Source organism: Corvus moneduloides, chromosome 2, assembly GCF_009650955.1.
Source record: "Corvus moneduloides isolate bCorMon1 chromosome 2, bCorMon1.pri, whole genome shotgun sequence".
In the NCBI taxonomy this organism is placed as follows: domain Eukaryota; kingdom Metazoa; phylum Chordata; class Aves; order Passeriformes; family Corvidae; genus Corvus; species Corvus moneduloides.
In genome coordinates, this window is record NC_045477.1 from 38,328,768 (window position 1) to 38,400,856 (window position 72,089).

At 41.5% G+C, this 72,089-nt stretch overlaps 2 protein-coding genes and 1 long non-coding RNA gene across 5 annotated transcripts in view; all 3 read right to left on the minus strand.

Moving 5' to 3' along the window:
* Nucleotides 1-6,961: 6,961 nt before the first annotated feature.
* LOC116439856 (ankyrin repeat domain-containing protein 7-like) lies at nucleotides 6,962-20,583 on the minus strand. Its single transcript, XM_032099896.1, is given in 7 exon segments — nucleotides 6,962-7,257; nucleotides 10,658-10,806; nucleotides 17,289-17,395; nucleotides 17,487-17,660; nucleotides 17,793-17,904; nucleotides 20,012-20,416; nucleotides 20,549-20,583. Coding segments are annotated over 6 exon segments (981 nt in total). The 3' UTR covers nucleotides 6,962-7,257; nucleotide 10,658.
* Nucleotides 20,584-26,713: 6,130 nt separating this feature from the next.
* LOC116439513 lies at nucleotides 26,714-33,109 on the minus strand. Its single transcript, XR_004238182.1, has 3 exons — nucleotides 32,928-33,109; nucleotides 28,774-28,810; nucleotides 26,714-26,905 (listed from the first exon to the last, which is right to left on the minus strand). It is a non-coding gene; the product is annotated as an uncharacterized LOC116439513 (long non-coding RNA).
* Nucleotides 33,110-65,159: 32,050 nt separating this feature from the next.
* SLC36A4 (solute carrier family 36 member 4) overlaps nucleotides 65,160-72,089 on the minus strand; it is a 77,916-nt gene continuing 70,986 nt past the window's right edge. For all 3 annotated transcript variants that reach the window (XM_032099148.1, XM_032099151.1, XM_032099150.1), the window contains one exon: nucleotides 65,160-68,109. In XM_032099148.1, the coding sequence (XP_031955039.1) occupies nucleotides 67,802-68,109 (308 nt within the window). In that variant the 3' untranslated portion in view covers nucleotides 65,160-67,801. The remainder of the gene's footprint in view (nucleotides 68,110-72,089) is intronic.

Below are 72,089 nucleotides of genomic sequence, written 5' to 3' on the forward strand. Positions count from 1 at the left end.
TAGTTTTTATTCCTCACTATAGATGGCAGAAGCCCACAGGCAGCCTCACCAATGTGTGGGTCCTGGCTACACTGAGTTCTTGTCAAAGAGGCAATTTAATCACTGACAATAGACCTGCAAATTAATAGTGGTCCCTCAGGACGTGACTACAGTTACAGGAGGTGGTTCCTCTAGGATACTCCTATTAACAAGGGAAGAACCAGCAGTTCTTTGTATGACAGAACCTGTCATACAAAACTTGTAGTTTTATTCTTTTTTGTAGCAGAGACTTAATACACTCACCTGTCAATCCCTTGTGACATTTTGGTGGTACCCGCATGTATCCATGAAAACTAGGGTTTTCATGGCCTCATAATATATGCAATACTCTACATATCTCTTTTTGTGTTTTCCTTTAAGCATCCAGCAAGAAAATAGTTTTTCCAATGGTCCTTCAAATACACTATTGGGTATATCATGTTCTGGTTCCCCTTTAGCACTGACTGTTTTCCACTGATCGCTGGGGTGCAATCCTTATTTTTGCAACCCAGTCAGAACTCTGAGATACTACATTGTTAGTGACACTTCCAGGGTCATTTTGAGTATAGTGTTGCTTCCATTGTTTTCAGTAATTGCAGAATGATCTTTCCAGTAATTTCTGCAAAAGATGTAATTTCTCAAAGAATTCTAGAAATATCTAGATTGAAAGAGGCCTCTGGAGTTCATCTGGAGTCGCCCATAGCCTTGTCAATTGAACTTTGAATTTTTCCAGTGATAGATGTCCCTTGGTCTCTCTCAGCACCCATCCTAATGCCACACAACACTCATGCTGAGGATTTTTAACTTATACTGGTTCAGTTTCCCTTGTTGCAACTTTTGACCATCACCTCCTCTCCTTTCACTGCACACATTCAAGGAAATGATGGCTTCATCGTCTCCACATTTCTCATTATGAGAGTGAAAAACTGCAACTAAATCAGCCTTCAGCTTCCTCTGCTCCAAGCTAAACCTACCCAGTTCTCATCAGTTGATCTCCATGCTAGTGGTGCTTCACTGTGCTCCCTCTCCAGTTTGTTGATCTCTGTCATGCACCAGAGACCCCTAAACTGGACAGTGCAGTCCATGTTCAGCTGTCTTCTTCCTTAGCATGAATGTCTAACCTCAGAAGTTCAGTGCAGGGAATCACAACTTGTTTTGGTGTCACATTTGTAGAGCACTCAACACCATGGGGCTCTGCACCTGAGCGGGTTTTGTCTAAAGAAGGAAGGGGTTCAAGATAAAAAGACTATGTCTTCAAGCCTGGAAATGCTTAACATCATGTATAAAAAGTATAGCAACAGGTGCCTTCAGGACTAGTATGTCAGAAAAGCAAAACAGGACTGAAAGTGTTAGAACAAGCTTTGATAGAAGAAAAAAATAGAAATTCATTAGGATTGTGGAAGATTAGTAAAACATGAAAGCCATGTCCACATGCTGACACCCGTCAAGAGCACAGAGACCATAAGTTAAAAACTGTAAAAATAATCAAGATGTCTTTTCTGTAGGCAGAAGACAGCTGGTAAGTGACCCTGGCCTCCTGCTGAATGCTGGGCTCACTGCTGTGAGCACATGTACCTGCTACTGAGATTCATGAGCCATTTCTCTGCCAGACACAAGAGACCCAGTCTTCCATCTGCAGGCATGGGGGGACCAGGCAAGTGATCCATGCTGCAGCTGAGCCCTGCAGCCAAACTGGAGAATTCAGAAATGAATCAGAGCATCTTGGCGTCCCAATCTGGGAATGTGTCCTAAGTCGCAAACATGGTGGATGAGGGGGAATATACCCAAATATACCTGGTAAAAGTTCTGATCCAGTTATTTCACCATGGAAGCCACTGTGAAGAAAATTAACTCTACCCCAGCCAAAACCATCACAGTCACACAAAAATAAAATTCTAAAACATGCTTCTGTGCTATTATAATTTTATTTTCTTTTAAGTAATATGGTTCAATATTTCTTAACCTTAAAATCAACCCTTTTTTTCTCTCTATAATAGAAGTAACCCACCATGAAAAAACATAAATACCATAATTGACAATAAAACCATATAAAACTCTCTGACTTATGACTGAAAGAACACACTTCGGAAAGGTTCATTTTCTTCTGCATCATAAGATGAAAAATAATTGTCATCACTCCCCAGCAAGCCATCCACTGTGATTTCTATTTCATAAGGATGCAATTATTGTGAAATGTTAAATCCCTCTAAAAGACGCTTGAACTCACCGAAGGGCCATTAAAATTTATCAGCCTCACATCACAGAAGTCTTGATGATTTTTCTGCCTCTTGGTTTCAGTTAATATGGCCTCAATGACCTCAACTTTCACTTAAATGTCAGATTAAGATTAGATGTCCAGCATGGCTAAATTCTGACAACCCACTTTGTTGTGAAACTAGACTGCTAGTCTGATATGGTCAAAATGAATATTTTATCTTTCCAAGTACCCAGGGAAGTAGATAGCTTTGTCTGGAAAGACAAATAGGGATGACAATGGAAACCTATTCAGGACAGGAATCCTAGATGACAGTCATTAAGCTCAGAAAAGAGAGAAGCTGCAGAAAGCAGCATCTTTGACAGAGTATTTCTTCTGTGTTAGGGGTAAGACAGAGTAATTTGACTCATTTTATACTCAGTATGCTTTTATCAGTTTAATTTGCAAATCTTCACATGTGTGCTGGTTTTGGCTGGGATAGAGTTAATTTTCTTCACAATAATTTGTACAGGGATGTCTTTTAGATTTGTGCTGGAAACAATGTGGATAACACAGGGGTGTTTTAGTCACTGCTGAGCAGAGCTTACACAGGGTCAAGGCTGTTTCTGCTCCTCACCCCACCCCACCAGTGAAGAGGATGGGGGTGCACAGGGAGTCAGGGTGGGACACAGCTGGGACAGCTGACTCCAACTGATCGAGGAGATACTCCATACCATAAGATGTCATGCTCACAGATAAAGCTGGGGAGAGAATAAGGATGGGAGGACATTTGGAGTGATGGTGTTTGGCTTTCCAAGTCACCATGATGTGGGATGGAGATGGCTGAACACCTGCCTGCCCATGTGAAACAGCAAATTAATTCCTTTTTTTGGTTTGCTTGTGTGCACAGCTTTTGCTTTACCTACTAAACTGTTTTTATCTGAACCCATGGATTTTCTAGCTTTTACTCTTTGAATTCTCTTCCCCATCCCATCATGGGGGAGGGGGGCTGAGAGAATGGCTCTGTGGAGCTCAGTTACCAGCTGGGGATAAACCATGACAACAGGTTAATCCAGCCACTGTCATGAAAATCTCCCAACAGACATCCCACAAACCAAGACAGAGGATGTCAAGTTATGATGATGATTTTTAAAAGGGAATAAAAACTTAAAATAAAAATAAAACTTGAGATATTGCCTTTGTAGCAAAGGATAGCTTAGCTGCTCGGCCACCACACAAGAAATCCTGGCAGGGAGACCTGATGATGGAAGTGCCTTTCTTATCATACCTGCTAACACATTCAATTTCCTCAGTTCAGCCTAAAATGCAGCTCTTTGTTTCTAGTCTAGGTTTCAGATACCAGCAGTCAGCAGCATGAACTGTCTGACCAATCGCCATATAAAATATCACAGGGGAGATTTCTCAAACACAATGTTTTAAAAAGAATGAGATTCAGAATATCATATTTGTAAGCCCTTTTTGTTTCTGCTAGGAGCCTTGTCTTTCAACTTTCAGAATTTAGACAATTCCACTTTTCAGTTTCTAAAAAAAAAATTCCAATAGCTGTCACGTATCACATGAAGAAAAAAGAAAAAGACAATACAATGATTTCCATGGACCTTAAAAGTATTTCATGTAACAAATTATTAAGGAATACTTATGCTTCAGCTGCCAAAATATAGGTCTCTGGATCTCATTGAACTCCAGAAGCTGGCAGACCAGAAGTCTGCCACCAGAAATTACAGTCAGCATCATGCTATTACTCTTTTTTCCTGAGGATATGCAGCCTAGATTCTTCAAAACAAAAATGTCGTTTCAAGTAGTTTTCTCATCATGCTTGACTGTATCTATAAGTGAAGTTATCACCTTGCACAAGATCTGTCTTCAAAGCAAACAATAAAATTGTGCCTTCCCTCCTGCAGTACACCCAAGATGCTCAAACAACCTTGCACCTCAGCTTCTTTCAGCCCCAAATACTGCCAACAGTGTTACTCACAAACAGCAGAAATCAAACTGTCAGAAACTGCTACATTCTAGCTCTGTCCTCATTACAGGTGGTCTCTACTTTTTGTACTCGGTGCCAACGTAAATGTTTGTTACAGGATTTTCCCTCACTCGCTGCAAGGCAGCACTGACACGCTCGCTTCCAGCCTAAGGATTTCCCAGCTGTGAGTCACAGCCCACTGCACAACAGCCACCCCTGTGACCAAACATTGCTAGGGAAAACTACTCAGCCTGGACTTCCCACTCTAATCTTATTGCTTAATGGGAAAAAGTGAAGGAGCATCCAGTACCATCAGAATTCAGGACTGGTGAGAGCTGCCAACTGGATAACATAAGTCGGTAAGGGTTCCATGTTATAGGAGTTCCTGTTACAAAAAGTAACACCAACAGCTTCAGCAGGGGCATTGATCAGGACACCAAAGTGAGCAGAGCTTAGTGTTTACCGCATTAAAGCCTATTCCTTTGCTCATTTTGCCATATACTGGTCCTAGCTGGTCGGGACACAAGCTCCATCTCTTCTGATTAAACTTCACAATGTACTGAAGCAAATTATTACTGTTGTTCTTAAAGGAAAGCTCTTTCCAATAAAGACACCTGCACAAACAGATCTTACCAAGCACGGACTTTATACCAAAATTAAAGGACCACAGTCATCGAACCCCATAAATCAATCCAAAATACAGTCTCATGCAAGCGTGCCCTCCTCTGCACTCCATCATACCATGCTCTCCTTCCTCCCCTTAACAGATATGCATGTAGTTACATACATTTTAGTGACACCTTCACCTTAAATTTCTGCATGGATTTCCCATACCTTACACAATTTGGAATTGATGGAACTGTGCATTCACTTTGAGGAGTAACCCGTTGGACTACAAGGGTCTAGAGAAGTGACCGTTGATCATCTTGAGTCTATTTTATGTGTTCCAGCTAATCCTAGCAACAGAACAATCATGGTTATCTCCAATTTGCCTTCTACATGCTATTTCCTTATTTCTCTCTCTCTTAAAAAACCCCACAAACAAAATCAAAATGAAGGCACAGGGAGAATGCTGGAAAAGAGATTTGCCTCTGCCCTGCCACCTGGGCTGTGAGTATTTTTGGCTGCCATTTGTTTATGTGAATCTTGAAGCTTGTTCTTGTTCTACTGCATTGAAGCAGAGCTGGAGTAAACCAACTCTCATTGCTGTTCGTGCGCTAAACTCTTCTCCAGCTTTCAATTCCCCTTTAGTGTTCTTACTGGGCACCTAGCTCTGATTTCATGCCTTTTTCTTTTTAGTGAGTCTCAGACCATTCATTCTCTACAACTCACAGACATCCAACTTTCACTCTGCCAAGATGGTCTTGTGTCATGCAGTTCACTTTGCCTACGGATTGTTAAATGCTCCCCCACGAGTCAATTCAATTTAACATCATCCTGCAGTAATGGTTCAGAGGAATATGGATCAGATGCTTTCTCAAAGCTGGACCTCAACTGGATGGAGAGATGGGCTGACAGGAACTTCACAAAGTTCAACCAGGAGAAGTGCAAAGTCCTGTACCTGGAGAGGAACAACTCCCAGCAGCAATATATGCTGGGGTCCACCCAGCCAGAAAGCAGCTTGTCAGGAAAGGACCTGTGGCTCCTGGTTGACACCAGGCTGAATGCAAGTCAGCAGTGCCCTTGCTGCAAAGACAGTGAATAGTACCCTGAGCTGCATTAAACAAAGTAGTACCAGTAGGTCAAGGGAGGTGATACATCCCCCTTATGTAGCATTGGAGAGGTCACACCTGAAGTACTGTGTCCAGAGCTCCTCAGTATGGGAAAGACACGGACACAGTGGAGAGAGCCCAGTGAAGGGCCACAGGGATTATTAAGGGACTAGAGTACTTAACATATCAGGAAAGACAGAGAGAGCTGCGACTCTTTAGGGGATCTTACCAATGCCTATAAATATCTGAAGGGAGGGTGCAAAGGAAACGGAGCCAGGCTCTTTTCAGTGCCAGGTCCAGAGGCAATGGGAACAAACTGAAACGCAGAAGGTTCCCTTTGAACATCAGGAAACACTTTTTTCTTGTGAGCGCTAGCACAGACTGGCCAGGGAGGTTGTGGAGTCTCCATCTTTGGACGCACTAAAAAATGTCTAGACATGGTCTGGAACAATTGGTTCTAGGTGGTCTTGCCTAAGCAGGGGGGTTGAACCAGGTACCCCGCAGACGTCCCATCCAACCTAAACCATTCTGTGATTCTGTCTGAAAACAGTAATAGGTTATTTCCCTTACAGAATCTTTCAACCAACCTAAGAAACAGAGTCAGAGTTAGGTTATCTTGTCACATTATTGGAAGCTGTAGGGGGATCTACACATAAGTGTGTGTTTTAGTGATTGGAAGTGAGAATCACGTGCAGTTGGGATGAGGAGAAGCAGGATTATAAGGTTTGATTGCTAGTTCCCATGATGCTTTGATGGATAGAATAGCTTAATCTCCCTGTGCCTTACTATACCCACATGAATAATGAGAACGCATTTTACTCCCTTACATAATTACCACTGGGTAAGGTTGGTCATTTAATGACCTTAACACATTTTGAGGTCATTATGTGAAGGACACCATACGCGGTGGTAACATCAGTTATGGAAGTGGGTATAGTAGCAGGAGACAGATTTATGTCCTAATCCAGGAATGCATCCTAAACCATGAATACGGGGTGTGCAAGGGATTTGAATATACCCAGAGCAAGATTAAGACACAAATGAGGTCAAATGTGGGTAAGCAAAACAATAACGCACTTTTATTTACTATCAAGGAAGACAGCAAGGAGGAAAGATAGAAAAGTAGGAAAACGCAAAGAATTACAGAAAACAAGAAAGGATCCCACAGCCCCTTGTCACACCGGGTCCTCACCTGCAGACTGTATCGATGGCACCTGGGCTCTCATGGTTCGCACTGTCGGCAGTTCAGGAACGAGAAGCTGAGATCTGCTTCTTTTGTTTTCTAAGTGTCACAGTTCGCTCCGATGGACCCAAGCAGTGGTGAAAGGGGTTGTTTTCTAGCAGTTCTGCTATTAAAGATCAAATTAACATGTGGCTTAACATGTGAAATTGCTTTACATAAATATTACTTACTAGTTAAATACAGGCCGTAGAAATGCGTGTGCTGCATATATGAATATTAACAAATGCAGGGCCCATTTGAACAAGGCACAGGCAGCCTCCAAACCTCAAAATAAGAATCTGAGTCAAAGCATAATTGTGTGTAAGCTCAAAACTCTGTCATTAATGTTAATCGTCTTCATTAAAGCATCCCTCCTCCTGCAGTCACTTTAAGCCACGTATCCATCTTTCTCTGACCAGAAATCAGTACTACTTTGAAATAAATTTTTGGGTATTAAATCATTAGAGCTTTTTGTTGTTTGAATCATAATATTTAGCCAGCAAGGCAGTTAAGTTTAAAATCACTCAGCCAAGGACAAATTCCAGCTGTGGAAATGGAAAATAACTGGTCATGCTCGAAGAGAATGGCAGCACTACAGCAACAGGTCTGCTGTGTTTGATGGCTTGAAGAGAACCAGGCATTTTGGCTATAGGTGGAGGGACGTTTGCCACAAAGAGGACAAACCTGAGAAACTGCATGAAGGTAAAGAGACCACAGGAGGCAGGAGGCCTGGCAGGAGAGTTTTGAAGCTCTGTTTGAAACACTGCAGCTAAAACTTTTAGAAATGTTCTATCGTAAAGTCATTTTCAGTCACAGCTTTAAATTATTGACATTATGTACTAAATTGTTATCAGTGTAATCTTTACTTTCTGATATTTCATTCCATAAGAATTTGCTTGTTGTTCTTTTTCATTAGGAGAAACAATTTGATGAGATTTGGAAGACCAAGCCCCAAAGGCAGGTAGTGTACAGCTAAGTGTACTTCAAAGTGGAGCATTGGATTTGTCAAATGGACAGTAGAAATGGGAGATATGCAGGAAGATAATTTTGGTATCTTAAGCTGCTTCTTTCTTTCAGAATAACTGTCCCAATATTGCTCTTGAAATAAGATTTGGTTTTGCAGTTTAGAAAAAAACAAAAGATGATGATAATAATAACTGACTTTTTGACACCCTGTCACAATCCTTCAAGAGTTTATCCCTAATCTGAGGACTCCTGCTGGAATGGCAAATCCAAAAATACTCCATTTTCTTAACTCTTGGCAAAACTATTTGCTACGTGACAGGAAACGGAGACTGATCAAGCAGCTCTGCACACAGAGAAGGCATCAGTGAGACATCAACTGAACCATAATGACTTCTAAAGTCTCTTGGCAATGCTCTTACCAAAACATTACGCAGAAGTTAAGATAGCAATGCTTTTATCTATTCCCTCTATGAACTAAAAGGAGGACACAGCCCTGCAGCCAAAGCAGCGTGCAAAGGAGAGAAGTAAGGTTAGCATTTAAAGTTTAGGTGAACACTTCAAAAATTTCTGATTATTTGACCTCATTATGTTTTTATGCAGTTTCTGTAATAACAGTCTCCAAGAGTAGCTATGACATCTGCCAATCTGGAACTACAGAAAAATAATGAAATAAAAGGCTTTCAGTCTAAGTAGTCTACATCTAAATAGCCGCAGTGTTATTAAATGCTACAAACTTCTTCAAAGTCCATGTGTAGGAGTTTACTGACTAGGCAAAAATGAACTTTCTTTCACTTTCAGCTCATTCTTTTATGAAGCACTGAATATTTACGTACTTTTAGCTAGTTATTTTATTTTTTCTTAAAGCTGAGATGAAAGCTTGATTGAAAAAGACCCTCGCATTGGAAACCAATCCCTCTGTGAAAAAAGGACAACAGAATATTTAACTTTTTGAGCAATACAGTGTCTAATGAAGTCTTGGCAGTTACAGTTGTAGTTTTAACTGAAGCGCTTAAAGGGCAGGTATTGCTTAAACTGGATGCCTGTCCAAAAACATGTTGTCTTGAAGATGTAACTCAACAAAATTGAGATGTAACTCAATGAAATTGAACTCAACAAAAGGGGAGGATTCAGAATGAGGCAGCCTGTAAGGATGTGTGCGGTTGCTCACACAACTCCTGATCAGGTTTTAGCTAGCACATTGCTCATACTAAGGCCTGACCTATGCTTGGACCAGCACCATTAGGTCAAAGTGAGAACAACACACATCCAGAACACAAGTTGTGCTCATCCCTGGAGGTGTTCGAAATGAAGCTGAATGGGACTTCAAGCAACCTCTTTTTGCAGCCCTTCTGCTTCAAATACATATGAAATGAGGTCCAAAACACAGCTTGGCACTATTTCAACATGAACTCACTAGCAAGAACACGTGCTTACACTGGTAGGTTCTGTTTAGGGATATCTGCATCTGTCTCTAAAATTAGTCACCTGTTCGTCCTGGTCAGAATCTGTTTGAGTTGAAGAATCAACCTTTAGCTGAAGATCTTCTCCCTGTAGTGTAGGAAGCTAAGCAAGCAAGGAAGAAGAGAAGCGAACCCTCGGCAGGACTGCAGCATCACATTGCCTTCAAGCAGAGAGCATGAAGAAATGTGACTTCTGCCAAGGGTAATGTAAGAGCTCAGGAAGAGAGCTAAGTACCTTATTCTCAGAAAAGGAGATAAAATGTTCCTTCTATTCTGCTCTTGCAGCTGACAATAGAGATAAAAAATAAGATAAGAGTGTTGCTGCTGTGAGCGCTTCTTTCACTTTGCTTTTCCAAAACTGATTCACTCCAGAGAGGCTTACAAAGGTGACCATGTAGTCCCTCTGAAATTACCTTTGCTGTGCTCCACTGCAGCAGAGTGCATGTCCACTCTATTTTGGTCTGCAGCAGGACACCACACGCTGGCCAACACTTTCCTTCGACCTTTAGAATCAGTCTGCATAATTTAAAAGACACATGTGAGAACTGGCACAGGCCACTTCCACACCTCCTTCCACCCTCAAAGCTTCTGCTTCAGCCAAGAGGCTTAATGAGAGGGATCAGGTGATGGAAAGAACAAAAAGGGCAAGCACAGCCAGCGCATTTGGCATCTCTCATGAACAGAACTTCCAAAATAGGACAAAGTCCACCTCTCCAAACTTGAGAGAACCTAGGCAGAAGAAATAGGTCTCTAAACTGTGGGTCATATGCAACCATTTGACATTGACTGGATCCACAGAACAGATCAGTGAGGTGGGAAAAATCAATTCTCACAATGCCAGCCTTCTAGGACTTCACAGCACTGTAACTAGAAGGAAGTTTTACTTCTTTGTCCTAGAAATCCCACTTGGACATCAGCTGCAAGGAGGCCCAGGACATTAGCTTGACCTCACTTTGTCCCAGTCCCATCTGAACAGCTTGTCTGGAGCAGCGGCATGTCAAGGTCCAAGTTACGAGTGTGTGGCAGAAGCAGCAGCTAAGGAAAATGAGCCCAGAAGACAGTGAGTCAGAGGGACCCCACTGTCTTCCTCAGAGAAGGTACCTCAGAATCCCAGGGAAAATCCCTGTCTTCCTGTTTTGCTTCTCCTCCTGCTGGTGGCAAGACCCCATCTTCTTTTTTTGCTGCTTCCCCTGCTGGTTGCAAGACTCTGTCTTCCTTTTTCGCTTCTCTCACTGCTGGTTCCAAGATCCCTAAGAAAAGACAAGCACATAATAGCTACAAATGCTTATTTTACTCTGCTTTTTTGCATCTGATTCATGTCAGAGAGGCTTACAAAGGTAACCACTTAGTCCCTCTGAAATCACCTTTGCCATGCTCCACTGCAGCAGAGCGTGCATCCAATTTATTGCAGTCTGCAACAGGAAGCTGGACAGCAGCTGACACTTTCCCTTCACCTTCAGAGTCAATCTGCGTAATTTAAAAGGCACACATGAGAACTGGCACAGGCTGCTTCTCCATCCACTTCCACACTCAAAGCTTCTGCTTCAGCCAACACGCCTAAGGAGAGGGATAAGGTGATAGAAAGAAGAAACAGGGCCAACACAGCCAGCACATTCAGCATCGTCCACCTGCCCAAGCTAGAGAGAACATAGGCAGAAGAAATAAATCCCTAAATTGTGGATCATAAACAACCATTTGACAATGGCGATTCACAAAAGTGATTTGTGAGGAGGAAAAATCAGTTCTCACAATGCCAGCCTTCTAGGACTTCAGAGGACTGTAACCAGAAGGAAGCTTTACTTCTTTGTCCTAGAAATGCAGCTTGGGTGTCATAGGTTAGCAAGCATAGTCCCGGAAGGGACGTCCTTGCTAAGGGGTGCTTACAGTTTCCTCTGGGACCTGATAGAACCTATCAGCTGGCCAGTTTGAATATGGACAATTCTCTAAGCCACTTAAAGTTGTGACCGCCTCTGTGATCCACATTTAAGAATAGGCAAACTCCCCCTCCAAGCTCTCTCTCGTTTCCGGTGCTGGGACAGGTGGCTGCGGGCCCCGTGTGGGGGCCAGCGGGCCCAGCCAGGCCCTGCTTGGGCCAGGCCGGGCCGGGCCACGGCCATCCTGGAGCCGATGGACCTGTTCCAGCCATGGAACCCCCCCCACTGCCTTGCCGTGGGCAGCTGGAGCGGCTCGGCTCTCCCCCCTCTCCACTGCGATAAGAAACATTCAACATTCCAGCTGCAAAGCTGCAAGGCCGAGGTGAGATTAACCCTTTTATTGCTGTGAAGAGCTGAAAACCTGAGGGAAGAGAGAGAGGAGATGCTTAAAGCTGAAAGTCTGTTGTGAAGCTATGATATATCAGAGTATCCCGTTGTAATTTCATGAAGATATGGGGGGTGGAGTGTTCAACTCGTGAGCAAAAGCACCTGCGCTGAGATAGGCAGATGCTGACGCAGCTGTAATTGCATGAGAAGTTTGGACAGGGAGAGGTGGACCAGATGAGGACTTTTGCTCCAAATGGGAAAGGAGAAAACCTCAGTTCCTAGAGATGCTCCCAGAGATAGTCCTAACGATGAAGATGAGGAAGACCCTTTGCTCCCAGGGAAGGAGAAGGGCCTCTGTTTTTGTTCCTGAACGGCTCAACCTTAAAATTGTACCCCAAAAAACTTCAAGAGTTCTTGAACTCGAAAGCAGTTGCGGGAAAAGCTGCAAGTTGGGGGAAGGGACTCACACGCAGGCAGAGAGACTCCTCTTCCTAAATGGACTGAACAAAGTTATTTGGAAGTGGGCGGCTGTCTCGTTGTGATAATGTTTTCATAGCATGAGCAAGAAGAGACTTCTCTTTCTAAATGGACTGAACAAGGTTATTATGGAAGTGGTAAACAGACTGAACATCTTAAGGGTTGTCTTTTTACATTGTCAGTGGGAGAAGGGAGGAAGGTGGGGGGAGGAGGAGAGTTCTGAAGGTGGTATAATTTTTTTTTTTTTCCCTCTTTTAGGTTTGTTAATAAACTTCTTTATATTCTTTCAAGTTTGGTGCCTGCTTTGCATTTCTCCTAATTCTTATCTCACAGCAGATAAACAGTAATGAGTATTTTGGACCAAACCACTACACTAAATTGGTGTTTCTGCCTGGTTACAAACCGAACCCGCGACATTGGGGATCAACTGCAAGGAGGCCCCAGACATTAGCTGGACCTCACTTTGTCCCAGTCCTAGCTGAACAGATTATCTGAAGCAGTAGCATGTCAAGATCCAAGGAAGAGGCATGTGGAAGAAGCAGCATCAAAGGAGAATGAGCCCAGACGCAGGTGAGCCAGGGGGACCCCAGTGCCTCCTTCAGAGAAGGTACCTGAGAACCCCAAGAGAAATCATTGTCTTCCTCTTTTGCTTCTCCTGCTGCTACTGGCAAGACACCTAACAAAGATAAGAAGCATGTCATTTCTGTGGGTGCTCATTTCACTCTGCTTTTCTCCACCTGCTTCACTCCAGAGAGGCTTACAAAGGTAGCCACTTAGTCCCTCTGAAATTACCTTTGCCGCACTCCACTGCAGCAGAGCACACATCCAACCTGTTGCTGTTTGCAGCAGGAAGCTGCATGCTGGCCAACACTTTCCCTTCGCCTTTAGAATCAGTCTGTGTAATGTAAAAGACACACGTGAGGACTGTGCCTGGCACAGGCAGCTTATCCACCTGCTTCCTTGCTCAAAACTTCTTCTTCTGCCAACAGGGCTAAGGAGAGGGATCAGGGGATGAAAGGAAAAAAAGAGCAAACACAGCCAGCGCATTCAGTGTCCTGTTGAGCAAGGTTTTCAGAATAGGATCAAGGACACCTGTCCAAGCTAGAGAGAACCTAGGCAGAAGAAATTATCTAAAGTGTAGGTCATACAGGACCTGTTTCACATTGACTGCATCTGGAGGAGTAAGAGGGACCAATCTGGTTTTTATTTATGCCTCAGTGTATGTTATACACGAGGGGAAAAATTACTATAGGAGTTGTACACGTGCTGGAATCCCTGTCCCCGGGAAGCCTTTGCCTGGCCACCGATCAGGGCAGAGAAAGTTTCTGTGATTGGCAGCAAGCGACCCCAATAACTTGCCAGTGGGGCAGAACCCTGGATGCCCAGGAAAAAATGCCTGGGGAATGGGGCCAATGGAAGGAGCCTTAGCACGCAGAAGCAGTGAACCGCACCACAACAGGGACCATTTCCTTTGGGTTTCTTGAGGGGAGCAGGGGCTCGCCTGGAGGGTCAGCTCACTCACTCCCCCCCTGCCTCTCGTCTTTTCCTCCCTGCGATCCTGCTTCCCTGTCCGCACCTGTCCTGTCCTGCTTCGCAGTTTCCCCAAGGCAGCTCAACGCCACAGCAACCTCGTGCTCCGCTGTTTCCCCAGCGGAGCAGCCGTCGCCTCCCGCAGCCACCGTGCTCCAACCCTGAGAACCCACAGCTGTTCCACGAGTGCTCCCATAGCCACAGCAGCCTGGTTCTCCGCCGACAGAAGGGACACGCAGCTGGCTGCCGTTTGGAAATCACACCTAGCCCGCCACAGGAGCCACGCGGACTCATCACAGCTTGCGGCACACGTGCTCCATCTGCCGAGCTGACGCCGACAGTGTGCAGTGGAAGCGATCTGTCCCTATCTTCTGTTTCTCTCTCCGTCTCTCTTCCCCTCTTTGCACCCTTTGTATCCCCCTTCGGTAGCAACACTTTTCTTTGGCAATGAACAGTTCTCAGATATAATATTGCCACACTTGCGCTTTATTTTCGTCCGAGAAATCTATCAAAAGGAATCCTCCCTGACTCCCCTTTTATAGCAAGATGGGACAAGGGGTAATCTGAGTGATGGATAAACAGCAATCCTCACAGTGCCAGCCTTTCACTGGTTTCAGAGGACTGTAACCAACAGGGAGCTTTCCTGCTTTGTGCTATACTAGAAATCCTGATTGGAGGTCAGCCGCAAGGAGGCCCAAGACACTAGCTGGACCTCACTTTGTCCCAGTCCTAACTGAACAGACTATCTGAAGCAGCGGCTGGTTAAGGTCCAAGTTATGAGTATGTGGCAGAAGCAGCAGCAAAGGAAAATGAGCCCAGAAGCCAGGGAGCCAGAGGGATCCCACTGCCTCCCTCAGAGAAGGTACCTTAGGAGTGCAGAGGGAGCATTTGTCTTCCTTTTTCTCTGCTCCTTCTGCTTTGTAATCTTCTAACAAAAGATAAGAAGTGTGTAATTTCCGTGAGTGCTTATTTCACTCTGCTTTTCCTCACCTGCTTCACTCCAGGGAGGCTTACAAAAGTAACCATTTAGTCCCTCTGAAATTACCTCTGTAAGGCTGCAATGCAATAGAGAGCACACTTGCTTTATGTTGGACTGCAGCAGGACCATTGTCTTCCTTTTCCACTGCTTCTTCTTTTGGCACATCACCCAAGAAATAAGATAAGCGTGTTGTTGCCTCAAGTGTTTATTTTCCAGTCCTTTGGCCCATCCCTCCAGACCAGCATCCCATTGATTTGGTGTCATTCTGCCACAGGCCACAGTGGTGTTCCTCCTCACCTCTTTGATAGCACAGTATCTTACATGACTCTGCCAATGCAGGTGTTTCCAAGGGAGTGACAGGAGTGTTCTCATAGCAGGAGGTGTCAATTTGTTCATTAGCAATACTAAATATAGAAAGGAAGAAGATGCATTAGGTAAAATCCCCCCAGACTTCCATGCACTCTCTGCAGGAAGAGCAAAAGCCATGCATGTTCCATTCTACCCATATTCAGAGACAGCTGCTGAAGGGTCACACACACAAAGAATGTACTGCAGTCCTAGAGTAATGAAGACTGAAATCCTCATTACAGACATGCTCACAGTACAGGTGCCTGGTCTTATCTGTGGAGTAACTCACCCCTGCTACAGTCTGGCTACAGTCTCATCTGATAAATCCCTTTCCATTTCAAGGGCCAGTGAGTTCAAGCCCCCTGGCAGACGGACATCGCCAAAGCCTCTACTTCAGCTGGATGTTATGCTAATGGTGCAGCTACTCTCCATGTCATGATGGTTTAATGTCTCCTAATCCTGGTCCTCACTTTGAAGGGTTTCAGAAATTCCCATGGTTAGCCTGAGGACCTGAGAGTTTAGAGAGCTCCCAAGTGGGTTATCAAAAGACCAACAAATATTGCACTTGCATTCCAAGACCTGTGTTGTCTTCTAACAACCCTGGGTTAGTTGGGGCTTGGGTTTGTTTAATAAGCAGAAAAACAGAAAAAAAAAAAAAAAACAAAAAAACCCGAAACAATCAAACAAGAAAAGAAAAGAAAAGAAAAGAGAAAAGAAAAGAAAAGAGAAAAGAAAAGAAAAGAAAAGAAAAGAAAAGAAAAGAGAAAAAAAAGAAAAGAAAAGAGAAAAGAAAAGAGAAAAGAAAAGAGAAGAAAAGAAAAGAGAAGAAAAGAAAAGAAAAGAAAAGAGAAAAGAGAAAAAAGAAATTGGTTCTCCAGACCAAGGCTGCTGTGCAGAATGGTGCATTAGAACAACATTTATACTGTGCCAGAAGCCTGGAGAATGAAAGAAGGAATGAGCACCACATGATGTTAGAGCAATTTTCAAACATGCTTTATTCCTAAAGGGGTTCTTACACCACAATTTACACAGGCTCCCTTCTCTCCTGCTTCCCATTGATGCAGGCTGCCAGAAGGGGCGGGGAAGGAGAAATGAAGTCAAGATTCAGTGACAAGAGTTCATAGGCAATTGTTTATAGCTAGACAAGGCATGCTCACAAGCATAATGCAGTACATTCACCCATCCCTGGCTACTATCACTGTGAAAGAGGGCTTTTTTCCTCAGGCTAGTTAAGCACACAGGGAATATCAGTTAGATCCCCTCTGAAACAGAAGGCAAGTAGTTGCTGCTAATGAGTGCAGTGGAACTTGGAAGCACACAGGTGAATTCTCAGAGAGAACTGGGTGGAAGGGAGAAAGTTTTCCTCGACTTCTAAATCTACTCTTGGCATGGAAAGAGATACATCAGAAGACATTACTGAGCTCAGCTTCTACAAAGCTCTCAGCACCTCATTAAACCCTCCTGCTGTTACTGAAAAGGGATGTACATCAGCACAGACATTCAGAGAGTACAGTTGTTCTAACAAGGATGTAAAACACTTACACATCGTTTTGAACCATTTTGGTCAAAGCTTGACTTGTGTAGTTTCCCATGTCTGACTCAGGAAAAACAGCACCATGGTGAAGAAGAAGTTTTATGGTTTTCTTATTCCCAGAACCAGTAGCAACTGTAAGAGGGGTCCTAGGGCATCCAAGAGATAAGAGTAAATACATCAGCTTCTACAAACTTTGCATAGCCAATACTTTAATCCCTCTTTGCTCCTTAAAAACTTCATTTCCCCTCTCCTACAGGCAGAGTGAAAGCACAGCCAAATGCCTACAAGTGTCAGAGAATTCAGGTTGGTGGGACCTCAGGAGGTCTCCAGGACAACCACCTGCCCAGAGAAGACTCAGGGCCTGTATGCCTGCATGTGTACATGCATGTGGGCATGTGGCACTGCAAACAATGCTTTCTTGCAGTCTTCAGTGTGGACATCACTCCCTGAAGAAAGCGAGCACCCAAGCACAGGTCTGCTTTCATACAGAAGATCCTTCTGGGCGACTCCTGGTCCTTTTTCAAAGCTCATTCTTATGCCTCCCCTCAATCCAACTCAACCAGTGCTAAGGAGTCCCACATGCAGTTTTGGCAAACCTTTTACCTGGAAACATTATCCTGAGCATTCACATCAGCTCCTTTTTGAAGAAGGAACATGACCATTTCTTCATGGTTTTCAGCGATTGCAAGAATAAGCGGAGTCTATCCAAACTGAAAGGAGAAGTCATATCTCTTAGAATAACAGAGAGAAGTCGAGCAAGTTGACTTGGGAAGAGGAGCTCTACACAAACTCCAAGCTTACTTCATTCTTAGCATCAATATCTGCACCGTGCTCAAGTTACAGCTCCACTAGAGATTTGTTAGAACCCATGACAGCAAAGTGAAGGGCGGTGTTACTGCTTGCACCTCTGAGGTCATGGTTGGCACCGTGTTCCAGCAGAATAGCTACACAGTCCCCATGCTTGTGCTCTACTGCCTGGAAACAAGACACAAAGGAGGAATAACTTCTAACATCTATGTTCCTCACTGTCAGAACTCCCACATCTTCCCAACACTGGAAAGTATGAGCGTCTTCAAAGATTAGGGAACATATGCCCCTTCTGCATACCTTCATTAGTGGTGATTGATTGAATTTGTCACAAGGGTTTAGCTTGCACTTCTTTTCTGCTAGAAACTGAACATCTGCATGGTCGTTTACGCAAGCAAGATGCGGAGGAGTCCTAGAAATTAAACATACACAGTTGTCCTGGTTTAAGCCCAGATGGCAATTAAGCACCATGCAGCCACTGTCTCACACCCTCTCCCTCCCCACCCCAGTGGAACAGGGAGGAGAATCAAAAGTGAAACTTTTAATAACAATTAAATTAAAACAGATTGATAAATAGATCAAAGGTGTTGCAAAATGGTTAGAGGATCAGGGACATGGATCATTGATAAAGGGAACAAATCAACAGCTGTGCAGGCAAAGGCCTGCAGGCAAAGGCCTGCATGAGAAAAAACTTCCATGAGAAAGTGCGTGTGTGAGAAACAGGCCTGAGAAACAAAAAGGGAGTTTTAAGGAGGTACAGTCCTGTGCTGATAAGATATACTGACCATGAGAAGGGAGGAAGATTTTTGATCTCTCAAAACAAAACATAAAGCTTGCCAAGTGTAGTCTTTTATCTAACCCAATGATGTAGAAGTAAGAATGTGCTTTTGTAAGCTTAAACCAATCAAGAACTGACAAGCATATATACTGACACTATATAGGTGCCTCTGTATTGCCAATAAACAAAGCTTGCTCTATAGATCACATTGATTGTCTGCATGGCTTCCCTCACCCGAAAGTTGGTACAAAGGAAATAAAATAAATATAATAATAATAATAATGGCAAATTAAAAATCCCAAGAAAAACCTGTGATGTACAATACAGTTGCTCACAACCCACTGACCGATGCCAAATCCCCTTCCAGAATATTGACCTGGCTCTGCTCCTTCCCAGCTTTTTGTGTACTTTCTCACTGGCAAAGCATGAGATACTGAAATGTTCTTGGCTTAGGGTAAACAGTGCTTAGCAATGGAGGATGTCTAAGTCTACAGAGAGTGCAGAATCAGTGTCTGCCCCTGGGTTTTCTTCCCCATCAGTGCTTCACCAGTTTTATCCCAGAGACAGACAGGGTGGGACTTCTAACAGCACTGTTAGAAGCTGTGTTGTCTTTCTGCTAAACCAAGCTGCTCAGTCCGGCACCTGGGAAGGATCTGTCTCTGCTTGAATGAAGGCCTGATGAGCTCCACAGAATCATCAAATCTTAGTATGGTTTGAGTTGGAAGGGACTTTAAAGACCGTCTAGTTCCAACCCCCTGCCATAGGTAGGGACACCTTCCACTAGACCAGGATGCTCAGAGCCCCATCCAGCCTGAACACTTGGATGAACAGGGATGGGACAAGAAAAAGATAAGTACAGGGCCCAGGCTGGCAGAGCAGGGCAAGGCAGGCCAGAGCAGAGTGGGGCTTTCACTGTCTCGTACTCCAGCTCAGGCAGGGCTCCTGTAAGGCTGGTGCTCTGGGGCTGGCCCTATTGCCAGGCACAGTACTAGGCTTGGCTGGCTCTTCCAGCCAGGATGGGGTGTTCTCTGCAAAATTGGGTTTGTTACCTGGTGTGCAGCAAGCCAGTTGTTGCACACTTGAGAGAGACACTGATAAGTGTTTCAGAGTTACACGTTCCTGGGTGCTCAGTGGTATTTCATAAATCAAGCACACCCCACCGGACTTTCCATGCTATTATTTATACCTCGAAGTTCAGAATAAGTAACTTTCCAAGTACAGCCCCTCTACTATGATTGGTTAATAATTTCCATACAGGTTACGTAATCACAGCTAACTTCTATGCATGCTTAGGGGAGGGGTCTTCACCTGGGCAGGGGTCTTTTTAACCTGTAGGTGTGAATTTAAGTATTATAATGATGACAATACAGCTATAGGATACATGGACCTTGAGTCTTTTGCCAACTTGGCAATGTATATACATAGAAATACATCAACATCTTGATTAACTACAGCCTTAAAGCCTGCTAGTTCCAGGATGTCCTTCATTAAGGGATGCTAACTGCTGTCTGTTCTACTGACACAACAATATCTTGATTTACTACATCCTTAAAGGTTGTTAGTTCCAGGACGTCCTTGGCTAAGGAATACTAACTGCTGCCTGTTCCACTGATTGTCTCCTTTCTTGCTGCTTAGGCTTGAAAGTAGGCAAAATACATACATAAAGAAACCACCCTGAGTTTAGATAATTGTGACAAATTCCACGTTTTGAACAGGCTGAGGCCCTGCTGTTTGCCCTTACTGCTTGTCCCGGTTGTAGCCATTGATGCGGTGTTCGTTCAGCCGCCAGTGCTGCCGCAGCCGGGCCAGGTCTGTGTTGGCGGCCGCGCTGTGCAGGGCGACCAAGACCATGGCTCGGGGTTCGGCGGCCTCGGGCTGCGTTCGGCAGACACAGGAGGTGCCTGGCGGCCCGTGCCGAGCCCCGGGCGGGGCGGGGAAGCGGCTGCGGGGCCAGGGTCCGCAGATCCTTGAGGCGAGGTGCGGTGGCGGAGGCTGGCAGCCCCGCCGGCCCCGGGCAGACGCGCGGGCGATGCGCCGGGACAGCCGCCGGGGAACCGCCCGGGCATCACACGCGGGGAGGGCCGCACACACCCGCCCCGGGCCCGGCCGGCTCCGGCGGGGAGCGGGGTAGCTGGGGTAACACAGCCTGGAGTATCAAAATCGCAGCGTTTCAGTCAGCCTGAGACTTCCTCTTTTTGAGAAAGTCTGAAGACGTATGTGCTGTAATAATGAAGAATGTTAGCCCAGATGAAAAAAATTAATAAATAACAAAACTGACGTATTGCTGGTTCCCAGGAGACTGTGTTTTCCCATCGGCATACAGTGTTCTGGAGATAATCTGTTCCTGTTTCCTCTAAACCAAGGGCAGGCTTTTGAATAGGAGGCAGACTGGAAGTCTCCCATGGTTTACCGTATCCTAATCCCAGCAATCAATAGTTAACTGTATTTCTGTCCTCTTCAATCCATTGATCATTTTATGTTAAAACTTTAGCTAATGAATAACTACCTTTGAACACCACAGTTAGACTCATTAAGTTCATTTTAAATAAATCAATAACAGAGACAAAATTCCTGTTGGTTTGGGCAGCCTTTAAAAGTGCTAATTTAGAAAATGAGTTTTCAATGGCTCCATTCTAGCAGTTGGCAAGAACTCAAAAAATAAGCTGAGCCTCAACTGGGGCCATAAACACTTTTATAGAAACACTAAAGTCAGATTTTCAAGGGAATTCAGCACCCCAAATTCCCAGCCGTTTTAAAAATCTACTTACTCTCTTGGCACTAAAATACCTTACTTCAGAGGCAAAAACCTTGAGCTCTCTATCACGAGCAGGAGGGGGCTGTTCATTACATATGCATAGACAAAGAGAAAACAAATAATTTTCTGAGGAGAAGGCCATTTTAAGGAATGATTTTGCATTTCCTCTTCTATCAGGAAAAACAGTGGAAAGCAGGTGGAAGAAAACTGCAAGGAGAGAAAATAACTTTAGAGAAATGCTAATACCCAACATATGCACTGATTTTTTTTTTTTTTCACCTAAAAGGTCATTGTAAAGACTATAATAATATAAATGAAAGATTAGTCTTGATTGCTTTAATATCTAACTGCTAAATCCTGTTAATGGGGAAAATATGTCTGACTGCTTTTTCTAACCCTTTTCATGCTTGATTCTCAAATTATATGGTAGAAGTTCATGACAGCCAAATGCAAGGACCCCCACTGAGGGAGGGGAATGAGTTAGGCCACTGGTTGGTTATAAAATAATTCCCTAGTAATTTAGCATCAAGGAACAATTAACATTCAGAAATAATCAGGAACCAGATTTTGACTGCATAGGTAAAAGTCAGAGCCCTTAACTGTGAAGTATTCTTTTGTGCCTCCAAAGAAGGCATGGACTTTGGATGCTAGCTTCTCAAAAGCTTGAAGAAGAGGCAAGACCACAGAGTCTTTTCCTTGCATGGATTAATCCTTCACCAGTTACATGAGTAGAAGTTGTTCTAGTGGATGTAATAGACTCACTTACAGGGATTGTATCAGCAAGCAGTATAGAGAAATGCATCCCGCTGCACTGGCTGTTACTCTGTGTCCCCTAGAGATACCCTGCCAGAGCCAAAGTGTCACCCAAATACTGTCTTGCTTCACTGAATGCCATAAACAGTGCAACGATAATTATCCAGACTGGAGGCAATTCCATTCATTCAATATTGCATTTCATTCACGCAGCCTAGTCTAAAGCACATCTTTGCGAATGCTGTGTTTGATGCTATCCCAGCACACTGGACAGCCAGCATTCAGAATTAAGAGTGCTAATTGAAATAACAAGTGAAAATCCCAGTTACTCTTAATGCCTCCTGATGATTTGTGTGGGTCACGTGGTGGTTCTCTGCTGCAAGTAATTGGCTTGTTGCAGGGAAATAGACACTTAGAAATAGAAATGGCACAGGCCATTCCACCTGATTGTTAGCACACTGGTCATTACCACAACTTGAAAGCATTTAGATGTGCAAGTAACAGGATATTGCTATCAAACCTCCAGCATAGTCACTGGGTATTGTATAAGAACACAGGAGCTTTCATATTTAGCATGTGGCAAAAAAAAATCTGCTCTCACAATCCAACTGTATGTAATGGTCCCTGATTGTAACAGTTCATCCCATCACCAGTGTTTGCCAGTATTCACTGGTATAGCTCAAAGAAAGCAGCAGGATTTGCTCCCAGGCATCACCTGAGTCTCTTACTGATTATTATTAGATTTTATCTGCTTGATGAACAGACTAGTTCTGTGCACTGGAATTACTCTACACTTTTAATCAGAGAATTTATTTATTATTCTCAGAGCATCAGAAGTAATCATTTCTATGATTCTTTGCTCTTTTATCCCTTATAATCCTTCTTCACCTCATTCCAGAAATGCATTTCCTTCTGAAATTTGCACCCTAAGTTCTACTGGGACCAGCCACAGAGTACCAAGCTCATAAAGAGCACAACATCAGCTTTGATATTTTTCTTCACTGTAGACAAAACTAATATATCTGTTTAGTATTTTTCACCACTTGCATACCAATAGAGTATCTGTTCTTGTGTATTAGTCCCTGGGTGATTTTATCTGCACTCTTTATTCACATTCCTTCCCAGGCTTTTGAATTATCTGATCATAATAATTGTGCAAAATATTCTGAGCCTCCCTGGGATGCACAAACATTGGGAGATGCTTGCTCTCAGGACATAGCCTGTTGCATACTCCTTTATGCAACTCTTTATCTGCTAATTACATCTTGTCTCTTCCAACAACTTCTGTTTGCAAAGGAACTTCCATCATGCACTTATCTCCATGGTTTGAAGCTCAAAGAACATTAGCTCCCTAATGCTGCTGGTGGGATAAATACTGCAATTGCCTTTCAGCCAGAAACAGTCCCAAGAAGAGAAGCTCACAGAAGTTGGCAGAGAGGGTGGTTACAAACCTCCTCAGGGCCAGGTCACAGTCTCACAGCACTTTCCTTCCACCAGTGTACAAGAAAAACACATCTTGGAGAGCAAGTGTCACTACCACAAGACACTTTCCTGATTTGGGTCCCTTTCTGCCTGTAGACAACCCTGTGGTTTTTTCTAAACCGTCCTTAAGAAAACACTCAAGTCAAGTTGGGACACTAAGTTATTTAGGTAAAACTGGCAGTACTGAGCTGCTGCAGGACACCGGAGGAATGGCTGGCTGGCTCCGAACAACCATGTGGGGAAGTGGTGGGAGAACAGGGAAAGCTGTATGTGGGTGGGGTGGGGCCCCCTGCCCCATGTGTGTGTGCATGGCCAGCCCCGGTGCCCACACCACCAGGAACAGCCCGGCTCTGCTGGAAGCTCAGGAGCAAGATTCCAGTGCTGGAATTAGCATAGGCTTGCCTGGCAGAGGACCAGGGACATAATAAAATAATAAAACTCAGCATAATTTTACAGTTGAACTTGATGATTTTTTTTTTTTCCAAATTAAATTATTCTATGAGAATGATTCTATGATAAAGTTATCTTTACAAGGATTTATCACATAAACCCTTCTCAATACTCGCAGGCCCTTTGTGAGCTGTGCTCCCTTTCATCTGCATTTTATCTTTCCTCTTCTTTGGGTGGGTGGTTGAGATGAAGTGACTCACCACTGGACACCTTGGAATATCTTCAACAGAGAGAAAGAAAGCTAATTTAATTAAAAATTATAGAAACAGTAGGTTTACCTGTCTAATCTGATTTATTAGTGTTCCCCTGCCAACTAATTTGGATGAGATTCCAACCACATGAGCACCTTCTTGTGCTTGGTCTCCTACAGACATTTAGAAGAAGATATTGTCCTTTCTATGGATCTTATCATATGTGACAAATATAGTGAATTCACTTTCTTCCTTTTTTTCCAGTTGGTCCTTAAGAGATGGAGCACACAGTTAGTTTGGGAGATCTAAAGAACAAAGATAAAGGCTGGTTTAAGTCAACTTTCTCTGAAAGACTTTTTCTTCCCTGGAATAATGTCTGACAGAAAGGTTTCTTATAAAGAAAATTCACAACAGACCCATAGGGGGATACTAAAAGGGTGGGCAGGATGTGCCTTCAAACATCCCTACTGCAGCAGCTGGCTGTTGCACAAGGGAAATGGACTGCAGAAAATGAGCAGGTTATTACCATGCAAACCTGTAATAGAGTATTGCCATTGTCACTAAGAAGCCACAGCCTTTGTACTGAGCTCTTTAGGTCTCAGAGGAAGGGCTTGCCCTAGCTGAGCTTTCCTTGACCACTGCAACCTGCACAAGGTAGACAAGCTGGAGCCAGCCAAACCTGGCTTTAGGGGTAACAGAGAGAACAAAGAGCGAGTACTTCTAACACATGTAAAATGCGCCCTATATCGTATATTCAGATGTAATGTGGAGTGGCAGAGCAATGAAAAAAGAGTAAGGTGTAAAAATATGTTAGGAAATACATAAATGTGGCCCCACGTGTGTCTTGATAAGAGGGAGAGGAAAACACCACCATGAACATCATGTACTTCCAGATGTTGGCAGTGGGCCAGAGCTTCTTCATCACCACCAATCACCAAAACGAAACCATCAACCTTAGGACTCAGAGGAGCAGGGAAAGAGTGAGGCAGAAGGGGTCTAGAAATTAAACAGGGAGAGAATAATAATTGTAACTGTATAGCTATCATTATTATATTATTGCTGAAACTTTTTCTGCATTGAAGTATTCTCCTCCTTTCTTACATAATTATTAGGTCTGAACTGTTATTTGCTTATTGGATTAGATTATTAATAATAGCAATAAATTCTTGTTTTATATACATTTCTTCTGAAATTTCCTCTGCCCTACGCACTCCCTATCCCTTCTTTATCCTTTGCTCCTCTGATTGCACCATCCAGAGTGGTGGCTGCGCTGAAAACGAACCAATGTGAAATCCAGGTTATTCCCAGTGATTTGTTCTGGGAGGGTTGATCAACTTTGCAAACACCATCAGAGTGAAGAGAAGATTACTACCTGCTTCATAAATGCTGGAGCTCTACTCAGTTTTACTATCTGAGCATCATTATAATTTCAAAACTATCTCATTCCAACAGAATGTAAAATGCAGTAATAACTACCTGTGAAATTTCTATGGCTATGTCCTGACAGCAGTACAGCCGCAGCAGTTTTCCCCTACTCTTATTTATTCCTTCTTATTATATATATGCATTTTCCTGATTATTTTAACTATAAAACTAGCCACATTACAGGAAAGAATTTTAATGCCGATTATATCTGGAGCAGTACAGTGATCGAAATAAAAATTGTGTTTTCAATGTAGACTTTCTTAAAAATTACCATTCTTTGAGTTTTCCTACCTCAATGCTTAGGGCAGCATGGAGAGTAAATCCCACATATACAGAAACCTAGAATTAATTCTTAAATATTTTTCCCTTATCTAAAGCATATTTCTGCAGCATATCAGACAAGCTAATTCTAGCCCAAATTACAGGTATTCAGTACTGTTTTTCTTGATGTATGTGCCCAGAAAGGAAAGGTGAAGGATGTAGGAAATCTTGCAAGATAAAATAATTTATGAGATTACTTGCAATAGATTATTCATTTAATCAGAAAAATTAAGAGACATCTGAAATACCTGTGTAATTTTTAAAAACATCTACCTCACAATAAGTAAAGAATTTAAGGTGTGCAGGCTACAGATGTTCACTCTTGTGGGAAGAGATAATATTTTTGTTCTTTGCTTATTCAGCAGTTAAAGACGTCTTAACCAATTAAAGTCTTCTTAAAATCACAGTCACCACAGGACAAGCAAATATTATATAATTCTTTATACTCTAGATCAGTCTTATCTGACTTACATGTCTGACTGCTTTTTCTAACCCTTTTCATGCTTGATTTTCAAATTATGTTGTAAAAGTTCATGACAGCCAAATGCAAGGACCCCCACTGAGGGAGGGGAATGAGTTAGGCCACTGGCTAGTTATAAAATAATATAAAATAAATATAAAAAATAATATAAATAAAATAAATAATATAAAAAAGCTTTTGGTTTTTCCTGGACTGAAGAAGGCTGCAGCCCTGCACATGATGCCAGCGATTATCCCAAAGCATACGGTCATATTGAAGCTTCACATCTTTGTAGTGTTCCAGTTCCAGTTGAGGCTACAGAAACTTGGATCCAATGCAGATGAATGCTACATATGAGCCAAGATATTTATGTCCAAATTTCCTACAGCTTAATGCATTCATTTCTTCCTTCCTTAATATTTGAAACATTTTCGTCCTCACTCTGGGATTAGATTTTCTGGAAAAGAAAACAACACCTAAACCCGCAACCCCAATTTTGGCTGCCCTTTCCTTCTTAATAACTTTTATATTGGCAAAGTGTATGAATTATGTGTGTAAAGCCTCTTTTAAGGGTAGGTGTTGGGTTTTCAGAACCAGGGCAAGAAATCATTTCTCAAAGTCATATGTTTTTATTGATATATTTTGTTTCTGGCTCTCAGTGTTAGTTGTATTTTCTATGGCTCACTACACTTTATGGTTCTGAGCAACTCAAGCACTGCTCAAGACAGCTGGAGTGCTGGGTTAGTGCAAATTCTTCATCTGACCCCAGTTCAATCTCATAGCAAATGATCCGTGGCTCTAGAGAAAAAGAAATATGATATGAGTTCATACGATCTCACGATTACTCACTTTTGCATCCTGAACTCTGCTCCTCATATGTATGGTTTAAAAAACAGCATCCCCTCACATCCTGGGAATACCTGAGCCCATCAAGGCAATTCATCTACCCCCATCACTCTGTCTGCTGTTTTTTGTCACCATGGGTCTCCCAAAGGAGTTATTCTGACAACAGGTGGCTTTTCCTGAGCATCCACCCCAGGAGCAAATAAGGATGCAGGCGGGCAGGCAAGGGACTAAACTCATCTTGTGGTCAGGAGCAGGTCAGGAGCAACAGTACAGAGAACACAACACACCCTAAAACTGTCAGGGCTGTAGAACACATCCAAGATCACCTAAAGAGCCCAGGGCCTGAGGGTTTTCTGTCACAAGAAGACATGATTTGGTGTATCATAGCTTTACACAAAGTTCCCAGGCTTAATCTAGCTTTGCCTCTTCATCTAAGGAACAAGTATATGCTTATATAGGAGCTGCTTCTGAGAGTGTGGTGAAAGCCATGAAAGAGAAGTCTCTATGAAATCACCTTCTCCAAACAAGAAGTAAAATCATTCCTTTAAACTGTTAAGTCAGGAACTGAATAAGTGTTTGTCATCTAATTTCAGCTCTCCCACACATACTTCCAGTGAAGTCAGTTAAAGTTTAGGCGTCTAAAAGATATTCTGGATTGACTTCAGTCTTCTGATCTGTCAAGAAGGACAAAATTCTGTACTTCTCCAGTAAGAAGTCATCTCATGGTAATCACTTATTTCTGCAATTACCTGTAGCTCATTAGGAGTGAGTTATTTCCCTTCACTTTTATCTCTTACCCAGAAAACTCCACTAGGCAGCTAAAGGCAAGACTCAGCAAAGAGATAGGCACAATAAACTCTTGCTATAATAAATAATTTGCTGTTTGCTGAGTTTTAAGTTCATTACTAATCTTCAGACTTCCTATTGGAGAGACATCACCTAAACTTGTATTTTCATCTGTTTAAGTGTCCAGTATAGCCTTTGATCTACTCTTTGTGACTTACTTTCAGCTTAGTACTAACAAAACTACACTAACTCAACACCGCTTTATAGTTCTTGACCCACACCTGGTTGTCCTGCCAATGACATTGTGAAACTATTAGTGAACCAATTCACAACAACCCTCTTTTGCAAACTATGAAGTGAGGGAAAACTGTGCACAAAGTGCTGCAAGAAATAGCCCTCAAATGGATTTATCATATCCAAGGGATGTTTTTACTATTCATGGCATGAAATGATGCCATGAACAGTAAAACACGGGAGTGAATAGCCACACACAGGAATGAGAATGTTTAAAATACTACCAAAATATTTACTATGAATTAACCCAAGGAAAAGGCCAGGCACTTCATCCATGAGGTCGTGCATGACTTGATACTGTAAAATTTCTCAGCTCTCCTTAATCAAGAACAGGTCACTATTTTACCTTCTGACCACTCAAAGCCTGCATGGGTGTTATTGAAAGTTCATCTCAGGCTTGCTGCCTGCAGTCTCCTGAATCTAGAAACTAAGGCTCTGCCCTCTTTCAGCCCTCACCCTTGGATCAAACTCCAGTCAGGATGTTATCTCCACTGCTTTGTCCCCCCTTTCATCCCTGAAAATATCTTCAGGATAATTCATTTTCCTCATCACATACATGGGGAAAACCACTATTATCTCAGTTTCATCTCTGCTTATCTTCTTTGTGCTTTTTTTGTGCTGAATGAACCACTGATCCATGAAACTGTTTGGCTGCTCAGCACTGCAGCAGTCCTCACTCCCTTCCTCTTCTGTTTGGGCTTTGAACACTTGGCACTGCAGTAATCCTGTTGCAAACTCACCTGAAGAACGTGGATCACCCCTCTTTCTTCCAAATCACTGTTAAAAACACGGAGGGAATGTTAGAATTACAACAAATAAATGCTGGGCTTTTTTTTTTTTTTTTTTAGCTTTTCATTTCAAATTTCCTCTCTGTCCCCAAAATGAAATTCTTACAATCTGACATCTGGAAGGACTCTCCACTTTTTACTATGTCCTATACTTTGTCAATTTTGGTTTTGTCAGAAAACAAAGGCAGATGGTGGTTATTTCTTTTCAGAAATGGATGGGATTTAAAAAAATATCTGAACAGAAAGAATGTTTTGGGTATCACTGACAGATGGCCACGGCAAGCACAGTAAGTTTTCAAAAGTGTTTATGAGACCAGGATAAGTCCCCATGCTTCCAGTGCTGAAAGCCAAGTGTCTGTCCCCTGCGAAGTGTACGGTCAGCATCTGTTACAGAGAGGAATAAAACACAGAAAGATCTGAACAGTTTAGGGAAATTCGATCATTTCCACATGTGGTTTATAAAAAACAAGACAAAGTTACCCTGTCTTTCTTTGTCTGTGTGTTTTGTCTGTGTGTGTGTGTGTTGGTGTGGTTTTTTGATTGTTTTTCACTGAATGCATTTGGAAATGTTGACTTCTCATTTCGATATGCATCATCAAAATAACACATTATGAAATTCACAATATTGGCACGTACATATTTGTTTGTTTCATAGGGCACAGGTAAATTATTGTTAGAATGATTGTTCCAAGTCTTTTCAATTTTAATAATACTTTTCTTTCAGCAAGGCAATGCATAAGCACTTCATCAGTCTTGATTGCCTTGCCTGACCGTATTTTCTGGACTACTATCAAAATATCCCAGTGTCCTTGAAAAACCTCATAGACAGTCAGACAATAATCAACACGTTATCTATGAGTCTCCAGAGACCCATATCCAGAAGTAAACAAAACAGATCCCTGGTAACAGAGATCCCCAGGGGAAATGTGCTACAGAGAAATGCATTCCATTGTCTGTGATTCAAAAGTCAGTGCTTCAGGAAACAATACTATTGTATTTAGCCATTGGAAGGACACTTTAGCTAAAAGCAATCTGAAAAGAAATGTTTCATTTTTATTTCCTTTTGAAAAAATGATATAAAAAATTAAGCTTTTCTATGACAAACGTGAGGCAAAAAAATCTCATGGTGATTTGAATCTCTTGACTACTTATGTCAGAGGCCACAAATAATGAGTGGACAATTCTGATTGTATCCTGTGGAAGGCAGCAAGATATGCTCTAGCAAATCCCTTACGATGAAAGTTTTCTGAGTGCAAATGAGAGTAACTCACTGTTCTTTTTTGCCCATCCCTGTATTTCTCAGAAGTCAAATGATTTTCAGCAGAAGGAGAGATGAAAAAAATAAATTTCAGGATAAGACTGTGACATCTTTGACTTCAAAATATCCTTTCATTGAGACTGAGTTTCAGAAATAAACTTTTCCCCTCAAGCTGCACTACCCATGGCAATTTTATGCTTTAAAAAACACAGCAGCGAAATTCTAACTGTAATGCTTTTGGCTGTCTGCGCCTTCTCTCATTCATACATCATTTAGCTTCCTTTTAGGAGGTGGAAACGTCAGCTAATCTGAGGAAGGAGACAACTGGTTTGAAGCAATGGTTCCATGTAATACTCTTTTTTTCTATTCTCTCGTGTGCCATCGTGGTACATCAACAATTTATAGAGCATTTAATTACGCAGTAAAGCACAAGTGGGCATATTTTCCATAGCTATTCCAAGCACATCAACAAGGTCTTTTTCCCCTTAAGGCCTTGAAGCATGTATGGTAATGGGCTTATAAAACTTCCCCTAGAGTACCTTATTGCTGTTGCTTTATGTTCTTTTAATTTATTTTGGGGATGCTTTTTTGTTTTGTTTTGTTTGTTTGAAAGGGGAATTTTCAGGCCAAACCTAGAGAATACTGTTACTTCTTTGACTTCATCCTTCCATATGGTGAGTACATTAATAAATAATACAGTGCTGACCTGCACTGAATGATTTTTCTAAAAATCTTTTTCAGACTTCACAGAAAACAGAACATGGCTTCTTGAGGCAAAAAAATCAGAAGGTATTAGGTTTGTTCTTTGCTGATACTATTCTTGGTATTCCCTTTGTTTTCAACAGGACTCTTGGAATGATGACACTGTCACACTCATGCTCTAAATCACTCAAAATCTCAGCTTTTAATTCCTGCAATGGGATCTGACATTAGGCAAGGGTGAGGGCAATGCCATTTGTATTTCTGCCACTGATTTGAAGGCTCTTGGAGTGACAGGTTAACCCTCTGTGTTTCCCTGTATTTTGTAAAATAAGAATAACAGAAGCTTGTACGAACTACACAGAAGAGTACCATGAGACTAATTATCAGTGTTTCTGAAGAACTGTCATATCCTCAGGCCAAATGTGTTATTGGCAATGTTTCTTATTCTTTTAAGTGCCAACCTGAGCAATAGGCACCAATTTCTTACTTTCCTTAAAGCCACTGAAGACAGCAGACCAAGTTCTGTTCTCATATGTGATCACATCATATTTTAACCCAAATCCCTTCAGGATTACTATTAAAATTGAGACCTCATTTACACCTGCAAAGTCTTTAAGAAAAAGTAAAAAAAGCCTACCAGTGACAAAACTTGAGCTCCATCTGCCTAGCACACTGGTTGGCCCAGATTCAAGTAAATATCATACCCTGCACCTGTGACATATTTTTTATGTCTAAAAATGACACAATTAGAGATAATGGAGGAAAATATACTTTATAGGTATATATTTATATAAGATCTATATTCCGCAGAATGAAAGCTATCTGAAGTAGGAAACAGAATGCCATAAATATGTGGAATACGCACAGTGACAGAGACACAGCAAAATCCCCACAGAGAAGAGAGGTGAATGCATCAGGGGGCTGGAGTAATTGTCAGGGAGGGAAGACGGTTGCAAGAAGTTTTTTTGCTTTACCAGTGATGAAGTTTTAAAAGAATAGGAGAGTCAGACATATTTAAGAAGGCTGCAAAGTTTGGCCCATCACTCTGTGTACCATGCTATGAGCCCAGCCTTATCTAAGAAGAGAAATTTGTGTAGAAGAGTTATCTATTTTCCAGGTGCTTGGCAATATGACGTTGTGAAATTCTCATGCAGATTTTCCACATCTGAGATTTACAGAAAAAAAAATCTGAACTTCTTTGGAAGCAATGAGTTATTTCCTAAGACCTAAGTGTGATGGGCTGGTTAGTAAATTGAATGCCTATGCTCACACTGGGGTGTGTGCCAATTATCTTGCTACTTCTGTCTTTTCTCCAGTATTGTTTAATTAGAAAAAAAAATTGACACAATATCACATTTTGGGTGGACAAAAAAAAAAAAAAAACAAACTCAAACCACCCAGTTCTGCAGAGGGAGCTCCATTGATTTTGGATTAATGCTGAAGATATTAGAATTTTCTGCAAGAAATTTCCCGTATTATCACTGTATACAGGGCACATCCCAAGCAGATGACGTTTACAGCACTTGTCAACATTTTAAGGCTCTTATTCAGGGAAAGTAAATTAGAAACTGCATTTTGTTTTCTATTGAAATACGCAATAGGAAACCTTTCCAAATTAACTTTGGAAGATGCAGGTCCCTGTAAACACGGAGCTCTCTTTGGGACCACTGTGTTCTAGGATGATTACTTGGCTTGTACATCTTGTTCCTGTATTCAGCTAAACAATTAGCTTGGCCACATGCCATAGCTCAACTTTTCCTTGGGAAACTTATTGCTGTCTAACTGCATCTGCAATGAAAATATGTGGAAATTTGAACTGTAACAAGAAAAGTAAGAGGGTTAATGATTTTCTATGTTGCATTTAAAAAGAGTATCTCCTTGGCCTTGGTGTATAATGACACGCACTAATTGACTAAGTTAGTGAGCAAGTTTGAAAATGAAAAAGCCATGGAAATGTAAATAAAACCCCTGATGTTGATTGCAATGCAGGAGAGAATTTAGAGAGGAAACGTATACGTTAGGTCCATCATCCTCACATGAAAAGATGTTGCAGGACACATATATTTTTAGCAATGTTATTAATAAAAGTGAAGCAAATGTGTCTGTCTCAAGAGAATGTAATTAAAAATTAAATTGATTTGCTTACCCATTTTTCACTTTCATGGCAACACTTATGGTTGCCCAGTAACTGTAGTGGCATCAAAGGACTAATGCCCAGCTTTCAGGGATGTCCTCTTCACTGCAGGTATAGAGTTGACATTTAGATCTTAAAACATCCCTTGGGAATCCTCAGTATAGAACTATTAAATCTCATTGCAGTTCACTTTTCTGATCACTGAATCATCTTCCCAGTCTCCTCTTTAAACACATGCCAGGCATTTGTCACCATGCTAAGCAGACAGGTGTGTTTTGTAATATACATCCTTTACCTCCTCTATGAAAAGGTAGTCTGAACATAGATTTCTAGAAAGAAATGGTCAGTGAATTAGCCATTCATATTGTCTCTTCTGTAATGATACACACATTTTCTGTATGTATTATGGAGAGTCATGAATATACTTAGCATGGTTCAAGACAACATTGATAAATAATCATGTGTAAGGTGACAGCTTAAGTCTAGATATCTGCACTGCCCATAAGAGAAAATAAGTGACATACATTGCACCCTTCTGTGTGGTTGGGGGGGGTTTGTTTGTTTGTTTGTCCTGAAATCCCCTTTTAAGTATTTTTCCTATTTAATTAGCACTATACTATAGTTCAGGTTTACATGGCAAATTGATTTGATAAGGTGAAAATAAATGGTTATGTACACCATCATGTATAATTATGTGCATGATATGTAAGGCAATAAAAATTTACTGGAGACTCTTGAGCTTTCATGAGCTTGAGTGTCTCTTGGTACCTTCTGCAGTGGTAGCTGAATGTGAGCCCTGCTGCAAAAAAAAGGGACAGAGCAAAAAAGGAAGCAGCAAAGTGGAGAAAATGCACAGCGAAAGCAGAATGCTGGTGAAAGAACAGAGTAGTCAGCATTAAGGGCACTGGCACCAAATGGCACAGCAGCATGTCCCACCCACTGAAACCAGTGGGTTTCAGCACCTCTGGATGCCAGTGCAAGCTACAACCCTGGTTCTTCCCTGGGCAAAACCTACAGTGTCAGATGTCCTACAAAAAGGACCCTGAGGCCCAAAGAGTGGGTAGAAAGTCACCCAACCACTTCTTGCAACTCGTAATTCACAGTACAGAACAATATCCCATGTCCTCTTTTGTTTGTCCTCTACAAGCGAGCTTGGTCCCTGCCCCAAGGACAGCCTGAGGATGCCCAAGATGGTGCAGATTCTCTGGGACACCGTCTCAGCTAATCACAATAGAAAGACAAAGGTGCAGCTCATTTGTACAAACTTCCATAAAGACAGTAGTAGAAGCTCCCCTCTGGCAATTGCTCTAGATATTTACCTCAAAAGAGAAAAATCTCTGCGAATGCACAAGTCAGATCTGAGATGTTTCAAGAGTGAAGATCATATAATGACCAATGAACTATAAAACCAATACAGTTAAATGGATAGCTGCTGCTTTAAAAAAAATTATTATTATTCCCTGTTTATTGTTTCCTTGTTTTCAGTTTTAGGTGCAGTTAAATGAATTTTTATTGTGAATTAATTTATTTGAAATTTAAGAATAATTTATCAGAGGAATATTAATTAGGCTTTAACATAAGATTATCATAACAGTGTAAGATTTCATATCCAAAACCACTAAAAATACTATGATTGTCACTTTGCCATAAGTATAGTACTATTTAATTTGAAAGTTTGAATTGCCTATGAGAAATGACTGCAACTTGAAGACATCAATAATCTCCCAGAAATAAAACATAAGATACCAGATGCCAATGAAATAATGATGTTCAAACTTTTCTTATTACTGGCTGGGATGATGATGAAGGCTGTGCTGGCCATTGCAGAACGCCTTCGTCAGGAAGAAAATAGTCCACAAGGAGAGTTAAAATTTTAAGGACTGTGAGTTGAAATTAGCACACTCAGATCACTAAATCCCAACAATCTACATCATTTTAAAATCCCAGTTCAGGCTTACCTGATGTCTTCAGAGGAAATCATAATAAATGTTGGCAACAGTGGTAATTTGAGGCAGAATAAAAAAGGTTAAAATCCAAATGTGCAGAGAGGTTGTTTTAGAGCATGTACAATGCCTAACCTGGGATAGGAAGGTGTGCAACACTTGAAGGTAATGGGAGGCTGGGCAAGACTAGAGAAGTCTTGACTGGAAGCATTGGGTGATAAGAATATTTCCTGTACCAGAAAAAGATGTTTTAAAAGTTTATTACAAACTATCAAGAAACTGTTTTGTCTGGCCTGTGCTCAGCACATTTCCAAAATGTTAGAAGCTTTTGGGGAAAGAAGGTGAAGGTTCTTTTTTGTCTTCCTGCTTTTCCTTTAAGGAAAGTTCTTTTTCTTTCTTATCTTCATGACAAAGATGTCCTATATTTAGTTTTTATTCAGTTTTCCTCTTTGTCATGTTCTTCTCTCAGCAAAATATGGCATTTTGAAGTTTTCTGGGCTGGAGAAGTAAAACTCCTTTTTGCCAGTGAATCAATTTTACTCTTTATCTAAAGAAATTTCTCAGCTTTTTGACAAACAACAGAACTATTGTGCACTATCCAGAACAAACCATATTCCCCAACAGAGGCAAGTAAAAACTGTAAGATTAAGTAGTTTGGTATCTTGCTTTTGTTGAGAATGTCACCTGTATGCTTTCTGTGGCTTCCTGATGGACGCACAGAAACACAGGCGAGGAGGCAGAAAAAACTTTAAAGTTCATATTGTGTTAATTTGAATGGGAATGGTTCACCACAACAGTGCTCTCATTGCGAGGGATTTTGCACTGTAAGGCATAGGATGACTCCCAAGAAAGATCATTTTTCCCATCTTGTATACATTATACCTGGGATATTTGTGATGTATTGTGTCAGATATGGGGGGAAACTGAGAATGGAAACTTTCCCATTAAAGATAATAGGAGTTTTTCCAGGGACTTAGATTCTGCCCAGAGGATTTGTAGGTTGGTATTTGTCTAGGAGTCAGAAAATCTGAATTCAGCTCCTCAGTTGACTACTGATTTCTGGATAGATGTTAATATGTCACTTAAAGTTTAATTTATAAGGCAGCTGGTTTTCAATAGTTTTAAATAGCCCTGCCACTTCCTTCAGGTCCCAAAGAGAGAATTTACAATCTTGTGAAAGTTTAGCCATTAATCTCTGCCCTCTGCTGCTGTATCTTTCTCAACTCTCCTGATTCCTGTATTTTAAGTGGCCCATCTCTTCAAATTACAGTATTTTTTTGTTGTTGTTGCACCCTGTTAGGATGTAAGAACAGTATTAAATGTTTTTCCAGTGCCTGACTGTATCAGGCCCAAGCTTTGTGTTATTAGGCCTAAAAGCAACACAAATAGAAAATAATGACATAGCTTATATTGAATTTTACTGAGGCCAGTGAACACAGCAGCTGTCACATACTTAGAGTATGTGTAGAAGTGAGTAACTACTGAAAATGAAGATGCAATACCCAAAATAGAGTCCTACAGCAAAATCAGACAGTCGAAGGAACTTCCTCAGAACCTAATCAAACAGATATGCACATATCTGTGTCTGTGTGGGTGTATTGGGTTTGCATGGCAAGCTTTTGGTAGCAGAGGATCTACAGAGGTGGTTTCTGTGAGAATCTGCCAGAAGCTTCCCCCATATCCGACAGAGCCAATGCCAGCTAGCTCCAAGACACACCTGCCACTGAGCAAGCTGAGCAATGGTGGTGATAAAATACTGAAGAAAAGTTAATGAATGCTGAACAGCAGCCAAAGGAGAAGAGTGAGAATATGTGACAGGAACAGCCCTGCAGACACCAAGGTCAGTGCAGAAGGAGCGGCAGGAGGTGCTCCAGGTGCCAGAGCAGAGATTCCCCTGCAGCCCCTGGTGCAGCCCCTCATGAGGCAGCTGTGCCCCTGCAGCCCATGGAGGTGCAGGGTGGAGCAGAGATCCAGCTGCAGCCCATGGAAGACCTCATGACAGAGCAGAGGGATGCCCAAGGGAGGCTGTGGTGCTGTGGGAAGCCCACACTGGAATAGGCTCCTGGCAGGACCTGTGGCCCTGTGGAGAGAGGAGCTCACACTGGAGCAGGTTTGCTGGCAGGACTTGTGTCCCCATGGGGAACCCACCGTGGAGCAGCCTGTTCCTGGAAGGACTGCACCCCATGAAGGGACCCATGCTGCAGCAGTTCATGAAGAACTGTGTCCCATGAGAAGGACTCAAGTTGGAGAAGTTTGTGGATGGCTGTTGCCCATGGGAGGGACCCACACAGGAGCAGGGGAAGGGTGTGAGGAGTCCTGTCCCTGAGGAGGGAATGGCAGAGACATGATGATGAAGAAGAGTCTGATGAACTGGCTACAGCCCCCATTCCCCATCTGCCTGCGCCACTGTGGGGGAGGAAGTAGAGAAATCAGGAGTGAAGTTGAGCCTGGGAAGATGGGAGAGATAGAAGGGAAGGTGTTTCAAGTTCTTTTTTCTCATTATCCTTCTCTTTTACTAACTAGAAATCAATTAAACTAATTTTCCCATGTCCAGTCTATTTTGAATGAGATGGTAATGGAGAAGTCATCTCCCTGTCCATATCTTTAACAGTGACTTTATGAATGAACAGGATTTTAGACAATGGGATCCAAGCATAGGACAGGGATTGTAACCAGTAGTAACCAGTCAAGTGCTTAACCAGCTACTGAAAGATTGCCACTACTTTGGGAGTGCTGATGTTTTGTTCAACAATTTACTCCTCTGTACTGATCAGTGCACTGGGTGAACTGTGACCAGATAGTTCAGCTGATAGTAATTGCCCTTCATACTCCATGTGCACCACTCTGCTCTCTTCTATCACTCAGCTGCTCACATACTCACAAGGCCTGTCTGAAGTGCCCTTTCCTTTGACTACATCCTTTAAATGCTATTGCTGTATAAATGTCACCAGTTCCAATGCTACCCACAATACTACCCACTGCTGAGCCTCATCCTGCTTTTTTGCTCAGTGGCTCTTTTCTTTTTTCCTACTTTTCTTCTGGCTCTGGACCAATTCCTTCTTTAAAATTCCTTTTGAAAGGTTCAGCTTGAGAACACTGTTCATTTAAGTACTGACAGCAGGTTCATACCTTCAAAAGTTCTGCTGCAGAGCGCAGGAACTCACCAGCATCATTCCCTTGATGAAATGCCTCATAGTTTTTTTTAATGATTCAAGGAAAAAAACTGTCTTGGCTTCTTTCTCCCCAAGGATTTGGCCACACAAATATGTAGAAAGATGTGTGAAAAGCCATTCTGTAAACAAAATTATTTAAGCAAAATGAATCCTATTGCACTGGTTTTGTATAAGTCTTGTGTCAATCCCATGGGACAGGTTGAATTTAACCCTGGCTTAAGTTTGCATAAATGAAGACAACTCTTATTTGCTATCTGATATGCTGTCATGAATTCTTCTTCCGTTCCATGAACTTCCATTCTTCCAGAATGCTACCCCTGAATATGCAATGTGGTCTGGCACACAGCATGTATCACCAACAGAGAAGCTCTCAGAGAAAGATGGACAGGATCTGGAGGGAGGCAAGCATCTGTTCAAACTATTCAAGGATTAAATTGATCACCTCTAAATTAATTGGACCAGAGAAAGGAGATAACAGGTTGGCAACTGAACACTGCTCAGAGGGATGAAAAATTCATAAAAAGGTTGGAGTACAGTGCAAGATAATTTATAACAGTGAGGCACCCTATTCCACTGGGCTGCAGAATTGAAAGAGCTGAAGAAAAAGTCGGCAAACTTAATGCAGTGAATGCTTGGTAGCTCAGAAAAGTTGATAATAAAAGAAAGGATCCAGCAACTGTTTCTGGTAAAGAAAACACACGGATTCTTATAACCTTCCCTCTAAAAAATCCTTATTTGCAAATATTGCCAGCATGGGTCTAAGTCAGAGCTGTATGAGGAAGGGTGGGAAGGATTTGGAAGTCTTTTATGACATCTCTTTTCAGGGGATGATTGATTCATGTTTGGTGTTGTACCTAGCATGACTCAGCTGAAATGAGGAAAAAACATTCCATGATAATTTTCTTTACATTTTTCCTTCCCTTATCCCTTTAAGGAGCAGCATAAAGCAACTCAACCTAAAAGCAAAGCAAAGTACCACCTCCCTCTTGCAGAGTGTATTTAGGCTGATAATTCTTGTTCCACTCCAACAGGAGGATCTCTCCTGCTTCACATTACCATGTATAAAATTTGAAACTAGCCCCAGCATCTGGCTGACAGACTGCAATGTCATCTCTGGGAGAAAGAATTTCTCCTGGTTAAGAGGGCTGTGGTGGGTTGACTCTGACTGGACAGCAGGTGCCCACCAAAGTCACTCTGTCACTGCCCTCCTCAGCTGGACAGGGGAGAGAAAATAGAGTGAAAGGTTCATGGGCTGAGATAAGAACAAACAAAAACAAATCTTGAAAACACCTTTCCCCATCCCTCCCTCCTTCCTATGCTTAACTTTAATCCCTATTCTCTACCTCCTACCTGACAGCAGCGCAGGGGGACTGTAAATGGGGGCTTTGGTCAGTCCATCACGTTGTTTCTGCCACTGCTTCCTCCTCAGGGGGAGAAGTCCTTCCCCTGCTCCAGTATGGGTCCCTCCCATGGGCAACAGCCATCCACAAACTTCTCCAACTTGAGTCCTTCCCGGGGGCTGCAGTTCTTCATGAACTGCTGCAGCATGGGTCCCTTCATGGGGTGCAGTCCTTCCAGGAACAGGCTGCTCCACGGTGGGTTCCCCATGGGGACACAAGTCCTGCCAGCAAACCTGCTCCAGTGTGAGCTCCTCTCTCCACAGGGCCACAGGTCCTGCCAGGAGCCTATTCCAGTGTGGGCTTCCCACAGCACCACAGCCTCCCTTGGGCATCCCTCTGCTCTGTCATGAGGTCTTCCATGGGCTGCAGCTGGATCTCTGCTCCACCCTGCACCTCCATGGGCTGCAGGGGCACAGCTGCCTCATGAGGGGCTGCACCAGGGGCTGCAGGGGAATCTCTGCTCTGGCACCTGGAGCACCTCCTGCCGCTCCTTCTGCACTGACCTTGGGGTCTGCAGAGCTGTTCCTGTCACATATTCTCACTCCTCTCCTTTGGCTGTTTTTGACTCTTTCTGTCTCTGACTGCAATTACTTCCGCATGTTATATTTTTTTCCCTCTTCCTGAATACAATACCCCAGAGGCACTACACTGTTGCTGTTGGGCTTGGCCTTGGCCAGCAGTGGGCCTCTCTTGGAGTCCGCTGGCACTGGATCTGTCGCATGTGGGGGAAGCTTCCGGCAGATTCTCACAGAAACCAAAAGCTTGCCAAGCAAATCCAATACAAGGGACTAATGTGAGAAAACTGATTTGGAATAATTCAAAGTTTCAGGAATGGAGACAGTGGCTGTTTCTGCAGGCTGTTTCTCTCTCAATAGGTAGTCAAGAGTACTAGAGTATTTGGCATGAGTCAGTGGCCTCTACACTGGATGGCTAGAGAAGCTCGAACTGCTGACTGTTCATTAACAGTAAAGTAGGGCCCTTTCATCAATGATTGCAGACTTTTTGCTAGAGGGAGAAGCAATTAAAGTTCTTTAAAATTGCCTATTCCTGAAGTATTTCTCAGTATAAAGGACTGCAGAGGGAACTACAAATCTGTTATTTTTTTTCACTGTGCGAGCACAAAATGAAACAGATCCCTTAATGCATTAAGGTGATACTTGCAAATAAATGCGAGATAAGTTTTGGGACAAAACCAATGCTGTCTGAAAATCTGTGACACTCTAATGAGGAAATTGGGCAGATTAATAAAAAAAAAAGTAATTTGGTTCAAATACCAGAGCTAAACCAATATGATTTTCATTCCTATTTCTTCTTCCTTCTTCCACCCTCCAGGGAATAGTTTATCCATTATAAAATGGGGGTTTTCCAAAACCAGGTGTTACTACGTAAAAATCCCTCATGTCTGGTTATGTGTTTTACTCACTAAAATATTACATAAAAGGTTGGTAGTGCAAATATTGCCCTACCCTTTCTGAAAGGGAGGAAATGGTGTACTAACCATAATTAAAAGGTTGATAGTTGCCTAGACCCAGAGACATTACAGGATGCACTCAGTCTCCCCAAAATACATTGATACGTTCAAGAAAACTAATGTTCAGAGTGTAAGTGGGATTGCAGCACGTTTTTCTTCTCAGCATTTTACCTTCCTCAGCTCTGTAAATCCATCCCAGGGCCAAAGATACTCAGTGGTTAGGAAACACTGCAGATCAGTCTCTGCAGGTCCTAGAGGTTTCAAAGCTACTTTTCTATCAGGGTAGGGAGCTATTCAGCATAGGAGAGCATGGGTTAAACTACTCTTACTTTAGGGTAGTATTTTGCTTTAAATCTTCTCTGCTCTGTAGGTAAGAACAGTGCTTCCCACCCGTGCTTGGGCACAGCCTGGCTCTCAGAATGATCCAGGTTAATCAGTTCCTGTAGAATTTAGCAACGGCTACTGGGCCACAACTCTGGTTTCAGCCACATTTTAAATTCAGCCTTAGGAGGAAGACAGCATGCCTTCAGCTGGCTATTCAAAAATCAGTGACCATTAACACTACTGATTGCATGAGAAGGTGTTTTTAAAAAGTTTGCTAATTGCCCCTGTTCCTAAACCTCTAATCGCTTCAGGTCCCCTTATTGCTGCTACCTTGCCAGCAGCCAGCAGCTGTTAGCAGACATGAGCAGCTGAAGATGAGCTGAAAATACCTCTTGCTTTTTCACAGTACAGTACTCCTTAGCCAGATTTTTTTCATTTATGTCTTCAACAGTCTTCACTACCTGTCTGTGGTTTCTTTGTTTGAAGTCAGATAATAAATTATTAATGTAACTTCAGATGCAAAATGCAGTGCCCACCCAACACGGTTTGACAGAGACTCTGGACACAGTTTGATGGTTGCCTCAAATTATGCCTAAGGGTTTTGTCCACCCTCTGAAAAGCAAACTGATATGGATAGCTAACGTGGGAATGTTGCAAGTCAGCAAGTCCACAGGCACACAGGGCCATGAAAACTCAGAGCAAAGCTGAGTTTTCAGCTCTCCTGTGCTGTGCTGGAGTTAGCAACCCCTTGTTCTCATCCACACACCAGTTCATCATCTTATCATCGTAAGTCAGAGTTTTAGTAACACAGGCTTCCCCACAGTACCAGCTTCATAGTCAGCATGGACCAACTGGGGGAGTCTGCTTGCAGCCTCTGCCTTGCTGACATAATTTGGAAGTGGCCAAGGAGCTTTTGAACCTACTGTTGTCAGAGGTCCATCTCCCACCATAAGATCTATCTCCAGATTTATGAGAAAGAACAAGGAACAAAAGCCAACAACTCCATCTCACTAAAGAATAACAGAAAAGCAGAAATGGAATAAAGAAGCTCCCTCTTCCTCAACATTCGCCAAAGACATAGAACATTTTCTGTCCTAAATGTTCCTCAAAGTCTCCTATGAAGTGCCAGTGGTCCTCTTAAGACAAGTCAGTGAAACAGAGCTTTGCACTTGGTAGAAAAGCCATTTTGACTGAACAAGTGCATTTCCATTTAAAAAAATCTATTACAGAAATTGATTGCAGTGCTCATAATTGGGCATATGAGAAGAAAAGAGACAGAGAATGTAAGCCATTCATCATTTGTTTACAGATTCATTCTCCTCAAAGGCCTAATTTTGGTTTGATTATATGCAGCAATAGCTTATTTTCACTAGCCCTAGCAGAAGGCAGTGGTGACTAACAATGTTTTAACAAAATGTCACACACAGCTTTTCCTTCAAACCATGCCAGGGCCTGCTGAAGTCAGGGTGATGAAGTTCACCTTACCTATATTTAGATTTCCAGCCAGATGTCCTTCATATCACAATTCCTTGAGCCTATTTTAGTCTTCTGCTCTAGTTCGAGATGCATCACTCCAACAGGCAGGACCCATTCCTGCCTATGGCATAAGAGAGGCAGTGTCCTGTGACCAGCCAGATGTGGTCAAACGGGCTCCACTCTTAGTCTTTGCATTGGCATAGTGGGTTCTGGCTGAGAGGTCAGCAGTAGGTTCTGGTGAGGTTAACCAGTTTTGGAGACCTCACTCCTGAAAGGGCACATTGCACCACAGTATGTCACCCTTGAAATAAGCAGTGTCCTGTAGTCAAGCCACAAGCCATTCTGCTGGAAGACATTTCCTCCTTGTTATACTCCCTACAATAGCATAAAATCCACTGCTAGTTTCTACATGTTGTATTTTTCCTGAACTTTCACTTTTCTTTTGTTTTTTTCATTTCACTTCACCTCCTCATCATCTTTCTCTGTTTTCCTCTACATTTTTCAGTCTTATCTTCATTACCATCCTGTATTCTGTTTCGGGGTTTTTTACTGCTTTTATGTAATGTCATTATTTACTGGTTTTTATCAACAATCCATCTCTGCAATACACTTCTAACACATACTTTCCAAAAACTTTGGAAGAGAAAGTAAGTTCCGTTCTTCTTCTTCTGCAAAACATCTATTAAATGTGTTAATACCTTTTGTATTTCTAAACAGTGTAATACATGAATGCAAAAACAAAAGAAAAATCTTTGCATTCAGACTATTTTCGTGTAAATGTAAAATCTTTCTGAAGACTACACACATTTAAGGGATAATATATTATTATCCTGTATCACTTCTATCACTTAACTTTTATTTCCTTACTCATGTTCACACTTTCCTCAATTATTTTTGTAATACAGCTCTGCTCAGTCACTCAAAGCTCTTAGAAATCACGCCCACCTTGTTTAGTCTCTATCCTTCTTAAGGAACAGGAATTCAACTGAAGAAGTAGCTTCAAAAATTGCTTTTCAATCTTCAGAATCATGCATATCAGCCCTAAATATGACTAATACAAGTCCATCTGGTATATTAATTGTTGCTTACCTCTTATCTGTGCTTGAAAACCAGCTGCAAGACTGTAAAATTTGGAAATATGTTTCGTCTCCGGCGGGGTTAAAAGCAATGCTTAGGTATGCAGTATGGAACGCAGGACAAGATTGTTCCTGGCTAATTAAAGCTAGGGACTGGGACATAAGGATGCTAGGGAGCTCTCCACATCCTACACTGTAGAAGACCCCTAAGCTTAATTCAGGAAGGTGTGTGAACAAGTCAGCAGAGCTCTTCTGCTTCTGGGAGTAATGCATACACTGGGTTTTCCCATGAAGATACAGGAACTCACCCAGTGCCAGCTCAGCTCTCTCCAACCAGCCCTTTAGCTCTTTCCTTTGCAATAATGTGAAGACAGGCTGAGAGATTTGGGGCTGTTCTGTCTGGAGATGAGAAAGCTCTGGGGAGGCGTTCTAGGAGCCTTCCGGTACCTAAAGGGTCCTACAACTAAGCTGGGGAGGGACTTTTTACAAGGGTGTGTAGTGATGGCACAAGGGGAAAAGGCTTTAAACTGAACGAGTGAAGGGTTAAATTAGATATGAGGAAGAAATTCTTTACTGTGAGGGTGGTGAGGCAGTGGAACAGGTGCCCAGAGAAGATGTGGATGCTCCATCTCTGGAATTGTTCAAGGCCAAGTTGGACAGGGCTTGGAGGAACCTGGTCTAATGAAAGGTGTCCCTGACCATGGCTGGGGGTTGGAACTAGATGATGTTTAAGCTCCCTTCCAACCCAAACAATTCTATGATTTTATATGTAGCAGAAGTAGCATTGCGGCACAGGGGTTGTTTCATACTTCCCATATTCAGTCTGGCAGCCACAACTTGGCTTCTTCTGAATAAATAAATTAAATTAAATAATATTTATTAAATTAAATAAATAAATAAAAGGATTTTTGCTTGCAACCCCTGCTGCTGTATTTTGGAAGGAGTATCTGGAACTTCCAGCACAGATGGCCCTTCCACATCTTCAGAGTTACTTGGTGAACCTTTGACCTTTCTGAAGTTGTTTCAATAAGCCAGCTGAGTCTGAATCAGAAAAAAATCTAAGGCTCATGAAGAAGTTTAATCCCTCCTAATAACCCAATCTTACGACATTTACAATCCTTTTGTTATTTTTATATTCAGTAACAAAGTAGTAATCTTTTGCCATCCAACTTTATTATTGCTTCCAAGGCTTTTTTATAGGAACAGCATAACCATTTTCCATGTGCTGCAAAGGACCTGAATTAGAAGCATGCTGGAGCTACTCGTCTCTCCCACGCCTGCAATGTGTGTTCTTGAGTGCTGGTGTAACTGATGCAGTTCGGCAAAGCCATTGCTGACTTTTCTCAAAGACTGCTAAGTCCTTCTGTACTAGTCCTCTATTCCAGAGCAGAAACACTGAGCTGTTTTTGAAGACCGTCATCCTCAAGCCAGTGAAAACAGCCTAAAACATGCATCCAGCACCTCTTTACCTCCCTTCCTTGCCAAATGAACAAGCGGTGAAAGACTGCTGGAGGGTATGCAGGAATGGCTCAGTACAAGGGCACAGCAATAACAGGGAATGGCAGCTGTTGACTTGCTCTTCTGATTTGACTGTCCTTCCACATTGTTGTCTCAGTACCACAGTCTTGGAATCACAAATTTAAATACACTTAATTATTCATTTTTCTATAGAGTAATTAAATGTTCCTTTCCAACTCATCACTGAAGACCTTCAGTCCAAGGAATGTATGTGTGTATCACTGTAAGCACTTGGCTATTGCGGAAAAAGCTTTGCAGTGTGAGCTGCGTATGCTTCCCAGCTTTCCCTGGCTCCCATCAGCATTGGTTAAAGGGAAACTTCAGGGGGATAGTGCTCTTCTCAGAGCTGCTGAAGCACACAAATTCATCCAGTTAGTCGAGCATTTACATAAACTGTCTATTGTCTGTCAGGACTGAGGGTCTAGAAATTCCCACAGATGTTTCTCAGTTTAGTACAGTGCAAAGTGGAATTCCTTTTGTCTAATTTTGTGCATGTTCTCACAGCTGTCCACCCTAAACGAAGAGAAATGGTCACCTCCACAGGTGGTCCTACCCACAGGTTGCATGGTTTGCTCTGACAACATTGACAACAAAGGGAGACCACTGATTTATTTCTGCATGGCTGCCATTAAATGAAGTGAAAATAGCCCATGAGTGGCTTCCATTTCCTTTACCACAGCTACCACATTGCCAGGCTTTGTTGAACACATCTCAAATGTCTTGTCCTTGTGACCATCCCAATCTGCTGCACCTCCTTGTTCCACGGAACATCCTTTTCATGTCCTGAACTGTGGAGAAAGCTGACAACATACATGCTGTATCAGCTGGCAGGTTTTCTCATACTGCTTCTACTGCATGGACAACAATATCACTTAAGAGCAGGAATGATGTTTACCTTGAAAAGGGTAGGCACATGCAATCTACTTTTACTAATGATGGACTAAAAGAAAGGGCATATCTGAGATCCCGCTCAAGTTACAAGAAACTATAAATGTCTGATCTGTATCTTTTTCCATTTTTTTCACAAATTGAACATTACATTTCACAAGGGAAAAATCAGGATGCATTGATCAGAGAACTGTTAACACCAGAGACTTATTAATAGTAACTACAGTACAAAAGCAGCTGTTTCCAGCTTTTATACAGGATTACATTTGCTTGATGCAGATAAAGAGAAATTACTCATGAGGCAATGGAAAGAAAGGTGTAGGAGGGTGAATCATGTTGGAAGAATAGGAAAAAATGAAAGTGGGGGCAAAATTTTTTAAGCATGCTGTGTCATCACCAGTAAAAAGTAATTTGCTATATCAGTGGAATGCTATTAACTCCTGCTTGGTTGGGCATAATGCATGGTGGAGGAGGGAATATTTCAGTCAAATTGAATGACAGTAATTTTGGGGGACAGAGAATGACTCTCATTACTTTTTTTTCTAGAAGGAAATTCATTGGCATCTTCACATCTAATTCTGATTTGCAGGCAATTAGTGCACAGTTGCACAACTGGAGCCAAACTCTTGCTGTTAGCAGGGCACAGCACAATAGTCTAAGACTGAACATGAATGAACACAAGAAGACCACAAGTTCTCTTGAGAACAGGATGACAAACTTTAAGTGGAAACATGGTTTATCTGTTAAAATTGTAGTCAATTTTGGGTATGTTTCTTTTTTGTTCCAACAACTGCCGTCATATTATCGAGACTACTCTTTGAAATAGGACTAAGGAATGCTCTAGAACAATCTCTGCTTCAGGTATAACAGGCTATGCCAAATTCGAACTAAGTAATCTAGTATAATCTGCATGTTACACAGGATTGACTATCACATTGGATTTTTATGCAAGTTTTTAACAGGAAATACTGCTTGTGTCACCTTGTGTCACCTGACTGGTTTTTTTCAGGATTACATCTTCCATTTCCTCTGCCTCGGGAGACATTTTATTGCATAAGCAGAGATCGGAAAACCAATATACTCATGCCAAAGTCAGAAAAGGAAATACATTTAGTATTGTGCCACAGAAGCCAAAATGAAGGGCTTAACCCAGACACAAAAAGGGGCATTACTTACAGGCACACTCCAGTCTTCATATGCAGTTTGTTTCCCCTTTGTGCTGCCAATATCTCTGTCTCTGTCTAGTGTCCAAGGGGCTGTTCCCACCAGAGAGGGCAGTGACCTGGTCTCTCACGGCTCCTTCATATCAACTCCTCCACTATTCCTTACTGAAACCTTTCCTAGCACCCAGTCTGAGACAATATATGAAACGAGATGGTATGTTGCAAAATTTATAATCGTCCTATGAAACCTTTCACGATTTCTTTCCCATTTGTGGGGCAAAAAACAGTTATGTGGTGTATCTACACCACATAAGAAAAAAAAATCCCCAAATTGTCCCATTTTCTCAGCACTACACAGCTTCGGGGTACATAACCCAGGCCTGTGTTGCAAGTCAGGTATGTAAAACAGGCAGGGCCCCTCAAGCCCATTTCCCTTTGCACCAGGCTGGATCTCTAAGAGCAGTGCTGAGGGAAGCCCCAGGCTAGGTGCTTCTACCACAAGGCCAGAACCAGGTTCCCACATCTCGTTCCCTGTCCTCAATTCCCCTTTTGAAATACTGCTCAGCGCAGTAATTCCACAGCAGATCACTTTGCCATTTCACTGCAACAATCCAAAGAACATCCAAATCCTTTTCACAAATACTGGGAGGAGTTTAATGGGGAAAATATTACTGACAAACCCTTGACACTCTCCAGCTGATAACTTGTGCCCTTCATCCCCCTTCACTTACACTACAGAGGTCAGTATGTGTTGCACTGGGGATCCTGCAACACGCATATATCAAACCAGGAGTCCCGTGGGAAAGAAATATATATGGACAGACAGATTCTTGATAGCTGTTTCAGAGATGTTTATTTCTCCAGCCGCATGGCCGGAGCTCTGCCCAGGAACTGTTCCAGTCACGGGACCAAGGGTCCTTCTGCCCGCGCAGGGAACACAAACCAACCCATGGGAACGAGGCTGAGCAGGGGCAGGGAAACCCCGTGTCTGTGCCCTCAGGGCCCCTCTCCCGGGGCTACACGGCAGGAGAGGAGACCCCAACAAGTATGACCAGGTCACTCCAACTCCCTGACCTGCTGCCACATGATCTATTTCTTTGAGTTACTCTCTGCTCTTACTCTGCTCCCACTGCCTCTAGGGTTGTCTCAAAGTGCCACATCCCAGGGTGTGCTTTGGGACACAGATGAAATCTTTGCTCTGTCACAGGAACACATGCTGCCCATTTTTCTCAATTTAGGCTCAAGATTGTGACTCCTAAGATTCCGCCAGAAATTGCCTCTTGAATGCACCACAAATCTCATTGTACTTCTCCACACCTTCTGAAGAGTCTGGAGAGATTTGCTGAGGTGTTAATACCAAATATATAGTATTATACAGTATTTCTTGCAGGGTAACACTGAAGATATTTTATGCACAAATACCTTTGCAATGACAAGAAGGTTTCAGTGAGGAGAAAGGTGTAGGCAGTACTGGAAGGAGTGGGTCTGATCATCTCACCTTGCTTCTCCCTGCTACAGTGAGTACCACACTTGAGACAGAGACCAAGAGAGTCCAGCTAGAAGAGATCTAAAGAACAGGATCAGGAAATGATTAATTATTTTAGTTAAAAGAAACAATATTACTTGTCCACAAGCCTCCAGGTAATAAAGAATTAGATTTTCTTAGCTAATGAGAAATTACACCTCCACAGTGTCTGAACGAGAATGCAGTCCACTGAAAGTAATTCTTCAAGAAAGGATGTCAGAAAAGCCTAGGAAATGCACAAAGTATTTGCACACCACTGCAAAAGGGCAGTTTGCTTAGAAACCATTAGAACTGGATTTAGAGCAGTCCAAACTCATCCCAGCAATGGTCATGGAAGGTGCTTTATGTATCTAATGATGCTTTTTCAGTGGAAAGGAAGGGCTTTCTTGTTGCTTTCTCCTTTTTTTTTTCTTTTCTTTCTTTTTCTTCTTCGTTTTGCTTTGTTTTGTTTTTAATAACTAGCTGTTATTCCAAGATCTGTCTGTAGCTCCATTTATTAAAGAGCTGTGTTTAGGTCCAGTAGGATGGGAGGATCCAAACCTGTATTATTTCTGAAAGACTTCAAGGGGCACTTCACTACACAAAGGCAGTGTAACCAGTGTTCCACCTGCCTCAGAAAGTGGTATATGAATCAGGTCCACATAAAGCTAGGAAACTAGGACACCTTTCTAAAATATCTCTCTAAATAATCTCCCTTTTCTTGAAGAATTTGGGGATGGTTGAAACCAAGAGAGAAAATTCTGACAGTGATAAACTTCAAATTTTAAGGGTCTAGAAAAAAAAGGACAAAATAAAAAAAAATTACGAAAAAGAAAGAAGGAATACTTATAACAGCCTTTGTGGGTTTTTAGGAGAACGCTGTTCTTTTGCAAAATGGTAGAGGGCAGACTGGGGAGCGTGTACTTGTATGCAGGAGCCCTGACTGGATGCCAGGTGCCCACCAAAGCTGCTCTATCACTCCCCTCCTCAGCTGGACAGGGGAGAGGAAATACAACAAAAGGCTCATGGCTTGAGATAAGGGCAAGGAGAGATCACTTACCTATTACTGCCATGGGCAAAACAGACTTGCCTTGGGGAACAGTTACTAGTTTAATTTATTACAATTTATTAGTTTAACTTATTCCCACAAATCAAAGTGGGATAATGAGAAATAACAAAGCTGAAAAAACATGTTCCATTCACCCCACCCTTCTTCTTGGGCTCTACTTCACTGCTGATTTCTCTACCTCATTTCCCACAGTGGCACAGAGGGATGGGGAATGGTGGCTGCAGTCAGTTCATCACGCACTGTCTTTGCTGCTCTTTCCTCCTCACAGGCAGGACTCCTCACACTCTTCCTCAACTCCAGCCTGAGGTCCCTCGCATGGGACTTCATGAACTGCTCCAGCGTGGGTTCGTTCCATGGATGTGCAGCCTTCAGGAACAGGCTGCTCCAGTGTGGGTCCCCAGTGGGGTCACAAGTCCTGCCAGCACACCTGCTCCAGTGTGAGCTCCTCTCTTCATGGGGTCACGGGTTCTGCCAGCAAACCTGCTTCAGTATGGGCTTCCCATGGGATCACAACATCCTTGTGGGCTTCCCATGGGGTCACAACCCACCTGCTCTGGCTGGGATGCTCCATGGGCTGCAGGCCGATCTCTGCTCCACAATGGACCTCCATGGGCTGCAGGGGCACAGCTCCCTCACCGTGGTCTGTGCCAGGAGCTGCCAGGGAATCTCAGCTCTGGCACCTGGAGCACCTCCTGCCCCTCCTTCTGCACTGACCTTGGTGTCTGCAGGGCTGTTCCTGTCACATATTCTCACTCCTCTCCTTTGGCTGCTGTTCCCCAGCAGGTTTTTTTCCTCTCCTTTTCTTTGTTATCACAGAGTCGCTGCCACATCACTGATGGGCTTGGCCTTGGCCAGTGGCAGGTCTGTCTTGGAGCCAGCTGGCGTTGGCTCTGTCAGACATGGGGCAAGCTTCTGGCAGCTCCTCAGAGATGCCACCTTTGTAGCCCCCACTATCAAAACCTTGCAATGCAAACAGAATACACTATTATTTCCAACAGAGATAATAAATAAACTTGAGATCGGGCTCACGGGTCATCTGTTGCCTACCAAAGGTCCCCCATTTTCTAACTGGTGTAGTATTCCTCTAACCATAACACTGAGCAGAATAAATATTCCTCCTGTGCTGTTCTGCTCACATACAGAAGAGTGGGGCTCAGGCAACCATGCTGGGTTATGCCTTACTTGTGTTTCACTCTCTTCTTTTTCCAAATGATTCATGAGAAGATTGAAAAAAGATCAAATGTATTTACCCTTCCAGATTGTGCACTCATTTCCAGTAAAATATTTTATCCCTCCAGAAGGCTCTCTGCAGCTTTGGGAGTGGATATTTCATATTCCTTCTCAAGAACTTGGAATGACTGGTACACGTCATGGTACCCTGTTTCTTTTTTCCTGTATTCAGATCACTAAAACTTTCAAAAATGACAGGTGAGAGTTCATGCAGATAAGAGCTCATATTTAAAATTCCCTTACGTAAACATTAATTTTATTACATTCTGTCAAAAAAACCCTCCCAAACATTGAAAGCAAATGGGAAAGATCCACAATTTACTAGATATTTCAGTTATAATTTGATTTGAGATTTTATTTTAAAAATACCTTCCTACTATAAAACTATCTGAGGATTATGAACAGCCTTTTAAAAGTTTTACATCATATCATTACACATCTTCACTAGGGCTGTCCTTTTGAGATACCTCCTGTTAATTCCTGGATATTTACTGGATACTTCTCCCCAGTATATTTAAGAGGAACTCCAGTGTCCTTAAATCCTTATTTTCCCAGTGGATTTTCCCAAAACACCAAAACTTGCTACTTTAAGCCTCAAGGATAATCAAGAGCTTCTCCAGTCTGGCAGATGACCTCTGCAGCTAGCAAACTTAAGCCAAATATTTGCTCTTTTAGTCTCTCTAGTTCCATTTTTTATGTTTTGTTTTAATTTTAAGAGTTAGATTTGGAGGTCAGGGATCCAAAACAGCTCACACTGGATCTTTAACATTCAGTAGTTTTTACTTCCAGTGTTACTTTTTCTCCCTTTCTAACACATCTCTCTGAACAATCGCCCTTTTCTTGAAGAATTTGAGGATGCCTCCACAATATGTCCCTAGTTTTCCTTCTGCTCTACTCCCACCTCCAACATCTCTGCCTTTGCCTGACTCCTCTCAGTGTGGGGCATTTAATTGCACTAACACACAATCTTCTTTTTCTTCTGCATCATTACTGAAGAAACTACTTGACAACAGTAATTACAAAGATCCTTGGTTTGCCACCTCGCTCTGCCAAAAATATTACCCTTAGTGCTAACCTTATATGTTCTTAATTTCATTTTCAGTCCCAGGAGAGTTCATATTCAGGCTCATCTGAATTCTTTCTGAGTGTGAGTTTTTCAACCACTGCAGTTCATGCTCACTGCTTAAGAAAATTATGTGTTTTAATCCAAACGCACAATAAACTAGATCAACTGCTTTGCTTTCAATGAGTGTCTTAGCCATTCTATGGAAAAAAATCTGGCAAGATTTATTCTTTATAAACATGCTCATTTCTCTTCCTTGTGCTTCTAAGGACCAAATCTTTTTCACCAGTAGGCTGGTTATCGGTTTCTCTGCTAAGCTGGAAAACCTCCATAAAAGTAAATATCATCATGCCAATTTTGCACTGGGCATTTTATCAAAGTTTATTCCTCTTCTTTAGAGGCAAGAAGTTCTGGATACTGACCTTAACCAATATTTTCAAAAAGATCATATAGACTTTTTCTTGATTTGGAGTTATCTGTTTATTTTGAGACATCTTGGATCTCATTTGAAAGCATACAGACATGTTTGTTTGTTTGTTAGACCCACAGAAGTACTAGCATATTCAAAACCACTAACATTCCTCCATTCCCACTGTCCATGAAATGCAAATACAGCTGCTCTATCTTGCAGGCATATTATGAAGAAAAACATGTCACTGTAAGTTAAGATCTCAGATACTGTGCTAATGAAGTAGATACGGGTAAACAGCTCCATAGACATGAACTAATTTTTTCTTCCTTCTCCTCACATTATTGAAAACTTCTACACTTCAGCTGTGGTTATATTACTTGTGCTAACACATAAAATAGCATTTTTTATCCTTCTGTACTTTGTCCTTCACAGACTCAGGATGAGTTGTTGTCCCAGGGGAAATCACTGAAATGAGGAACATGAGCAAGATCAGGTTTCTGCAATAAAAACCTGACTCAAAACATGATCTACACTTTGGTGCCATGTAGGTCATGTAGGAGGGCAAAATGCAGCCTGTAATAGCTGTGATTGTTAGTTTATACTCCATGGGATCAGAATTTGATATTATATCTGGTACATTTTCTTCCATTTTAACCAGGTCTTCTGAATCCTCCTCCTCAAATTGTGAATGGCTCTTAGACTCCAAAACTACACAGAAGTCTTCCAAGCTCAAATCAAATCAAATCCAGACTGGAGGTGCTTCAGTAAGTGAAACCACACTTGTTTTCATGTAAGACACATTTTTGAGGAGATGCACATAAATCTCAGAACAAAATCTCTCTTCTTCATCCAATATTTGCCCAATTACTTTGAACGGTGGTTGGATAGATAACCTGAGCTCAGGAGCCTTCTCAGCCCCTTCCAAAGAGGACAGTTGTTTCCAGCCCATCAAAGAAAGGAGATGATAAGTACAGCTACAGGCTAGGTCAACTTTTAAACCACTAAAAAACAAATTTAAAAAAAGAAACATACTAAATTTTGTCTCCATATTCAATATTAATAATTATGTTGCATGGTTTACATTTGTGAGCTGATACTTCTTGCCATCAAGTCACTCTGTGGAACATAACTTATTTCTACGTATCATTTGGAAAAATAACCCTAATTCTCAGAAAACAAATCAACACGACAACTGCTTCATAACAAGCTACTGATAACCCTTCAAGACCTGGTCTCTGGCCTTCCCATCAAAGGTAACACTTTAAAGGTGCTCCAGCACTTTGTGCTGCAAAGATTACCACTCCTGTAGAAATACATTCTGGACTTTAGATCATTTAGGAGAAGAAAGACCAACAACACTGTTCTTCCCATGAACAAACTAAGGGTATAAACCATTTATGCACGTTTACAGGCCAGAGAATTCACTGTCAAGTTCTCCACCTTTCTCTTCTGGTTTTGTGGTAATACACTATTGAAGAGGGAATGTCAACACAAAGTGGGTTTTTTATTTCCAAAACCAAGTTAAGAACAATGCAGTACCATATATATCTGCCCAATGTTCTTGTAGTCTTTTCTTGTTCTCTGAAAAGATTTTTTTTCTATTTTATAGCGTATCTGTTCTCTCTCTTTCCAGATGAAAGACTGTAAATGCAAACCGATTCTGGAGGGAGGTCCAAGAGCAATAAAAAACACCAAGTAAACAAATTTAATCCACCTCATCTCACCAGTTATCACAGTTGGTGTCCACTGTGTAAACAGGTTCCTCCATGAAGAAGAAATCTAATGAAGCCTGATATCACACACATCGGAGCTTAATGATGCTTACACCCCCATGTTTTCTTTCCTCCTGTAGCAAAACTCCCCATCCATCTCCTAGAAACTGAAGGGGTAAATGCTGCTGCAAGCTCTGGTTGCTTGCAAGGGTTGGGAGTGCTGCTGGTGGAGCTGCAGCTCCATGGGCAAGTGTGATAATCAGAGCAGATGACAGCCCCACAGGGTTCATCTGAATGCATTTCCCCAAGTCACAGTTTTGAGAAAACTTTTAAGAGTATCTTTGGAAACATTTTCAAGGTGATAGCTATGCCCTCTGCCAGATTGGTGAATTGCCCCGAATGTGTCAAGGTCATTAAAAGGTGATATGACAGGCAAAGATCCGAATATGCAACTATGTAATTCATTGCCTTGGCATATCAGGCTAAAAATCTCAAATTTCCCAGAGTAAAATGTCACCAAGGAGAAAATAGTGCAATCCATATGCAATCTGCTTAGTGGGGAGGGAACAGAAACTTGACATATGTTTCTACCAAAGAGAAAACGAAGTGATGATTCAGGTGTGATTGTTTCACACATCCTTGAGGAGTGGCAAAGGATTCCCTCTGCAACAGATAAATGCCATAACAAGGCACAAAGATTGTAGACTGAATCTACGTCTTAAAGACTGGAAATAAAATGCAGTTTTTAAGAAGTGAGGAGCAACTTAAAACCAGCAACTGATGCAGCAATCAGACTAGATGAAGTGCTAAGAAGGTGAAGTCTCTATATTAGCTTTAAAACAGTAAAAGGTACTGTTACAAGGATACTTTTCTGGTAGCAATATTGTCAAGTAACACTGCCCCAGGCTGCCTCCCACTGTCATCCTTACATGCACCCCCAAAATCTCCTGGTGTGGACTTTCAGCCAAGCCATTCAGAGCTCACTGCCTCTTCAGCTTGAAGATGTTTTAGCTGTCACGGTTGAGGATCAATACAACACCTGACACTGTTCAACATTTTCATCAACAAACTGGGAGTAAATATAAAATCACTGCAGATAAATTTTGTAGAGTTGATGATGCAAAAAACAGTAAAAAAAAAGTAAAAAACGTAAAAAATAGTAACAGAGAAAAAACATTATTAAGAGCAAGCTGGTGTTGAGGAAGTGATTTCATTGAAATAAGTGCAAATTCACATTCCTGGGAAAAAGAAATGCAATAGTTACGCACCAAGGGATTTTACCAACAGTAAAATAAGGGTTATATTGGGCAGTGAGCACACATTGCAGATCCATCAGGAAAGACTAGAAAAAGATCACAAAGGATTATTCTCCAGTGAGAGAATTGAGTTGAATTAGTTTTCAAAGATAATAAAAAAATTATGTCATTCAAATGCTGAAATACCTTTATGGGAGAAAACACAGTGTTCTAAGTCTTGAATGGGGCTCTCATCTGGTGGGGAGTAAAAACAAAAAAATTTAAAAGATGTCTGGAAGCAAAAAGGAAATCTAAATTAGAAACTACAAACAAACTTCTAGCAGAGAGGGAGACTAAACTCATCAGCAAAACACCAGAGAAAGTGTTGGATTTTCAGCCTCTTGATGTAACAGTCTGTAATGCATTGGGCTCAGGTTTGGTGATCTCCTGTTGCCCTTTTTCATTTGTAAGCTCTATGAATATATGTGAATATTGTCTTTACACCTTCACAGCTGTTCCTTTCCTTGTTTCAGTTTCTAGCCAATTCGAGAAGGAATTCAAAACCTTTTGTCTAGCCTAACTAGAATCAATCCATATTTTATTAATACAGACCCATTTCTGTTCCAAGAGTTGGATGAGAAGAAGTTGAAGAAAGCCTTAGTCCCTTACTCATACTCCTGGGCTATATATGTTTTCATTTTTTTCCCAAATGCCACTTAAGCACTGTGAAGTACAAAATGAAACCAGAAAGGCATATTTTTTGTGTATTTATACAGCATTTTGCAAAATATTTTCTGCTATTTTCTTCTTATATTGCCTGTGAGGCTTTTCATCAGCATGTCATTATCCCAAACTGCATGATTTCTTGGAGATATTTATTTTGTCTCTATATATATTATAGACCCAATAAAAATTGATTTAATAGGAGAAACCAAAGATTCTCAGACTTTTGAGCTGTAGGCAATGCAGTTATTACAGGAAAGTTTGAATGCATTTACCTTTATCAGGCTCCAATTAAAAACACCATTTATAAGGCACATGATAACTGCAATGTTAAGCAAGGCTGCAGGAGATTCACAAGATAAGAAGGGGAAAAGAAAGTTCAGCTCAAAAAGAAATATATTCCCAATGAACAATTCAACCAGCCTTAATCAGGATCTGCTGACAGAAAGAGGTATTGGTCTGGGTAACAGCTTCCAAGCCTGGAGAAGAGAGGGCTCCAGGGAAACCTCATAGCACCTTCCAGTACCTAAAGAGGACTTCCAGGATGGGGACAAACTTTTTAGCAGGGTCTCTAGTGATGGAACAAGGGGGAATGGCTTTAAACAGAAACAAGGCACTGTTCACTATGAGGGTGGTGAGCCACTGGTGGCACAGAGAGGCTGTGGATGTCCCATCCTGGGAAGTGCTCAAGGCCAGACTGGATGGGCTTTGGTCTAGTGGGGGTGTCCCTGCCTACAGAAGGGATTTGGAACTAGATGGTTTTTAAGGTCCCTTCCAACCCAAGCCATTCTGTGATTCTACAATGGTTCCAAATTTCCAACTTCCAGATATTTTCAACTAAACTAGACTAAGAAAGGGTAAATATCATAGGGTAGAACTGTATATTTTCAAGCAACATTTAACTGATGTCAGGGATAAGCTAGATGTGTTACATATCTTCTGCTTTCAAACCACATCTGGATAAACAATACACTCATCAAACTGAGTGTATTATTTAAAAGTCCTGAGCATGGAATTTCCACCCTATCCTTGAGCAATCCCACTGAAGGCGAGAGCTAGTGGAGCTGCTGCTGCAGAATTGGGGAGGAAAACATCACAATGCTCCCAGAGAGCAGCTGTGTGTTGTGTGACCGAGGAGCACATCAATAGTGCATTTGGTCAAAATAGGGAAAGAGAAGATCAGAGTAGAAGGAAAATCCACTATCTCAGGACTAGAGCTGTGCAGATCAAAACAAACAAACAAAACAAACAAACCCCCAGAAATAACCTCCCAAACAACCAAAGAGGAAGATAAAAATAAATGCTAGGGAGGTATTTCATAACACACAGAAATGACTTTTGTTGATTACATGGATCAAGCAGACAGAAAATCCTGTTTTGTGCCAAACTTTGATGGAGGTAATTGAACATGAGATGACAATACTCTCATAACTGCTCATATACTATTTTACAGGGGAGGATGTGTTGCACGAGTAAGGCATCAGCTAATAAATACCTGTAGCTTTCAGCAAACACTGTCCAAAGTGAGCCACCCATATCCACATTTATGCATGCAGAGCACTGAACATCTGCCATAACTCCCTGATGGATGGTCCCTTCCTAAGTACGAATGTGCTGATGTGAGCCAAGATTCTCCAAAGTACCTATCAGGCCTGGGGACCTCACTTGCATGCCTGACTTGAGATACTGCAAAAAAAGAACTTGTATTGGAGACAGTTCTGGGTAATTGCCCCTCCAGTTTTATCTTTTGATAGGAATACATTGTAGTATTGCTCTTGAAGTGTCATACTTCAGCAGCAAAGAAGAAGGGAAAGAAGAAAGAAAACAGGAAGACAGGTATCAGTTTTTCTCACCTGCTTAACTACCGTGGTGAGCTAAACCCTTGCTAGCTGATAAAAATCTGAAATATTTCCTCAAAGCATAGCACACTGGAGATCATTTTACAGACACTGCAATACCAGCAAAATTTGCTGCTACATTATTTTCCCAGTGTAGTTTGTTTCTTTTGGGGCTTAGGGGAAGAAATGTGCAGCTTGTCCTGCAGTGAGGTCAACCACCCTGTGGCAGCAAATGAGTCTCTGGCTTCCGAGGCAGTTCACAGTGAACTAGAGCTGTCTGTAAGTGAGAACACTGAACACTTTATGGCAGGTACACTCTTGAGGGAAGTGGATTTATTTGCTATGTTTGTTTGTCGAGCCCAGCACCTTGTCTTCAGTGCTAGTAAGAACTTCACTTTCTGTTTGATTTTGGAATACTGTGATGGCTTTATACATTTTTCTCTTTTGATTCATACTTCTTTTATTGAACATCACTACTACTCTTGCCATCTCACTTCAGCTAACTCTAAAATAACATGGAAACAGAGAGAGAAACCATACAGTCCCAACAAAAAAAAAATTTAAAAAGCCAATTTCTCTCACAAATACAGAGAGATGTGAGAGTAAGGGCTGAAACACGGCAGTCAACAACCACTGCAAAACCAAAAGCTACACAGTTTGAAGCAAAGTCTCCAGGCAAGCCAGAGACTCGTTTGCTGCCACAGGGTAGTTGACCTCACTGCAGGACAAATCACAGATTTCTTCCCCTAAGCCCCAAAAGAAACAAACTACACTGGGAAAATAATACTGTCACAGCAAATTTTGCTGGCATTGCAGTCTCTGTAAGGGATCATTTGTCATCATATTGAACAACATGACTATTGTAGGAGAATTGTGATGCCAGCCTGGCCTCTGACAGTCACAAGGTCCATAGCCCTGTTCTATATTAAAAAAAAGAATTATGATTTAGAACATTGAGAAGGGTCATCCTGCTGCATTTCAATTAAGAAATGTAGCACTTACGATTTAACAAAGAAAAAAAGTTCTGTAATTTAATGTTTGAAAAGCTTCTTACAAACTGTAGCATTGCCTCCAAAACAAGATGCCAACACTTACAGGACAAAACCACAGAAACTGTGATAACAACTGGCACTGCATGTGATAGTGCCAGGAGAGGCATGTTACTGAAATAAAATGTTACATGGCAGAAATGCAATTGGAAAGAGGAAAGATAATCAGCTGAGCTGGCTGAATCTGATGGAAACAGAAGCTGTCTGCTGAAGAGAGGGAGAAGGAAGTCTCTGGAAGAGCTTGCCTGGTACAGATTTTTGTGAACAAAGCACATCTTTATTGTGTAGCCTGAGGCTGTAGAAAACAGGCAGGACAGATGGTCAGTCCCAAAATAGCCTATAAAGGCCGCAGGGAAGAGCTGAGGCCACTGCTTGTTGCTGGTGATTTTCTCAACAGTGGATCAGGTCTTGTTAGCTCTGATCTCCCTGGGTTGTCCCCATGCACTTGGACTACATCCAGAAGGGTGTTCCAGCTTCCAGCCTGGAACTTCAGCTCAGCTTTTTCAGCTGCATTTCTGCTGAGACCTGGTCCACACGAGTCCTGCTCTCATCCCACCACATCAGCACAAACTGTGGGTTTTACAGAAGAGAGCCATGGCCCACCCCGTCCAGGGCTTTGAACTGAGTGACTGAAGACCTGGAGACTGGAGGGCACCTCGGAGATACAGTCCAAGTGCCCCGGTGAACAACTTTTGGAGCTTACCTGAGGGAACATAATGAAGGAAGCCTTTCCGTGAGCTATCTGTGCTGCAGTCACAAGAGCACAGCTATTTTAAGGAGATTTTATCAAGGGTGCACCTGAGAGGCTTCTTTCACGGAGGTGAATTGAATAGAATGGAATTGAATAGACCTTGTTTTGTTTCTTGGATACCTCCACTGGACACAGGCACATTTGCTTATTAGAATCACTGTCAACTGAATGCTTGAACCTCCCCCAATTCTCATATTTTAAAATCGGCTGTGACATCTGGGTTCAATAAAACAAGCAGAAATTTGAGATTCAGAATAAATATAATTCAGATATGCGTTTATGATATACAGGTGTTTTGAATGAACAAGGCATAGCATAAACAACAGCTCACAGCACAATGATGAGCAGCGTGACTTAGTCTAAAATTGAGAGCCAGGGACAGAGCTAGCTTTGCATTCTGAGCCAGGAAAGATCATTAGATGCAAGGCATAGCAGTGACTTGCAAGAAAATAGCTTAGATAGGAAGAGAATGGGTAATTTTAATAAACATGTATATAAAAATATATTTATTTTTATATATAAAAAGGTCCTTTCAACCAAACTGACATGAGTTCAGCAATTATAATAGAAATATAGAACTTCAAATGGCAGAGAATTCACTAAAAAATAGCAAAGTAAGGAATGCCCCAGAGACAGATAGGGTGAAACATTAGGTTGGGAAGACACAAAATTGTCCATGCACTGATCAGCCTCAGGAGAGAGAGCATTCAGATGCAATAACCCTGCAGAGGTAGCATACACACTATGGGTTCTAACAGAAACTTGAGACAATAAAGAGTTGTCAAGTGAGAGGAAAGCAAGGAGATGAATCTGATCCAACTATCCATGCAATAGTCTCATCAAAGTTTTGGAGATTAAAGTACCTGTGTTGTAAAAGCTGTGTACTCTTTCAAGGGTGGCTTGTAAGGCTGATAAGGTGAAAGTTCCCATTAATGGACTTACTCCTGTATATAGTTGGGTCATATTTAGTGATAATAAGTTTGCTGAGCCTTAGACTGACACCTTCTGGAGCCTACAGCAGTAGGAACAAATGGACCCTCCACCTTGTGGGCCAGAATTGCTCCAATAATTTATTATTCAATATGAATCCATTAACGGTAACAATGTCACAGGCTTTGGAGGAGATGGTGTAGCACAAATGATGCTGAAGGACTAACAAATCCTCACAATTATTTTATTAACCCTGAGGAAGTATGTGAAAAGAGCACTGGGCTTTGTTTCCCAGGACTTTGGTTTCTCAGGGCTGGCAGTTGAAACCAACAAAAAAAATGTTCTGTTCTGCAAAATTATTACATTAGATATGAAGATGGTCCAGAAAAAATCAATACACTCTGAAATTTCCAATCATATTTGTATGTCAACATTTAGAGGGCTGGATACATTAAAGATTATTTGAATTTTGGAAAGTTACTGAAAGCTAAAATATAGAACAAGCAATTTTCACTAAGTATCTAAGATACGAATGGGAACACTCCCAAAATAAAACTTTGTTTCTGACTGCATATGTAAGAACAAAACTGAAAGGACTTCACTGGCTTCAGTAGTTTGAGCTCACTCATTCAAAGTCAAATAAATCCATCAGGTCAAGAGACAAAGATTGTACAGCATAAATTATCCAGAGACAAAAACACCTCACAAAATGCCACATCCACAAATTTTAAGAAGCAATTGAGCTGTTTAAAAACCACTAAAGAAACTATTATCTAAAGTAAAGGAGTGTTGGGGGCACATGTACCTTTTACCTGCAAAATGAGAGAAAGGCCAAAGCTCTGCAGTACAAGGCAATGACACTGAGCCCCAGAGAATCTAGTTTTCTCAGGAAATATGAGGGGGGTCTGTTAGGAGCTGCCACAGCTGGTAGCAGAAAGGAAGTGAGGCCGCACAGCTCCATGTCCAGCACATAGTGAGGCTGAGCACATACTCCTGATAAGCGACCGTGTGTGTATCCACAACCCCGAGCTGGGGCTTGAGCCAGATAACAGAAGAGACCATAAGAAGTGGATCCTGCGAGGTGGGATAATGCTTTTTATCATGCCAATGTCCTCCCTTACACAACTGGCTCAGGTGTGAAAACTGCCCTTGGGGGAGGTATTGGGACATTGTCAGTGTGAGTGGAAGCTTCAGCCAAAGTTTATTAAAGAAGCCCTCCCGCTGAGTCACAAGGTGTAGAAAGGACCCCCTTGCTTTCTAAACTCCTTCTCAGAGAGAGGAGCCCAGGCACAGCTGGATTCAGTCCTAGTTCAGTGAGAAGACATGAGAGACTGCACTGGTCAGGCACGGGGCATGCACGGACTGACACCTGTATTGACCATTCCCTGCTCACATGGGACTGACTGGATCCTTTTATCTCTACATTCATAGAATCATAAAAGGCAGTTTTTTCCAATACACTTTGATTCCTCTCTTCTCCCACTTTCTGTTCCTACCCTAAAATTCCATTACTTGCACCTTTGAAATTAACACTTAGCCTGTAAGAATGGGAAACAAGGTAAAATTTCTCTGAAGTGGGGTTCATCCACTCACAATTGTGCCTCTGTGCTCCTTTGTGTCTGTGGAGATGAGTGCTTTGCCATATAACCTTGCAGATTCTTTATCTGTAATTTGAGAGGCACCTCCTTTTGCATGCAGAGAAGCTTGCTGAACTCAAACTCAGAATGTCTACTTCGATGCTGCTTTCTACACCCCAGCTACTGTCTGCGTGGAGTGAATCTATGGAACTGTAAATTGAGATCCAATTCTTAATTGTTAAGAAAAGTAAAAAAATGTAAAAAAATGACTGCTATCAGATGCTACTCATCCAAGCATTCTAGGAGATGAAACCTGAGCTACTAATATTGATTACAAACTAATATTTAGACTAGTCTCAGTACATATGTCCAGGGATATAGTCAGCTCACAGATCTACATTACACTAATCAGAACTATGTGGGAGTCTGAAGGGTAACTCAGCTAACTGTGGGCAAAATTCAGACTTCTTGTGTTATGTTAAGATGGTCCAGGATGACCAAAACATCTGTAGATAACACACAGAAACATGGAGAACGTTCTTCTCCCTTCCTGAAATGCCACCAAGATGTTGCAGTGGTTTCTCCCATAGAGAGCATGTGAAAAGTGAACTTCAACAGATGTTGGCTGCATTGCTTGGTTTTCCACCAGAGAACACTTTGACACTTGAGAAACCCGTTAAGGAGCAGAAATACTGATTAATCCATACAGAACCAAATGAATTAAAGCAGAAGAATGGGAGGTCTGACAAGGCTCATAATACATTCCAGCAATTATGGAATGGTAGTGAGTGATGTATACAGCTTCTCTAGACCTTCGTCTGGAAACATTTTAAATATAGAATTAATAGAATAAGCATCTTTCCATTATGTTCCTCTTACCTTTCACTCTCCCTAAGATGAACTGAGTGGAATCCTTTAGGCTGTTCATCAACTAATCTCATTCCTCACTTCTAGTCAATAGTTTTCCAAGTTAACACTTTCCCTTCTCGGTCAATAATTGAGACAGCACTCCATCCTTACAGATAAGGCCAAGTCCAGAGCAAATATGTAAGGGCTTGTCCAATTTTAAAAAGTCTGGATTTTTCTTTGGGGTTTTCTAAATAGGAACTGGAATTTCAGTGGGAACACCTGCACCTCTTCTTACATTTACAAGTTAAGTTATTTACTAAAGCACCTCTAAAAAGATGTAGAAGCCTAACTTTAACTGTGTCCTCATGAAAACCCTTGGACTGGAGGTGGGATTTTTCAGGAGTATCTACGTGACTTTAAAATGAGATTTATTATCAATGAAAAATAAGCTCTGGAACTTGCCTGTGAGTCTCACGCCAGTCACTATTCCTTGGACAACTTCAAAGTTAAATTCTGCATTAGGACAGCTATTTCTTCTACTGATGCAGTAGTGGTGACAGGCAGGTATAGTGGTTTGGTCCAAAATACTCATTACTGTTTACCTTCTGTGAGATAAGAATTTGGAGAAATGCAAAGCAGGCACCAAACTTAAAAGAATATGAAGAAGTTTATTAACAGACCTAAAAGAGGAAAAAAATCAAAATCATACCACACCTTCAGATCTCTTCTCCTCCCCCCGCCTTTCTCCCTTCTCCCACTGACAATGTAAAAAGACAGCCCTTGAGATGTTCAGTCTGTTTATCACTTCCATAATAACCTTTTTCAGCCCATTTAGGAAGAGGAGTCTCTCTTGCCCATGCTATGAAAACATTATCACAACGAGACAGCCGCCCGGGTTGGTTCTCTGCTTGCATGCGAGTCCCTTCCCCCAACTTGCAGCTTTTCCCACAACTGCTTTAGAGGGTCCACTCTTGAAGATTTTGGGGTAAAATTTTAAGGTTGAGCCATTCAGAAATAAAAGTTCTTTTTACACATCTCTGGGAACATTTCATCTCTAAGAACAGAGGCCCTTCTCCTTCCCTGGGAGCAAAGGGTCCTCCTCATCTTCACCTCTAGGACTATCTCTGGGAGCATCTCTAGGAACTGAGGTTTTCTCCTTTCCCGTTTGGAGCAAAAGTCCTCATCGCTTCCATCTCTCCCTGTCCAAACTTCTCATGAAATTACAGCTGTGTCAGCATCTGCCTATCTCGGCGCAGGTGCTTTTGCTCACAAGTTGAATGCTCCACCCCCATGCCTTCATGAAATTACAACAGGATACTCTGATACATCATAGCTTTACAACAGAATTTCAGCTTTAGGCATCTCCTCTCTCTCTTCCCTCAGGGTTTCAGCTCTTCACAGCAATAAAAGGGTTACTCTCACCTCGGCCTTGCAGCTTTGCAGCTGGAATGTTGAATTTTTCTTATCGCAGTGGAGGGGGGGGGAGCCAAGCCGCTCCGGCTGCCCACAGCCCTGCTGGGGGGGGGGGGGTTCCACGGCTGGAACAGGTCCATCGGCTCCAGGATGGCCGTGACCTGGCCTGGCCTGGCCCAAGCAGGGCCTGGCCGGGCCCGCTGGCCCCCACACGGGGCCCGCAGCCACCTGTGCCAGCGCCGGAAACGAGAGAGAGCTTGGGGGGGGAGTTTGCCTATTCTTAAATGTGGATCACAGAGGTGGTCACAACTTTAAGTGGCTTAAAGAATTGTCCATATTCAAACTGGCCAGCTGATAGGTTCTATCAGGTTCCAGAGGAAGCTGTAAGCAACCTTTTGCAGGAACGTCGCTTCTGGGACTATGCTTTGCTAACCCATGACAGCAGGATAACACTGAGTTTGCACGGTAATTTGTAGTTTTATTCCTACAGAAGATTTAAGTTTTACAGAACATCAGGCAAACCCACCCTCTTTTTTGCCCAATACTTGAGGATGAACAGTTACAGACAAGAAAATTATCCAGTTACCTGTAGTGCAGCTAATGATTAAATTACATTTAAACTGTTAACAATATTATATTGTAAAATATAAGTTCATATACGGTATATAAATACAATAGCTTTCTGCTCCTTGTCAGGAACATAAGCTAATCACACACATTTTGCAGTTTAATTTAGCTTGTGCTAAAGTACATTTCCATCTTAAATATATACCTTAATGTAAACCATACCTAAGAAATCTCTCAGTTTCACTTCCTGCCTCTTAACTTGCAACTAATATTACAGTACTTTAAAAGCTGAACGAACACTCTTATTCAGATGAGGTTTCTGTCAGAATTTCCTCTCTTTCAAATCTTTGGCAATGCTTCACAGGACGCTCTTATTAGTCAGACTTAGTTTTTTACCACATGACATTTTAATCTTATCCAAAGCAGGACACTCTGATTCCTGACTCTTTCTGTCTGAAAGAGCAGGCCATGCAAATGTGTTGTATGAGTGTTAAAAAAGCCTACACTGTAGGAGAAAATTCACATTGTGCAAAATATATTCATAAACATTTTAACGATTCAAAAGATACAACATTGTTAGACTTGGCAGCACTGGCCAGCTGCATAAAAGCACTACTTCATACCTGGTCAGTCGGTGGCCACACACTGCTCTGGAAACCTGTGCATTGACAGGTTGCGCCATGGTCAGACAGAGCAGGAAGATGTGCATGGCTCTGTATTTGGGCCAGCCTTTCCAAGCTCTGATGGCTAAGATTAGAACCCTCAAACCTATCAAGCTTCTGAACAAGTTATCTGACGTTCACAAGGATATGTTACGTTCACTGGGTAGCACGGTGTAGGCTGTAGGTACCCAGCTCAGGAAATATTCATTGACAGAACCATGGCAGCATTCACTTGCACCTTCCAAAATCACCACCAAACTCTGAACTGGACAAGTCCTTCGGCACCCTGGTAGAAGCACCTTCTCAGAGCTGCTCACCAGGACACAATCGATGCAGAACAGATGATATGAATGGACTTCAAAGTCCTTTGTTCTTCCAATACACAAGTAGAAAGATGAAAAACTAACAGGAAAAATAACTTGCATTTAAATCCTCTCAGTCCTATTAAAGATGTTTCTTGTAGAAGTATTTAATGTCAAGTAAAATACTCCACACAGAAATATATTCTATCAGTGTATAGTGTGTGGGTTAGGTAAGCAACAGATTCACTCTGAAACAGATGGAAACACTGAGATTCAATGTCTTTTAAAACAGCTTAAAGACTATAAAACCTTCAAGATGAAAAGCTGAAGTTACCTTTTTCTTCTCTGCTAACTACCTGTGTTTGCTCCACTGTGGCACCTCCATAAGAAAGGCTGATTCTATGGTATCACACAGGCACAGACTCATCCCTTCCAAGTGCCTGCCAAGTATTTGACTTTGTCCACGCTAAAACCAAAATTAGAGCATTACTCAGAACTACTGCTTGAACAAATACATGCAATTAAACTACATGCTATAACAAATCCCTATCAGAAATGCCCTCATCAACATGGAGATAAAAGCGCTCATTACAGTCACCAGATGGTAGATGACAGGGAAATATTCTTAAAAGAAAATATAAATATAGCTATATTTAGTAGTATATTACTCTAGCACTGTAATGCCAAATGGTAGATTACCACATGGTAGATTTCTGTGGAATATACTGAAGGCAGGCAAAATATTACATACATTTCTACCTTAATTTGTATTACTACAGTGCAGAGGTTCTGGCATAACATATTTCTTGAGGAAATGTTATGATTAAAAATATTCCTTAGAAAAGTTTGTTTCTTCATAACAGGAATGAGTATGATAAATAGTGTTTTTAGAAAACAAGACCAAAAACAGTGCTTCAACATTTGGAGTGAAAGTCGTCTATGAAGCGTAAGACAGAAAGTCAAATATGAACCCTGAAAATCAGGATTGCACATGGGGTCTCAGCACGCAGGTTTTACTAAACAAAACTAATTTCTACCCAATTACAAACTTATGTACTTACTATTTTTTTTCCAAAATAGACAAAAGAAGCAAAAATACGTAAAGGGCATGTTAGGTACTACTTAAGGCAGAACATACGAATGCAAAAATAATTATTATATGTTCCAATAGAAATATAGATATGTAGTCTACAGACTTCTAGCAACAGGTAATAAAAAATACAGTATTTCATACTTTTGTATAGTTGAAATCAATGATAAAGAAATTGTATAAAAAATGGGTCAGGGCAAGAGTTAACCAAAATGTACAAAAATAAACTGCTTATCATGTGTGATGTTGAATGTTTTTGCATGAAAGTAATATTGCTCTGATAAACAACATCTTGTAACTTTCCATTCAAACTCCAGAAGAGATATATAACTACTTTTTTAAAAAATAATGTATTTTCACATGTATATCCTACATCTCTTACAAACTGTACCTCTCTACACAGTACCAGTAGTTGAAAACAGGTCCTGAGTCAAGAATTTCTTGTTAAGGAACAAAATAGTTCACAGTGCCTGGTTAATTACTTTAGCCCAACCACCAAGTCTGTAGCATTTAAATCTTCAGGAAAGCTCCCTGTTGCATTAGCAAGAACTGTGGATGCAGGATAAATTATTTCTTCAACCGTCACATATGTCCCTGTTAAAAATCCAACAAATCCAAAGACAGCTATAAAAACATCTTTGAATATTGTCCACAAACTTAAGTTTTCCTTGTAGAAAGTGAGGATTTCAACCAGAGGTGGCAGAATCAATCCCAGAGTGCTGCTGCTGACAGCTCCGACGAAAGAAATCACCAGGTCTAGGCGAGGGATCAGAACTGCTACAGCACCTAAAGAACAACAGGAGAAACAGTGGCTTCAGAGTCAATATCCTCACAAAAAACAAAACTGCAACAAACACATAATTGAGTGGTTCAGGCTTTTTACAAAGCTTTATCATTCAATATTTTTCCAGCTCCATGTGGTGTGCACTATACAGATGAATGCATGTATTTGTCAGTAACCCACGTCTTCGTGCTCATCTGAGAGATTCAGTTTCAATTCCGAATCTCTGCATGAGCTGGCAGAGCATCAAGTTAAAGTGTTCTTTTACTTACAGGGTAAATAGACTTGGCCTGCAAATCACAGAGAAACAAAAGATATGAAATTGCATGAAGATGTTTTACTTTTTCTGTTGTCGCTGATTTTTAGAATGAAAGAATAAAAGCTGAGGAAGAGTAGAAGGGGCTGTTGCATGCTGCCCAGGAGACAGTGGGCAAAAATACATTACTTACAATTAATTTATATAACTAATAATCTAAAAATGACATAAAATCATTGAAAATGAACAAAGCCTGTTGATGGCTTCACAGTCAGACAGTCATTTAAATGACTTTTACCTATGAACTTGAAAAACCTTGGTTTGTACAATTGCATTCAATTTGTAAAATGTCACTGTAATAGTTGCCTAGTTAATTAAACGAGAACTTGGTCCTGCCAAGTGGAGTCTGAACACAAGGCCCACTAAGCCCTTTGAGCATGGCCAGTCTCACCTCCTGAAACTACATTTATCGGAACAGAATCCATCATGTTGGACCAGTTCTGGTTTTAACTGCTTGGGCTGGCAAGGTACCCTAGTATTAATTCAGATACACCAGTTGTCATGTCATGTTTTCAGTCCTGTATTAGAAAACAGCTTACAAAAGCCTCTATATGACCCCTGTATGTGGTGGAAATGTCTTTTTTCCCTTCCATGAATATATTGCCTTCTAGCTATTACACATTAGCATAAACACCCACAGCATCAGCCTGTTTGCACCCTTCCATCACATCTCATCAAGACAAAGAAGCAATCATGAAGAAAGGGGAAAGGGAAAACAGGTGTAAGAGCCACCAGCACACAAAAAATGCTACGTAATATGTTTTGGTTCTTCCATAACTCTCTTCTTAACTCTTAAGCAAAAATAAAAGCATATTTGGCTTTAGAGCAACTTCACTGACCATATGTTATTCAGACAGTGTTTATGGCATAAACAAATGGAACAAGCAGGAAGGAGATTCCCACATAACATGTGAGGATGAAAACTAGAAGGTGTTTATTAGCTTTATAATGTATAACTATGAAGTTGTGCTTTCTATTTGCAGAGCATCTTTGCTGTGGGCTGAATGGCACCAGCTGCATCAAATTCTGATATACTGTGATTATGAAAAGCAACATCTCAAATGATGTTCCTGTTGATGTTCTCTACTGAGAATAACTTGGGGAAAACTGCATTGGAAAATACACTCAACATTCACTTACAGAACAACAGTTGTCCACTGCTACCTGGCAACTGTTTGCTATACATCTTAATGAAACTTGTAACTACAGAGCTCTCACATAAAAAAGAGCTAAGACTAAATGTATAAGTCTGCAGAGAGATGGTGGATTCTCCAGCCCATCCGATTTGAAAGGAACATATCATGCACAGATCTGCTAAAAAAAATCAATTAACTTTTTCCTGCTTGACATGACTATAGTTTATTAATACTTTGGGATTCTACAGAGATATTAGAGGCACCATTTGGCCAAAGGAAGCTTGGGCAGAGACAGAAGTGGAAACCTTAGAAAGACCCTGGTACTCAAAAATAGGTAAGACAAGTTCTTTTATCCCACTGTTAGGATGGACCTACTCAATGCCAAACAGTTTCTTCTGTTACATGATATGACATTTAAAGATTGGAAATGTCACATGTTTATGCATTTTCCAGGAGAAAGCTGAATGAAGGAATTATGCCAAAGTTAATAAAACCAAATACCCACCATTGTAACTTTTGCAGCCGTAAAAGTTCAAGCCATAAAAGTAGACACCAGAAATGCCCACACAACACAAGATGAGCACTCAGACCAGACTGGCAAGTGTGATACTTACACAGCCATACGCAGTCCAAAAGCAATTGAAAAGTGTAGCTGAAGTGTATTTGCAATGTCTAGTAAAACTCTCAGCTAATGACTATGTTGAATGTGTTGTTATGAAGTAAAAGAGAGGGCTGCACACTTATTATCTTGCCAATTTAATAGATGTAGTGGGTGTATTCATTAAATATAGATTTTAAACTTCTGTAATAGACCTCTTTCAGTTTCACATGTGTCCAGAGTTTAGAAGGCACTCATTAATTTAAAGTTCATAGTTTTGATTCAAACACTCTGCTTTATTAAAATAATGAGATTATGTTTCATATTTTTAATTGGAAAAAATCCAACTGTAGTTTGTAATTGCTTCAAGTTACAGAAAAACAAAATGCTGCGTGTTGGTTTGAATCTCATCAAATGTTTGTCTGACTCATACAAATTTGTATGAATCTGGATATTGCTGTGGGAGGAAGTTTGGAAAAGTGTTTCAAGGTTTTAATTAGTATCCTATTTACTCCCTAACAAGCCAAGAGAAATACAATGCATGCTTATTACCTACCAAAGAATGTATTCAAGAGTTAAGAAAGAGCTCCTTTTTCCAGAAGTAAACAAGGGGCATTCCTACAGGTAGGGAGCCTAGTTTTCCCAGCCATGTGTAGGTTTCAAAAATACAATGTCAAGAAGAAATTCTGATCCTTTATCAGCAGTCATGAAACCTTCTGGTTTGGAAGCTCTGGGAATCTCAGCTGAAGAAGTAAGTTCTACATCAGTAATAAGACACTTTTTTTGGTCAACAGTTAAATTGTCTTTAGACTTGAATAAAAGAGTGAGGGCCATAGGAGCAAAGCATTCTGCAGAGATAACGAGAGGTAGCATCATATTGCTTCTACCTTAAACTCTGCAGTCTAATCTCAAAAACTACAACTCATGGCTTCTCCAGCCTCCCTCAGCTATGTAGTCCCACATTTGTGTCACCTGAGGCTTTTTGAGGGGAGGAATGCTACAGTACATGTTTAGATTTTCTTAAGGGACGTAACACCACAGTGGAAAGACACACTTAATTTTATTCTCTTTGTTTTGTAGTGTAGCTTTTTTTACAATTTTTCCTCCTTGTTACAGAATCAGCATATTACTCGCCAGACTTGCTTGCTAAGAGGTAATTCCAGTGAGATCGCTGGTGAAAAACAGTTTTGCCATCTCCACTGTACCTAAGTGCGTTATACCTGCAGATGAAGTCAAATATGTGATTACCATATTCCAATACTTCCTCCAGTAATCAAATATTAAGCTACTTTATTTCTATCAGGAAGTAATGCATACACCATGCTAAATCCTTGAGCAAGGTGGGCACAGTTCTAATTGGGATCTATGGATCCAAGTAAAGATTGAATAGAACTTTGGTCCTACCCATACATAGTTCAAAAAAAGCAAAGCATATTATGACTTCATCAGGACACTTTAATCACAGAGCTCACTTAAAAAGCCCTTTTTTTCCGTATTTCTAGTAGGACTTAATTAATTTGTAAGCATCTTTAGGAAGCCAGAAACCAATTCTGAAATTTAAAAGGCTAATAATAATGATAATTTCTACTATATTTTCCTTTTGATCAATAATAAAGCTATTTAATATCTCTTCACTAAAATCATTAAAAGAAATTGTTTTTCTGATAATACAAGATTTCAGATTTTATCTAGGTATTCAAACACAATTCTGACAAAAGAATAGGTCAGTGGTATTTTAACGTTTCATCTGAAAAAGAAGAAGTAATACATACGTTACCAGATCAGTAGTATGGCCCAAGTAAATTGTCCTAGAAACAGGTTTTATAAATATGCACAGTCAAAAAGATTGGGAGCTTCTTAAGTACAAAAAAGTTGGATAATACTAGGGAGTAGTAACTTCACACAGTTGAAAAGCAAAATAATTGTCTCATAAAT